Raw genomic sequence first — 71,823 nt, 5'->3', positions numbered from 1 at the left:
ATAATACTTTTACCAATACCGTTCATTTGTTTTTAAGCAGTTTGATAACTAAACGACCTTAGTTTTAAAGGAAAACTAACGAAAAGTTAGTTTAAGAAATTTTGAGTAGGAATCCCTACATATCTTTGAGTAGGAAAACATTTTTCTTGTGTAATTGGCATGAGTAGTATTAAACCTTTTTATTTTCCCATTAGAGGCTTATGAAGGAATATTCAAGTTTTGTTTATTCTTCTTTCAGCGGAAGGATAATCTTCAAATAAAAATTAAGAATATGAATAGTTTCGATTATAAAAAAATTTATACAACATAGATACGTTATTTGGAAAGAGTGTGATGTGTTCATTCTCCTGGGAAACACAAGTATTATCTTTTTCATTTTTTTATGAAAAACAAATGCATCTATATATAAAGCCATAGGCTCAATTCGGTGTAATCGGCTTCGATAAAAAAATTGAACCAAATTGCCCCTCAGCCAAAAAAATTCAAAACCTGCCCAAAATAATATATCAAATCATGCAAGGGTAAGTTGGTAATTTGATCATCATAAAATATAATATAAATATAAATGGGGAGAGAGAAGAGAATAAAAAAATGAAAAGGAAGAGAGAAAAGAATAAACAAATGACAAAGTTGATGGTGCCCACGTGATGGGGAAGAAAAAATAAGAAAAATCATGAATGTTGTGTTCAAAACATCTTAAGAAGTGCGTAGCACCGGTGATGAAAAAAAGAAAATAACGAAATAAAAAAAAATTGAAGCAATTCACGCATATAAATACATTTAAAATGTCTAAGTCGTGTGACACACCTCGACCGAAATCAAGGCGTGCTGGCTGTCACGTGAGGGTGACGTAGCCATGTGCACAGTGCGGAAGCAATAATAATAATAATAAAAGTACAAATAAATAAAACCAAACTACTAAATAAGCTAGTTAAAGTAACACACTAGTGTGAGACTAAGTGTGATAAACAAAATCAGAGCACAAAAAGCCTAAGTGCAGTCCAGAAGAACGAATACTAATTACACAACACCCAAAGGTGATCCTACATTTGTGATGTTTTGTCAGAACCACCGTCAAGTCCTCGTGAACCACCAAAGCGCTTCTAACTAGAACCTAGAGGGGAGCAAAACAGAAAGTGTGAGTGGGCAAAAACAAAGCTTTTCAAAATCATTTCAATCTCAAAAGTTCTAACCCCTCTCCGTAAAACCTGTATAATTTCCCAGAAAATAGAATATATAAATATATCACAACCATGCTCCGAGTAGCAACATTCACAAATATATATATATGTATGTAAGCCATGTCAACTAACTCATCATATGGTGTAAGTAACCCAGGTAATGTCAATCAATGCAGAATATATGTTAGCCGGAGTCATCTAACATGACATATACGGCTGAATCTAGAGCTCAAATCCACAACTCAATCACTACACCTGCACACGAGTCAGAACCACCTAAAGTGGTTTGTACGACAGGACTGGGTTTAAATAAGTACGCTCAAGTGCTACGATCACGTGGAAGACTGTGTGAATAATCGTGGGTCACCTACGAGTTAGAACCACCTAAAGTGGCCTGTACGACAGGACTGTGGACCTAACTTGGCTCCACGATGAGCGTGTGGTGCGGGAGGTAAACATCATGTGAAGGACTGTGCCCTACTCTGGGCGAGAGCACTAACACCGGGGTGCAGGTTTATGAGCTCTCTATGCATCTCACATAACCACTAATATACAACCATAAACTATAATTTACATGGCACTTACATGTGCGTCCGCAGCACCAAACACAAATATATGCAACTAATAATGCATAATTAAAATAGGCAAAGACTATGCATGTATAAACATTCAATTTCATTTTCAGGGAAAATTCTCAAGTATATAGGTATATACGGAAAACCAAAAGCCTACTCACTCGTATGTGGAAGGGTCGTAAGCCTTGAGCCTTGAGTGACTGCGCTCTTCCTCAAGATAGGTCTCACCTAAATGCGAAACAACTATAAAAACGTCAATTTAAATCACATAACCAAAACTAGGTAATAACTTCTCATACAATGCTCAAATGGGGTGTTTGGATATACCAACGTGATCTACTCAACCTCACGAACATCCCCATATTTTAAAAAATAATTTTTCGAGGCCCCATGGGCTGGCGAGTGCATGGACCTAGGCGCCCCCCACGCGCGGCCATGTAACAGTCACACTAACGGCGTCAGTTAACGCCGTCAGGAATATTTTGTTAAACCCTAATTAATTCCATTAAAACTGACTGACGCCATCAGCATATTTCGTCCAAACTGACAGAATATTCCATCTTCGTCTCCAGCGAGTCGCCGGTCGCCGGAAATTGGAAAATCTTTAAAATCTTCATTTCTCACTCTTTTCTTCACCATTTTCTATGAAATTAGCACCAATGGAAAGTTGGGGATGAGTAGAACAATGTTATACCTGTTTGAAACCTCAAAGATCACGGGATCTCGCCGGAGAAATTAGAGAAAAACTGGCCAACTTCAAAACTAGCTTTCCCGACGTCCACTTTCACCTAACGAACCACACCGAGTTTCCTGAGGACCTCACTAAGCTTCATGTAAGCTTTAAATTCCCTAAAAATCAATATTTCACGTGTGCATGAACACTGACAAAATCTAAGGTTCATTGTTCGACGTGAAATCGAAGGATTCCTTACCTAAATTTGGTATGATTGAACTCGTATGGTCCTCACGAACACAAAGGTACCATTTTCCACTTCGATCCGTCACGTTTGCAAGGGTTTTGAGTCCCGTCCGAACAAGTGAGAAGGAGAGAGAGAGAGAGAGAGTCACGAGGGAAAGAAAAGGGATGGGTGTGTGTGTGTGTGTGCGCGCTGTAGAGTCAACCCCCCAAAAACAATTAAACAACACCCCAAAATGACAAATACCCACCAAGGGTAAAATCGTCATTTCGCACCTACGGTACAAATAATTCGGGACAAGCTATCACATCGTGCGTAGGGCGATGTGATTCAAAAAATGCATTTTGCACACGGTTGTTTATTAAATATTATTTCTCAATTTTTAAACACTAAAGAGGTGCGTAGTGCCAATTATAAAAAAATCTCTCGCACGCGCATAATAATGTGATTCAATTAGTTGTCATATGATCTTTTTTTTTTTTTTGAACAAACGATGTTATCTATACTAAGGGGAGTGAGTGGACTTAACCTCACAATAGGCTAGCAATCAATTGTTTATTAAATAATGTTTTTTCTAATATTATTGTAGATGAAAATTGAAAGACCGATTTTATTAATATGGATTTAGCTGCTTTGATTAGTTAAAAGACCACATTTATTAAATGTATTTATTATTCATTTCCATCCACATTAATAAATACATTTAAAACATATAAATCGCGTCATGCGCGTGCATGAAGGCTAGTTGATACTTAAACCTATTATCAAAGGAAAATACTCGCATCCCACGTTCAATTGCTTAATATTCATTTCAATATCATCCCTATCGAGCCAAAAATAATCAAGAAAATTGTGGAGGTGACATGTGGACTTTTGGGTTAAAAGGACAATATTACCCTCGAGGCACACCGTGATTCCCACGCGTATGCAACAAATAATAATGGCTCAATCAAGGAGGAAGAGTCAAAGGTGATCAAAATGGTATTTATTCAAATCTCTCTCATCATTCCTCATCGATTCCTCACTCAAAAGGTAACTCCCAATTTTCCTATTCAATTTAGGATTAATTGCCAAGTTAATTGCAAGATATTATTTCACATAATATCTTGCAATTATACTCATAATTCCACCATATATGGCTAGTCCCTATTCTCCAACTAAGGCCAGCCACTCCCCTATAAATAACCCTATTCTCCTACTAAAATGCTAAGCCATTCTCTCCCCAAAAAATTCCTAAACATTTTCTTTCTCAAATTTTACTTTGGCATTGTTCTTCGGCAAAATCCCCCCATTCGAGACTTTTGGCCTTAATCTTAGGTGTTATTATTTTGCAGGTGCACTTTCGTCAAAGGAGAAGACGGCGGAAATTTGCATCCACAAATTGGTGTTTTCATTGAGAGCTTGATTCACACGCTCGAAGAAGACTCTCGCATTCAAAGTTTCTCATTTCTTGTTCATTTGTAGATTTTTTGTACGTTCTTATTCCTAGAATTTTTTATAAAGTTTTTTGAATAAACATAAAAAAAGAAAAGTACAATGATTAGAAATCACAACGAACGGAACTTCCTATGTTCAAGGATCTGGACCAAGCGATGGAGATCGAGGCATAGCCCCACCACGACGATCCATGAGGCTTAATAAGATTGGCTAGTGCAGCGACACCACCCTTACGGGGCACCACCCTGGTAGCCATCACGACAATAACCACCGTGGCAACCCTTAGCGAGCCATCTGCCTACGGTAAGCAGGTAGCCATGCAGTAACGAGCCCAAGCCCGTGCCACCTCGTAGCAGCAGACCTAGACCCAGGCCCACGCCACAAGGTCGTAAGCCCAGCGTGAAGCAGTCCACAATACTATACCCCAGCAAGCCCAAAAGATGCAGGCCCAAAACCAGGTGGCTGCAAGCTTAAGGTAATAGCGCCCAGCGCCACTCCAGCCCACATGGGCACATGCCCAAGCAAATCGGCTTGAGCCACGCGATAAGCAACCAGAGCAGCGACTCAACGCAAGCCCAATGCACTCCAAGCCCAGCGCAAACCTAATTCACCTCAGCCCAAGGCCAAGCAGTCCAAGTTACACCTTGCCCACGCGCGCCGCATGCAAAACAGCATATGCACCTGGCTCTCCAAGCAATCCAAAATGGTCCAAGACCGGTTCAACTGTCCCAGCTTTAGATTTTTAGACCAACGATTGAACCGAAGGTATTTTCACCCCATTTCTCCGCAGATTTGACGTATCCCAACTCAAATCTCGAGCCCGGAGTCCGTTACACTTCCACTACTCAAGGAGACACTACCGTCTAAGATCTTCCAACCCAAATGACGAATAACACTTGTCTCGGCAAGTTATAGAGTTGATAAACACCCTTGCACAGCAGACGGCCTTAGTGAATCAGCTCTTACAATGTACCAAGATGCAACGTGCTCCAAACGAGGTGTCCCGAAGTAGGACAAGGGCAACTGACAAACCTTTCCGGCAGCATCCCGGCAAACAACCACTCAACCAGTCACGAACCGAGCGTTCTGGCAGTGTACACTTCCGACTAAGCCCCCAAGCTAGAGTATACTACCATTTTAGCAAGCGGATGAAGGTGCACACTCAATTAGGCCCACAGACGAGCATATATTCATAGTTGGGGCCACATTATGATAATCAACATGAGCAACCTTCCAGGGAAATTGTTCATTTGCGGCTAGGCTTGCAAAAAGCAGCATCCACTTCACATCGGAGTAAGCAGCACGACGGAATGGGAGAAGTAGTCACTCAATCTGGCTCAAGTTCAACCGGTAGCTTGCGAAGAACTCATTCGCCTGCTAGGAACATACCACATGCACCATAGTCGCAGCATAGACGAGTCGAACACATGGAAAAGCAGCCTAGACTAATAGGTCATGACCAGGGGCAGCCGAGGTATTACAATAGGACATGACCAACATAAACAGGTCACCCTTCATGAATGAGATCGAGCAGGCAGAGGCTCCACGCAAGTTTAGTATGCCACATTTTACATTCTTCAAAGAGGATGGAGACTCGAAGAAACACCTAAAGCACTACTGAAGCACAATGATCCTTTATCGAAACAACAATGATCTCATATGCAAGATATTCGCCACTATTCTACAAGGCAAAGCGCAAGATTGGTTTCATACCCTGCCACCATAATCCATCTAGAGTTTCGATGAACTTTTTTTTGTTTTCACCAATCACTTGATCAAGAAGAAGTCCAACCATTTGTTCAACGTTAAGAAGAACCAAAATGAGTCACTTCGCGACTATGTAAAGAGGTTTAAAGTATAGAAGGTAAAGATAGTAGGATGCAACGACTCAATAGCTAGTGCAATCTTCCAAAAAGAACTCCACCTGCTGTTCAAATAATTGATCATGAAAAATGATTTAACTCTGGCAAAATCTGTCGCTCTGACAAAGAAGCATGCACTTTAGAACGAGGCTCGCTAATGCACATTTAAAGACTTGAAGAAGTACCTGACATCACCTTCTTATTATCCAAACTAGAAGCAGCGGATGACCTATTCACATGTTTGACGGTATCTGAAGTAGCAATAAGCTCTACCTTCATACGAGAAGAGTTGTGAGCCCGACTACATATATTATTCCACAGTTTAAAAGCTCTTCTCAATGCAAAAACCAGCTACCAGAAATTCAAAAGCTAACTTTGGTAACAATTGTTGCAACTCGAAAGCTTAAGTTATACCTTCAGACGCACGCAGTCATCCTCATAACGCACTATTCGGCCTAATGCAAACGTGCGATGATAAAGGCGCAGACATTGGCAGATGTAAAGTTTTATGAATAACTCAGCCCAAAAGGTTCTCCAAGGGCAGACGAACACTAGAAGGACACACTTGGAAGCGAGTTTTGTCTTGTCGCCCAAAAAGAGTTTACATAAGAGCAACATGTACCAGCAGTTGACACCACCTCCTGTTGCTCGTCACACAGCCCTAGCCGACCCTTGCTCTATAATTTAGCTCTAGAGTGGCCTAATACTGGCATTTGAGCATCTCATGCTGCGTGTAACACAACCCTAGCTTCGATGTTCCCTACCGCGCCTATCTTGCATCACGACTCCCGACCGTGAGGAGTTTTACTTTGTGGCTCATCGCCAATTCGACTCAAGCTTATACAGTCATCGTCATGACTCGGTCCTCTACGATCAATCCTACATGGTCCATATGCTTCTCAACGAGTAATTAAATGAGCTTTAGAACTTGACCAATACGGTTTAGTTTTTTGACCCCGCACGGCAATAAAAGCCCGAGCCGTGGTAGACTTCATAGAAAAATTCATGCTTAGCCTAGGCGACGCAACAGAGTAGCCTAATGACAGCTTGGAGGCAACCAAGCATGCCTTAACCACGCCTACTTCACCTAATTGAGACTTTTGACATTTTCACATTGACGGCGTATCCAACTACAAAGGCTCGGAAGAATGCGTGGTCATTGTCACCCCAGACGGTTTGATGCTTGAGCAGGCAATCACTCTAGGCTTCAAAACATCCAACAACGAAGCAGAGTATGAAGCCCTGCTAGCAGGCCTTCGAATTGCAAAAGACTTGACGATGAAATAGCTTGCAATTCATTCTAATTCCTAGCTAATCACCAGCCAAACTATTGGGGAGTACACGGCAAAACATCTAAAGATGGTGCAATACCTAGAGAAGGTATGAAAGTAACTTAAGGTGTTTCAAACTTACACCTTTACTCAAGTTTGCAGACAGACAACTCCCACACGGACGGGCTAGCCGGCCTAAGCTTCGTCTTCGACCATCAGCTCAAATGCTCTATTTTGGTGGAATATCTAGACAACTCCAAACTATCACAGGTTAGTACAACTCCAAATTGGCAATATTCCATTATAGACTACCTAGTCAATAGCACACTCCCCATGGAAATATTAAAGTCTATAAAGCTCCAAACAAAGGCAACACGTTACTATATGTGGAACGACATTCTCATTCGAAGATCCTACATTGGACTACATATCTGCTGCCTAGTGCCTCTCGACGACCTAAAGGTTCTAAGTTCAATCCACAAAGGCGTTTCTGGAAATCACTCCAGAAGCCGATCCTTAGCATAAAAGGTTCTTAACGCAGAGCGACCGCACTGTCTGCCAGCGAACTACATCCGCATACAAGTCCTTGGTCGTTCATACAGTGGGCAATCGACTTGGTAGGGCCAATGTCACCTACTACTGAGGGCAGATGTATGATGATCGTGGCAACTGACTATTTCACCAAATGGGTGGAAGTGGAGCCCATGACAAGCACAACTCAGACGGACATAGAGCACTTCGTATAATGGAACATTATTTTTCGATTTGGCATCCCTCAATCTATCGTCACAGACAACAGCCCCCAATTCGTAGGCAAAGATTTGGCAAAGTTCTTCTAGAAATATGACATCAAGCAGCTCATGTCAAATCCAAGGTATCCTCAAGGCAATGGGCGAGCTAAAGCATCCAACAAGATGATTCTCGACTGCCTCAAGAAATCCCTCTCCGACAAGAAGGGTAAATGGCCAAACGAACTCCCAGTTGTCTATGGTGTATAGCACAACCAAACGACGAGAAACCGGTGAGACTCCTTTCTCTTAGCACTCTACTGCCAAGTATCTAGCAGAACAGAAAGAAGATGGCCACAAATCTAGATCTGGCAGAGGAGAAACGCAAGAAGATCACCACCTGCATCAGCTCTTTTCCATCTACAACAAAAAGGCCAAGATCTTGCAGTTCCAGCTTAGAGATCTAATCTTAAGAAAAACCTTCATCACTGCCCGCAAAGAAGGCTCCAAAAAGATGGATCCGATCTGGGAAGGTCCGTACAAGATCAGCAGGGATCGAAAAACACCCTCGCCACCATGAACGACAAAGAGATCGAAAAACAGTGGAACACCTACAATCTGAAGAAGTATCATACATGACCTCCCACTACATTAAAGCCCAAAGACTCAAGCAGTTCGATGGCCACCACCTCACAAGCCAATGACTATCCAATTGTTATGCAATTCCTACCTTACAACTAAGTTTTCGTTCGTTCCACTCGTTTTTCAACGAGGAATTCAGAAGTAATTTACAACTTGGCTTGGTTGCATGCTTACAACAATTGATCACTCCTGCACTTCAAAAGAAGACCGCACCCTTCCTAGGGACTTATCGCAAGAATTGCACCCCCTAAGGGACCAACCATGCTCTCTAGTACGAGAAGGTAAACCAATTCCCTAACACCCACATGGATTTGCTCTCCGATGCAGAATGACAAACTATACACTCTGAATATCCAGATGTGGATGAGTTGGGCTGCCCTGGTGTAACTAGATGCACGATGGCTTACGCCGGGATTCCTAGAAGTAGCCACAATGGTTTTTTTCAAGGCTTAGCTAATTGAAGGATTTTGGGTCTCTAGGCTAATCCGTGGGGAACCCGGCCTCAGAGACAGAGGAGGCACATTACGCAGTACGTCCTATGGACAGTTGCCCTGGAATACTAAAGTTGCTACCGAGTGCACTAAGGTAGCCTACGATTTCCAAAATATTGCCTACAGCTTGCCCTTTGAACAGTAAGCCGCACTAAACTTATACAACCACACATTTTTTGTGAAAGGTTAAACTGTTAGCATGTATATATGAAGCTTTATCCACTGCCGACATGCTACACAGTCCATAAGCTTCACCTCTGCCAAGCGTGGAATGATCGTTTGGATCTACACTAATTCCTAAAGTGTTTTGATACTTGCTATGCAACACACGAAATTGGTTACATAAAAAGCATAGAATTCTCTCGAACCTTTGCTTACGAAATTCCAAACACTACAGACGAGGTTGCATATTATTGTACATGACTAACATAAATGCTAACAGAAGAACAGTTTCTGCATACCATTTTTTACATTCCACTGTCAATTCTTAATCATGTTATGTATACGTACGTCAGCTACAACTATCATATGATTTCATTTGTATTTTGCTTGTCACAAAACTGTAACGTGGTGGCATTGCATATACTCGGTGGGTTTGTCTTTGTCATTTGCCACTTAAACGCAAATGAGGCTCGGAATTCGGGACTATCTTACTTGGAAGGAAAAGTACTCCCAAAACCAAGAGTTGTACGCACAATGGTCTTGGAATGTTCATGTAAATTTAACAATTAAACCCACCATTTTTCACTAATATTATCAAGTTGTCAACCAGATGACACATTAGACACTGTAAAACTATTCATTATAGTTATTGAGAGGTTTTTTGAGATAAATATACACACAGAAAACTCATCAACAATGCATCGACAATTATTGTCTTTACATAACTGATACATAGAAAGTAGATGTTGAGATAGTTGGGGAACATATAACACTTTGTTTAACTGAAGCTTAGTAGAAGGAGTTGTAAGACAAGACTGTCCGATATAAAAGATGAATAAACCTTCACCATTAGCTCCAGTAACAGTTTCATTGGATGGATATGGTGTAGCAGTTTGCAAGTTCGAGAAATCAGAGGTCATATGATTGGTGGCACCAGAGTCAAGCAACCAGAACTCTTGTTGTGGGGCAGAAGGTAAGGGATTAGTCCTTGCAGGAAAAGCCACAGGAGAAGGAGCTTGTTGGACCACAGAGGGAGTAGAGATATACTGTGAAGACATAGTTCGACCAGGATGCTGAACCTGTAAACCAGAAGCCTAAAACTGTGGTGAGTACATCAGCTGTGGGGAGTACATAGACATGGAAGCATTAGAATTACCCCTATTAAAACATGTTGCTGCAGTGTGGCCAACGCGATTACAGATATGACATCTACAATGAAAACAATGTAGTGCAGAGTGACCCTTTTTGTCACAAATCTGACAAGTAAGCATAGGGTTATAAGGCAGCACTGGTGACATTTGAGGATTAAAGTTCTGAAAATGGGTCTAAGACTGAGACTGAGAATGAGGCCCTTGGAAGCCAAAATGAAATTTCTTCCCCTTTCCTTTATACTTGAAATTATTCCCCCTAAAATTGTTGTATGTATCAGATCCTGTTTGAGAAACAAAGGCATATGGTCCAGTTGGGGAAGATAAAGGTACTTGCTGAAACTGTGTATACTGAGGCACTGGACCCATTTGTGTTGTATGAGACATGTGAGCTAAATTGGGCATTTGAACACCTTGCACCATTTGAAGACCTGGAGAAAGCTGATAGGATGATGAACCAGGAGGAAAGACTTCGGAAGAAGATTTAGCACCAGAGTGTCCTCCTAACTCATTCATAGAGCCAAAACTATTAGCATACATTGCAGTCATCAATGGCAGTTTAAACACTTCCTCAAGTGTTGCTTCTTCAGCCTTTAACTGAGACCTGAGTTCCTTTAAGGAGACCAGATTTTCCCTTCCTTGAATAACAGCCTTAATAGTATTATATTCAGGTGGTAAACCTGGAAGAGCAACAATAACAATGTCTTCATCAGAAATGACTACACCCATAGCAGCTAACTGATCTCTACAATCTTTGATCCTTTGTAAGTAAAGGTCAACATATTCTACCCCTTTCTTAATATTCTATAAATCAATTTTCATCTGAACAATGTTTGTTTTGGTCCTACTAGAAAATCTTTCTTTCAAATTATTCCACATTTCCTTGGAACTTTGACACCCAATGACACAACATAACGCAACAGAAGACAAAGTTGCAATGAGAAGAGTCATTAAGGCTTTATCATGAATTTTCCAAACTTTGTATGCATCAGTGACAGAAGAATTATCAACTACAGTACCATCAGCAGTTTCAATTGTCGTATATTTTGCAAGACAAGGTATAGAATCATTAAGAAACCCCATAATACCATTGCCCTTGAGGAGTAATTCAATTTGAAAATTCCAAGTAACGTAGTTAGCATCATCTAACTTTACTGTCACAGTATTACCATCACTTGGTATCAAGGAAGATATAGGCAATTGAGTGAGAGCTAATTGAGCAGCAGTCACCATATCGAAGAAATCAACAATCGTGAACAATCAACAATCTTTAACCAACCATAAGCAATCAACAGATACATTAAGATGTCACAAGAAAGCAACAATCGACAAGTAGCAAGAACCGATCAACACTTCAATTCACAACAAGATTCACAAGAATACGAACAACCAGAAGCAAGAGAGCAAAGAGCGTAACCAATACCTTCAACCAACACGACGAGCTGCAACTTGACCCAAAAATCCCCAAAATCTAGGGTTTTAATAACCGACTTCGAGTAAACACCCAAACGCCACTGGAACAAAGAAAAGCGGAAGCACTGGTCACCGGTCACCAAGATCGACAGAGGACGGCGTCAGCCATTGCCGGCGATGATACCATGATAATGAAACTAATGTATGTAAGAAACAATGGAGGGAAAAGTATCAAAGAGAGAGAGAGAGAGAGAGAGAGAGAGAACAAACTTAGAAAGAGAGAGAGATGAGGGAAATTTTTTGTTTCTCATTATTTTCAATTGTGACCCACTTTTACTTATAAATACGACACACATATAACTAACTCTAAGATCCTTCAATACACTTGTTACACGTGTCTATATCCTAACATGCTTAGCCAAATAATGTATGTTATAAGAGAAGACGATCTTCAGACTTTTTGATTTCTCAAATGAAACAGTGGACAAGGTTAAATATAAGTGTGTGAAAAGTTAAAAACAATGTGTTCATCATTTTCCATATTGTTGCTGCTTAGTAAATAACATGATAAAGGATGAGGAAACATAAAGATTTTATCATTCAAATCTTAAGGCAGTCTATGTATGGTCTTTCTTCGTTAGAGGATAGATGATTGAAAAATTCATCGAAGGTAGTTGCCCTATATCTTTGGGGGTGCTCTTCATCAACCAGCTTCATAGCAAGCTCCACTGTCTCTCCTATTCTTAAGCTAAGGAAGCTGGCTATAGAAACCCTACTCAATCGAGGGCTTGGAGTCGCCTGGTGGAACACACTCTTGTACATTCCATTGCTGAGCACTTCAAGATGGTTCCCAACAATGACCTTAAGCGTACCCTTCACCGCCAGGATGGACTTCCATGCACTACTGTCTGTGAAATCCATGATCTCAAGGCCTGACGTGCTTTCGAGAAGGAAGGTGATGATGCTGTGGTCTGTATAAGGTGGTAATCCAAGATTGTTGCTTGTTGAAAAGCACTGCGGGTAACTATTAGCTACTACGATGTGCATTCCTTGCTCAAGACTGTTTCTCAAGTAGGTTGGACTTAGGCCTAAGCTCTCCATTATGGCTCCCATTATGTCAATGCCAAGTCTCCTTACCTCCGATGCATACTTCCCCACATTTTCTCTAAGAAAAAAAAAAAACCATTAATACATCTTCTACTCACCTGATTTTGTACAACTATTGCCAATGGCTATTGTCAATTTTTCTTGTAGTGTAGATTCAACTAAAAGATAAACGATCAAGATGGAAACACAATCTACCTAAAGTCTGTGGGATCATGAGGCCATAAACCAATCCAATATTCTATAGGGTTGGCATAGAGCTTGATGAAGTCCCTTGAAACCTTACCGGCGTCACCATTGCTTCGACTAGTCCCAAATCTCACTGGCTTCTTTACATCATCAGACAAGAATATATTCTTCTTCTCCATTGGCGATTCGAAGAATTTTGACAATGAACTAGGAGCATTGTCAATGACTCTTTGACTTATTCCATGATTCACAACCTGGAACACCAATCATATACATCAATAAAGAAGAACAGTGTAGCCGTCTATCACAATGAATCTGTGATTAGACGTCTTGATGGTTTAGAATTTTTCTAATATTTAAGAAGGATCTGATCACTCAACTGTAGCAAAACGGAGTACCTAAAAAAACCCCATGTTTTGGCAAGCATCATGAATAGTTGGGAGCAGTAGAGGCCTTGTATGGGAGTCTTAGCGCAGTTGGTTAACATCAATTGTGGTCACCTGCGAAGGATGCAAAATTGGCACCGAAATCTTCATCTTTTCCTCCATCGGTTGCAGTTTAGCTACTGATGAGAAAGAAATCTACAGAGTTTTGAACAGGCACTAATGTATGAGACTGAAACAAGTAAAGATTAAAGGCGGCAAATAAATTATGTATTTTTTTGTGGACATTTACTTCTAAATTATATATACACTAAAAGAGAAAATGAATTGAAACACTGTTCATAGCACAGTGTTATTCCATTTTTTGCCCCTGGTTCTTTTTTGTTATTTCAACATTGTCGGTTTTGCTTTGCTGTGAGAAGAATATAGTGACGCGTGAGTCGTCACCGACTTAATTTTATTTACAGTCAAAAATGACGTCGGAAAGAAGAGGCTAGCATTTGCCAGCATGACTTCTAGAGACTGAGATACATTTCATTGCTCTAGGGTGTTATTTATTTTAATTTTTGTAATAAGATTATCTTGAGCTTTTAGTTTTATAATTCTGCTTTTGAAGTCATTAATTGTTAATTGTTAATTGTTATGTTGAATTTCAAGCACCAAGCCAGAAGAGAATTTCGTCTACATAAATAAGTAAAAGATTCGATAGTGGATAGCATCTGTCAATTTGTGGTTTGTTAGTGTCAGATGCTTCAAGAAGCACTTATATGTGTTTTTAAGGAAGCATTTGGACTTTGTTTCATTGCAATTGAAGAGCTTCCAAATGGCTAATAAACCCTTTGTTTCATTGCAATTGAAGACTTGGCCTTGGATTTCAGGTCAAGCTCTCTGAGTACAGTGAATTTTTTATTTTACCCCCGATTATTTTATGGTATTCCAAGTTTGGCCCTTTGTCTTGCTGTCAAATTGGGATGAATTCTATGACACGTGGGACTCCCAGCTTCCTCCACCTTTTTCCGTCGCTCACCGCTTCGTCCACCTTTCAAGTTTCAACCACCGCTACCCTCCTACGCCTCAGCTCTCTTTCCTATCCGTACATCAACCCAACTCTGGTTCTATTTCTTCTTCGTCTTCTTCTTCTTCTTCTTCTTCTTCCCTAAAACTCTCCAATTTCCCCAAAACCCTCCCTTGCAGAATCAGATTCCCCCAAATCCTTCCAACCCAACGGTCCCATTTTTCAATCTTCACTCCAAGAATTAGCTGTGAGCATTCGTTTCCCATTTCGAATTTTGATCCTTTAGGTCAAGTTTTGAACCTTTAGTTATTGTCATTGCTTAATGTAGTTGTAATTTAAAGTTTGATTTTTTTCAGTTTTGTTATTTCCTGTGCAGGACAGCTTTGATCTTCCAGATGACTACTTTGCGCAGCTTCTGAACGATTTCCATCTCTATGTGAGTTCGTTTTTTCAATCTATGTTAATTACCCAGTTGTTGAATTTGATAAAGAACGTGATTTTTTAGATGACAGAGTTATCTCAATAAGGAACAAAAGATAGGTTCATGTAGAATATATTACATTGCAAAAGTTGGGGATTAAGCTATTTGCGTTATTTGGTTAGGAAATTGCTCAATGTTGTGTTGTTTGTGTGATTGTGTTTATCCATTAGGTTTGCAAATATCATAGTTTCAATATTTCATATGATTTTGTTGGTGGGCAGTTCTTTTAAATAAGTTTTAGCTCTGTTATTCTGTACTTATTTTGGAATTTGATGGTGTTTAGTTCTGTTGCAGGTGATTAACAAAAAATCTCTTTCGAGTGCACATGTAGGGAATAGTCCTTACTTCTCTACTTTAAATCCTTACTAATTTATCATACGTAATGGTTCAATTGTGTTGTGTTTTCTGCAGGAGGATTTGTGCAAACTGATGGACTTGGTGTTGCTTAGGGAGCAACATGCTAGGAATTTACTTATTTGTAAGTGTGATCCAGTTTATAACATGGTTGAATAAATATTGGATGCCTGATGATCAAAACAAACAAAGGTATGTAATTGGTTTTTGTCCTCTATCTTTTTACTATTTTGTTGCCTTGTCATTGTGTGAATTTAGATATGAATATGCGTTTTTAAGTTATTCAAACATTACAAATTATAAATGTAGGATTAAAGCAGGTTTGGTTCTTCAAGACTCCAGCAAAGTGGGGAAATAACACGGCATTCTTAGGAAAATGGTTGGCTGGAAATTAAAATAAATGGATCTCACATAACTCTTTAGACATGATAAGCCTATTGTAGGAGTATGTAAGTCCAGAAAATTAATGTAGACATGAAAAATTCACTTATTCAGATGATTGTTCGATGACATAAACACACACAAATGAAGCGAGCAAGATATGGGAACTATAGATTTATAACTGCACAAAGATAAAGGAGTTCCCTTAGAGCAAATTAAACGAAATAGAAAGAAAGAAAGAAAGAAACACTATGTGAACATTTGGGATAAAAGTGATAATGGTGGCTAGGGTGTTAGAAATTGCATATAACTTTCTGCTTTGATTGAATTGGTTTTTCAACCATTTCAAAAAAATATGCTATACATGCTTACGTACTCATTTCTCTACAATTTTCGAAGATCTTATAAATCTTTTCCTATATTTATTCTTAATGTTTCTCCCAGTTTACAATTCGGCAGATGTCACATCCTGGTTCGGGCCCCCACCACATCCCAAGCTTGACTCCACCGTAGCATGATATTGTCCGCTTTGGACCCCGACCATACCCTCACGGTTTTGTTTCTATGAACTCATACGAGAACTTTTCAAGGGGTCACCCATCTTGGGATTGCTCTCACGCGAACTCGCTTAACTTCGGAGTTCTTGCGGAACCCGAAACCAGTGAGCTCCCAAAATGCCTCATGCTAGGTAGAGATGGGAATATACATATAAGGCTTACAGGATCCACTCCCTTAGGCGATGTGGGATGTTACAATCCACCCCCTTAGGGGTCCGACGTCCTCGTCGACACACTTCCAACCACGGATTGGCTCTAATACCAAATTGTCACATCCTGGCCTGGGCCCCCACCACATCCCGGGCTCGACTCCATCGTAACACGATATTGTTTGCTTTGGGCCCCGACCACGCCCTCACGGTTTTGTTTCTGAGAACTCACACGACTCGCTTAACTTCGGAGTTCATACAAAACCCGAAGCCAGTGAGCTTCCAAAAGGCCTCGTGCTAGGTAGAGATGGGAATATACATATAAGACTTACAGGATTTACTCCGCTGGACGATGTGGGATGCTACAGCAGAAGGTGTATATTTCTGTCAGCCTTTATTCATACTTGCATGCTAAGAATTGTGGTAGAAGAGTTACTAGGGAGATGAGCAATTCAATAAGTCTACTTACTTCTCATATGTTGCTCTTAACGTATGTCGGTTTTAATTATTCATGAGCAATTGAAAATTTATTTTCACTGATGGTACACTTATATTCATAGATCAATATATGTTTGTTTTTAACGTATCTTATTAAACACATTTGGAGAAAGTACTCAATTTTTTTTAGCAATTAAGAACATTGCGCCCTCCTCAATAACTACACTTCCCTTTGTTCATCTTTACTAAATGTCAAGATTTACATTAACAATCTTTTTTTTTCTTTTTTTTTCTTTTTTTTTTTGTCAATTTTGTTGAGGGGACTTAATGTTACCATTGATGAAGTCTGTGAAGCGCTTTTGGAAGGTAAGTATTGATATTCAATTATTGCTTATTGCATGGTCAATTTTATTGGAAATTTTCTGAATTAGGTGTGTGCTTTACCCGAAGAAGTCTCAGAATATTGCAATTCTTGCTTATTGCATTTTGTCCAATTTGGAAGGTAAGTTGTGATTATGTAACAATGTATTGAAGAGCCATTTGTTTAGTTCGTTAGTGGAATTTTGTTGTTTATGTATTTCCAAAGTACTTTATATAATTGATAATTAAGGTTTAAACATCATAAGGTTCCTTTTGTTTAGGATAAACAAATAAGAAGGAATTGAAGAAGTGGGTTTGGGTTTGGGTTAGTGTAGATAACTGACACAGAATTGTTTCTTCTGCAAAATTATCGAGTGGTAGCAATTTGCGGCTTGTCTAATCTTTTGAAGTAATTTCATTTCCAATTTTATTTGTCTTCCTATAATTTCAAGTCTGATTACTGGGGAATGCCTACACTTTTTTGGCCGTTAATTTTTGTTTTCAGTCCATTTTCTTTGCTACTGCTGTGTTAGGATTTTAAACTCAACCGTGAAATTGAGTATAGGTCATTTTCGTTGTACATAGGTTCTTACTATGGAGTAGATACAAATATGCCATGTACATATTCTACTATTTAAGTAATGAACAAAACTATTCTCAATGTTTCCAGCTAATCATTTATCAACTTTAACGTTTGTAAAACCCGCAGCGAAGTGCGGGTATTCTTACTTGTAAAATACTATATACAACACCAAGGGGCCAAGGGCACATCCCAATGTGTATAGAATTCAAATAATCATACCCATCTACTTGGATTACGATTAATTAATTTACTTTTTCTTACCTCCAAGTCCGACGGTCGTTCCCGCACCTACATTTCATAGCGTCTAAGTCCAACGGTCATTCTTGCACCTACATTAGAAGGAAAGATCATACTTTCACGGTTTCACCTGAATGGACGGGGAGTCGTGTATTTGATGAGATGATGGGGATCACTAGGACTCACCTCGTTTGGTATAATTCCCTGTTTATTACCAAAAACAAATGAAAGATCATAATTTCAAGTCAACTTATGATGAATCGTTCCATATGCAACGACAAGGCGCTTTATGATAAAACATTACACATGTTATATTGTATAAGTGTTAAGAAATAAGTTAAGGATACTATAGGTGTTTGTTGGTCATAAGCATAGCCGTATTCAGCATTAATTGCGGAAGCAAGGTACGGCATGTGAGTATTATTAAATGTGAGATGGATTGCAAATTCTGAGAAAAATCTTTTGCCAATCTCTCTGACATTTTTGCAACGTTCATGAAGAGCATTTTTATCAATCCCTTGATACTTAATAACTCGACCTCACTTCCTTCGTACTTGAAAATTGGCATACTACCTTAGTGGTGGGTTCCTCTCCACAGATCATTTTTTTTTTTTTTTTTTTTCCAATTCTGAAAACATTATGATTTGTTGTCCTCTTCAGTCATCTAATATTTGGAGATTTCGTTGCAAGTCGACATTAATATCTTCCTCAAACTTCATGTATTAATCTCTTTGATTTTGTGTGAGATACACGCAAATCCAACGAACCCATTACTCCAGAACACAAAAATTCAATGATAACTTTCAGAATCAAATACTTCACCAGAGATCACGATGCTTTTTTTTTTTTCTTAAAAATCGAAGGAAATGCAAAGAATTTGAACTTCCAGAACTTGTTCGTTGTCGTCAGCATCGGTGGAAGTGTCCATATTTAGTGGATGTTGCTATATGTCATCGATATTTGGTAGATTATTTTGATTCATATTAGGTACCAATACGTCAACATATGTCAATATAACGTTGATACATTCGAGTGGCTCCGTGCATTGTAGGATGTCACATTCAACCCACTTACAGTGTCAGTAGTCTAATTTTAATCAGAATCAGACAACATCAAAAATCTCAAAAGGTTTCCTTAATCTATTCCCTCAATTTCCTATTAAACTTGCACATCCGATAATGCTTTAGAACGACTAAAAGTGTTTTCAGATATGATAACCACTTTTTACAATGTTTTAAACGTCTTTTCCAGGTTATATATCGCTTTTTGCATAGCAGATTGATGAAGGGTGAAACTGAAATCACAAATATTTTTCAAAATCTTCTGCCGATCTCCTACGGCTAAGTGGATGGGATTCCCTGAGGCGAAAGGCATTGTGCTTTTCGTGGTCTTGCATCTTATCCCGATGGGCAGCCATTTGAACCAAAGATGTAAACCGTGGCTGTGGCCCAGCATCAGCCCCCTGGCTTCAGCAGGAAGAATTGTGCTGGTGGGAGATGCATGGCATCCAATAACTCCGAATCTGGGCCAAGGTGCTTGTGCTTTGGAAGATGCAGTAGTTCTGGCAAGAAAGCTTGCGGGTGCAATCAAGTCAGGACCAGCATCCGTAGAAGCCGGTCTCAGCTTGTATGGAAGCGATAGATGGCTTCGCATCTTTCCGCTGGCTGCATGCGCAAATCTTGTAGGGTCACTCTTGCAGTGGGATGACCCTGTTGTGTGTTTCGAAACAATGTCATCTTCCCCAACTTCTTAGGTTAGGACCATTGTTGGAGCAGACGAATTTCGACTGTGAGCCTCTACAAACTCCGGAATAAGTTCAAAATCAGTCAAGCATGAGTGAGAAATTTTTCTTTGACAGGATCTCACAATACTAATTGTACATGACATTATACCGCTTATGAACACCTTTCTGATATACTTATGTATGTTTCAATCAAGGCATCTAACCAAAGCAAACGATGCCGGTGTTATCTCACATACACATTAAATTGCTGAGAAGAGCTTTTTCTCGAATAAGAGAGCCCCCGAAAGTGATTCATAAACCGTTTCTTCAGCTTCAACTCCTCCATGTTTAATGGAAAGCTGCTCCTCCAAACGATCTTCTCTTTAATCTTGGTATCTTTCATTCTGGACAACAAAAACAAAGTAAATCACTTGGATATCTACGCATATGTTCGGTTCACTTCACTCGCAATAGAAGCTGCGATGAAACCAAAGCGAAAAGACAACAAGAAATGTTACCCAAAGACAAGCCTTGAACTAATATTTCAAAGATATGACCAACACAAGAAGCCTTCACAAGTTGTTCCGCTTTTTGGGAAAGTTCAAAATTATGCATCAAGAAACATCATATGATCCAAGGAATCGAATTAGCTTCAATCAATCCAAAACTGCAGTTTCTAACTCTCTCAAATTGCAAAGGCAGAGATTAATTTTTGGACCCAAACAATCAGTTCAAGCAAAGGCATTTGACCATTCTAAAGTTGTAAACTTCGACTAGAACTAAGAAAGAGTTAATCCATGTCCTTTCTAATCAGCTAATTTTTCCCTTTGATGTCACGGCATTCGAAAGCAAAACTCAATACTCGGCTTAGCTAAGTTGACTAGAGTAGTGTGCTTCCGTTCTACGAGTTTAACTCTCTCGTAGTTTAGATTAATTTAGAGTACACTGGCACTCGAATAAATGAAGGAAAAAAAGCAGACAGGATGTCACCAATATATGGGGCCAAGTGGCAAAGTGGGCAGATTGTATATTGTACCTCGATTGGAAAAGAACCAGAGGATGATGGCGCAGAGGACTAGCAGGACAGGTATCAAGTGGATGGCGTTCTCTGCGGACCTGACACGACGCCGTTCTCTCTTTGCCACATGAGAGCGGGGATCGTAGGTGGGGAGATGCAGATGCTCGTGCTGGTGGTGATCTGAGTCGTCGTTTGTGGTTGGTTTGAAGGTTGAAGATTGGGGGGAGGAGGCCAGAAGCAAGTCCTCTGGGGAGACTCTGGAAGCACTTTTGGATCTCTGCATCTTCGACTTTGAATCTTTCCTTGTGATTGGGATGTAAAGATGGAGTCAGGTTCGGTCAACAATGAAGACGGCTTTCTTGAATCTTAAAAACAAAACTACCCAATAAAATTAAAGTAAATTATAGTAATAGTCCATCAGCTTTAATCAAATTGGAGCAATGATCACTCAACCAAAAATCCATAATTATTGGTCTCACAACTTCAAAATGTGTAGCTATGGTCTTTTTCATCAACTTCATCAAAATTTTGTCAAAATGAGTTATATTGGAAGGATCATTGTTACAATTAGGGTCTCTTAACTCATCAAAACGTGTAGCTATGACCCTTTTCGTCAACTTCGTCAGAATTTTGTCAAAACAAGTTATATTGGAGGGACCATTGCTACAATTGAGTTAAATTGAGGGACCATTGCTTAAATTGGGTTAAAATTGAAGGACCATTTCTCCAGTTGGATTAAAGTTGAGAGACCAATGTTAATGGATTTTTAGTTGAGGGACTATAGCTGCACATTTTGATAAGTTGAGGGACCAATGGTAATGGATTTTTAGTTGAGGGACCATTGCTCTAATTGAGTTAAAGTTAAGGAACCATTACTACAATTTACTCATTAAATTACTAACGACTCAAATTTCATTTGTTGTGGTGAAAAATAGTTGTTAAATTTTCATAAATAAGACGTTGAATTAGGATGAAATTTATCGTCATATTATAACATTTTTCAGGTGAAATTTATCGTCATATTATAGCATTTTTAATAAATATGACGTTGAATTAGAACAATCACATTATAACAACTAAGGATGTAATTCGGACGAGTTAGAGGGTCAATATAATCCTAACCCAACATATACAATAGATCGTTGACCACGATATATTTATGTATACCCATGATCACATATAATTACACGATGATATCTAGTCATTACCATGTAATCATTAATTGGGGTCCATTTCAAAATTTGTAAGGAAAATGCAATCGCTTTTTAAACTCGAAAACAATGTTAACTTTTTTTGCCAACCGTTATGAGAAGGGTTAAGTTGCCTAGAATTCTAGTTAGGTTGGCTTGGCCAAGGTCTCAACCCATCAAATGCTTGAGTTGATGGCGAGTTGGGTTTTGGTGGATTTTCTCTTGAACTTGTTGTGTTCCAGTTTCAAACCGTCCCCCCATCTCCTTAATGTAGCCTAGAATAAGAATATTGCTTGTAATAAAAATATAAAAAGAATATGCTCAATTAGGTTAAAAGTTAAATTAGACTTGGATAGATTTGTATTCACCCCATCCAAGTTTGACCCATAATATTAGATCAATATTTACTTTTTGTTCTATACGACAATGTATTTGTGTCGTAAACACTTTTCGTCTCATGTACAAATAAAAAAAAATATTATCAAATTATAATACTAAGTCACATTTAATATTACATGTTAGTGTAACAACACCATCACGTTATGTCTTTCCTTTTGGTTGAGGGTAATGTAAACATGAACACACAACATACACGCATTCACTTGTATGGAAGCTTCTCCAAATGCTTTTAAGCGTATTTAGTCCTTGGGAATTAAGATTTGTGGTTTGTCTTCCCTGCACTCTATATTTTTGTCCCCCTTTTTTTTATCAATTTTGTGAAGCAACCAAGAAACCAACTGTTTCAGGCTCTCAGCACTCAATAATATTATATAAAGTAAACAACTGGCTTTTTTCATATGAAACCTCAATAGCACGTTCACACAGTGTGAACCTCAATTTTGTTTCCAACGCAAAATGACTCGAACACCCCTTATTGCTCCTAATTTCTTTTTTTCTTGTATTTAATTATAAACAATACTTGGCTGCTGAATTTTCAAAAGTCATTCCTGTTTTTACTTAATTAGATTTGAACGCATATCTAGCTTGTGTTTACAATTTTAATTATTTAGACACGTATACAAATCTAATTGGATAAAAACAAGAGTGGCTATCGAATTTTCAGCAGCCAAATATTGTTCTTTGATTATTTCATGTGCACATTTCATAGCTTTCTAGACAAGATTATATATGTACAATTAAAATGGACATAAACTCAACCCGTTATTTGATGCGATGTAGTTGTATTATGGACTAGACATAGATTGTGGATCCAAGTCCAAAATAGAATTGACTTCATAAACGATCGTTACACATAAGCTATTAATCTGAGAATCGTCATCTATCTCACTCCAAGGCCACGTATATTGCTTGTACCCCATCTCTAGCCTCGACACCTTCTTCTCAGTCATATCGAAAGGCAAATTTTCTCTTGGTCTCCTCTTCTCTTCGAGGCAACAACTTTCTTTTTATTTGAAGTTAGGACACTAAATAAAATGATTAAGACTTTCAACCCACTACTGTGTTATAGTCTTCATTAAAATAGTAGAGAAAAATGGAGCATTCGTGTTTTTTATTTTAAAAATCTGTGAATGCTAGTCAATGAACATGTCATAATGTGAAGCAATGATTTTTTCTGTTCGAAAGAAATAGTTTAAGGAGGAAAAAATGGGATAGAAATTTTAATGACGGTATCCAAAATAACTATTACTTCACATTTTGACAAGTTTACGAATTAATACTCACAAATTTTTATCTTATGAATCAAAATTCCTATTCGGCTAAAATTTAAGGAGGAATGCTCAGATTTCATCAAAAAAAAGTAAGATGACTAGGAAGTGGTGCAAATGCAAAGAAAGAGAAAAAAATTATCCAATGAAAAAGGACAACAATGCAGCTCGACGCGATCGCCACAAAAAAACTTTTTAGCTTGAGCCTGAACTAATAGGAACGGCACTTATATTTATAATATTCAAACACTTAACTTGTGTACCCACCGGTTGATCCAGCCTAGTATTGTCTAACTTCAATTTTTAGCGCTGATTCTAATGAATCACATAATAGTAGTTAAGATGGTTGACATACTTTTGTAAATCTTTTTAATCTCCAAAAAAAAACAATGCCTTAACGAAGCCACCAAACTTGGGCTCATATGTGAAATTGCACTTCAACACAATGCAAGTGTTGAATTTCAATACGTGTAAGTTAACATGAATCGGTCCTTATGAATTTTTATATTTAAAAAATAATACGTTTATAATCAACAACGAAAATTTGAATACTCTTCTTTTCTTTTGTCAATTGCGTTGATAATTCGCCTTTAGCACAAGGAAAATACAAATACGTGAAGGTGCACCAGCAGCATGTAGAGACAATAAGGTATCCCTCTAATCACCTCATAAAAACGACATATTTGTAAAACAAAATTAACACCATACTAATTTCCCCTAGACACACACGTCCTAATATATATATATATATATATGTATAGGCCCTTAAACAAGAAGGATCCTTATTTTTCTAAAAAATTGGCTTTAATGAAATTATGTAATTGAGATATAATCTCAACCACACAATTTCATTAAAATCAAATCCAACAGTCAAGAGGGTGTTCCTATTTTTTTAGAAAAATGGGGATTTCTCTTGTTAAATGATTCATATATATATATATATATATATATATATATATATATATATTTCACATTTTAAAAGAGAGACAACAATTTCGCATAGAAAACTCATAAAGAATTGTTGCCACAAGGAGATTTGACGATGGGTATATTAGATCGCCATCGGGATAAATAATACTACCATATTTAGAATTTGAATTTTTAAGGGTCCCGATGTTTATTTTTTAGATATAAAAACATAGCATGAAGCGTGAAAAAAAAAACTTTTGGCGGGCTTGTAGTCTATAGTCAAATTATGTTGCTCACATATCAACAGATAATGACATATGCCGAAACAAGCTAATTAGTGATATAGCGAGAATTATCAAGTGTTGTCGGATCAACCTATCGAGACATGCTTAATATACATTACATCAAACATTTAGTAGACACAAAAATAACTCATACCAAACATTCGGAGAATCTTCAAAAGACCTTTACATATTTATTTTTCAAACTCTAAATGGTCTTGGGACCACCTTAGTCCCTACTTCCATCCTTCCCTAATCATAATAAATCTGTCATAGCAACCTAGATAAAGTTGGAGTTAGAAAACCAACTGGGGAAGGATAATTGTCACGAGTCTCGTGAACAGAAGGGAAGGAAGGTCGGAGTTGCTACCTAGACAAAAATTGCGCTTTGATGATGGTATCTACCCGTGGTAAAGAAGTGCATTTAGTTTTCAAAAAAAAAAAAAAAAAAAAACAAGGCGTGCATTTTTTCTTATCACTCTTAAGTGGTGGTAATGCTAACACCATTCTTATTATTAATGAATTAGTTTAAATTTTAAGATTTGTGTCTAATCCCTACATAGATTTTGAAATTCAAACTCATCAAACGAAGATAAATAAAGTGATGCACATCATCATATTTGACGGTGGTGAGCAAAAATATTCTCATAACAGAGAAAGAGAAACACAAGATCAATGCTAAGACCATCTCCAACCCTTGGGTTAAAACCTAAAATTTTTTGCTCGGAAAATTTAGGTTTTAACCTAGAAACAGTTTTTCTCCTCCAACATTTATGGGTTAAATATTTAGCCCGAAATTATTAAAGAATGAATTTAGGATAATTTCTTTCTTAAAGTAACTTTTAAAAAAAATTATGTAGACTATCATAGTTTAATTTTATAAACATTTTAACCTAAAAATATTTAAGATTCTGATAAATATTGAGAAATCACTAAACCGACATCATGAAATTCGTGGAACACTATAAAAGAATATGAAGCACATAAAATAATTGTTTTTTAATTACTTTAGCCGTTGGATTTAAATTTGAACCGTTAGATATTTTTTGTTTTTACCGTTAGATTTGATCAAATTAGATCTTAACCGTTGGATTCGATTAAGTTATAAATATAAAACCAAAAAATATATACATATATGGTGGGTCAGCCCCACTAACCCAGGGGAATCCTGGGCTAAAATTGTCTCATAAATGAGTTTTGAATTTTAACTTATATTTAACTTAAGGGTTGAAATAAGTTAGAATAAGTTTAGAACCTAAAATCTGAATTTTACTTTAATAATTGGAGTAGGTCTAAAAAGTCTTTTCTCGTTTATCTGATTCTCAACTCTCAGCCACTAACTAAATCGCTCAACCACTTACTAAATCGTGATGTTATTCAAACATACAATTTTATCAATTAACTATAAATTTAATGTTATTTCTTTGACCAGTATTAAATTCAAATCTCGCGTGAAAGAGTTTCATTATTCACATGCACCATTTTGGTAAATTCACTCATAAACGAGAGTACACGTGGCGGAATCAGGTCCCTGTTTCTACGTCACAGGCACGATACAGAAAAATTCCGACATTAAAGGGTGCCTTTTGTAATACAATACAAACACAATACGCACCCAAACACCACCATCACCATCTCTTCTCTTCTCTGCTTTCATTCCCTCCCTCCTCGGTTTCTCCTTCTTCCCCAATCTTCGTCTTCCTCTTCCGTTTCCCTTCTCCCTCCGTATCTCCAGCGAAGATATCACACATAGCGGCAACTGCTCGCCGGGACTAGAATTTCTCCCCAATTTCTCCCGACTCGTTCGAATTCCGAGCCATGAATCCCGAATAGTGAGTTCAATCCGACGATTCTTCTTCTTTTTTTTTCTTTTTCTTTTTTTTGTTTGGTTTATTTGCTGCCGATCGAATTTGATCCTATATGCGACGGTTTTAGAACCGCAGTTTTATTGGAAAATTTAGTTTAATTTAATTTTCTGAAATTTAATCTGCATAGTTGATATTTTTCGTTCGAATTAAGGGTTTCGGAGTGTAGATCCAGACAACTGACGGTCAGATCCGTTGAACTCTCCTGTTAAATTCGTAAATTATGTGAAATTTTAGGGATCGTAATTTGAAAGAATAACCTAAGTGGTTGGATCGAGTTGCTGTTCTTCATAATTTTGATTGTTTTATACAGTTTAGGGATTGTGAGGAGTAAATTGAGTTTTGAATTGTGCGCAGTGATTATTTGTTTAAGCTTTTGCTGATTGGAGATTCCGGTGTCGGCAAGTCATGTCTACTTCTGCGGTTTGCTGTAAGTTGTAGTCTATTAGTCATCGAATTTCCTAATTTTCTTTCCGTCGTTGCGATTGGTTGTACGGTGATTGAGATTTGAGATTTGTGATTTGTGATTTCTGATTCATGTATTTCGTTTTCGCAAACCAGGATGATTCGTACTTGGATAGCTACATCAGCACAATTGGAGTTGACTTTGTAAGCATTTCTTCAGTTTTACACTACTGATTCCTTTGATTCAACTCTCGCTAATCTCTGTGTTATTTGTTGTGTCGTTTAGAAAATTCGCACTGTCGAGCAGGATGGGAAGACCATCAAACTTCAAATTGTAAGTCTTTGTTGTGTTATTGTAGTGTGTGGCACAGATTGAGATTTGTTCCGTTTAAGTTATTTATCTTGACGAAGTCAGTAATTGTTCTGGATAAGTTCAAATGAGAATCTAGTTTTGTCAACAAGTTACGTAAACATTGTCTCATCTTACTTTTGCCATCTGCAATGGCTAATTGCTTGTTCTTTTGCGGCATGCAGTGGGATACTGCTGGTCAAGAACGTTTTAGGACAATCACTAGCAGCTACTACCGTGGGGCTCATGGTATCATTGTAAGTGTGTTGTTCCCCCTTCTTTTGTTATTTTCCCTGTGTGCCTAGTGTTAGATGGACAATGGGCTTAAGGTGTTGAGTTTTTCGCAGGTGGTTTATGATGTCACAGACCAAGAGAGCTTCAATAATGTTAAGCAGTGGCTGAATGAAATCGACCGATATGCAAGTGAAAATGTCAACAAGCTTCTAGTTGGAAACAAGTGCGATCTCACAGCAAACAAAGTTGTGTCCTATGAGACGGCCAAGGTAAATATTGTCATAAAGGTTTTAAGTTTTACTTATGGTATATTGTTCTTTTACCCATGTCTGAGAGATGCGAAGTACAATAATGTTATATTCTGTGTCCTTTCTCTAGGCATTTGCAGATGAAATTGGAATCCCGTTCATGGAAACAAGTGCGAAGAATTCCACCAATGTTGAGCAGGCCTTCATGGCTATGGCTGCTGAGATCAAGAACAGGTACTTCTACGTGTGTTTTATTTGTCGTCTGTGTATAGCTCGGCAGGAACACCTCTTCTTATAATTTTGAGTCTGCTATAGTTATGATTGCGTTGTTCTAAAACATTTTACCTGCAGGATGGCAAGCCAACCGATGAACAACGCCAGGCCTCCAACAGTGCAGATTAGGGGACAGCCTGTGAACCAAAAGTCTGGTTGCTGCTCATCTTAGAGGGGGGGAAAATATTTGGTGGGGTGGGGGGAATGATGATTATCCTGTGTTCTTGGTGGCATGTAAAACATCTTAACGATTTGATATGAAGAATGATTGTCCGTCGTGATTTTCTTTTGTTGTCAGTTGTCAGCACTCTGTTAAAGCTTCCATTCTTTTCAATGTATTTGTTTTCGAAAACTCTGTACAAAATTAGGAATATTGGTGAATAGCAGTATTTGCCTTGTTCTGTTCCCCTAGTACTTGTCCAATATGAGTAACATAAATCGTTCACCACTGCCAACTAAAACGATCCAAACATCTTTCCTTTCCATGTACGACCAAACACTAACTAGTTCTTGTTTTAGTGGGATCGAATGCAAACTAATTTGTGGTCTAGTGGCATCTCTCTTCAGTAGTCCGGAAGACTTTCAAACGCTTTCCTCATTAAACAAAAGAAGAACGAAGGGAGAATAATCTTGTTAATTTACTTCGGTTGTTCCACTCTAGGAGTACAAGGGTTAGCATGGAGTCTGCAAGTTCGCAGAATATCCCTGCCAAAACTTGTGGGAGTCTCACAGGCTTCTCTTCAAACGGCGGTGTAAGCTCAGAAGGTGTCATCTATGGCATCGGGGTCGGAAAGGACTCCGGGCAGAGGTTGCAAGTCCGTACATTACGTTAGACTTTAGACGTGTGGCGTTATGCGAGAAGTATGTGTAGTATTTGATTGAGCAAAAGTCTTGTAATGAATTGCGACTTCCATGGGAGTACCGCTTTGCTTGCACTCCAAGTATCGCCGGTCGAATGGACTGCTGCAGGAAAAAAAAAAACTTCTACTGGAGCTACTGTGCTTTTGCATATGTACCAGTAATCTCCGCAAGAACAAACCCCATTTTTGAAATGATGAAACCTTGTGGTATCTCTAGCTATGATTTCCCTTTTTTCAATTGCTAGTTTTTCGCTGTGCCATAACAGAAGCTGCTGTTTGTGCTCTTCCCCAATATCATGTAATGCAAATTCAAGATCCGGAACATACCCTTCTACCTTCATTTTCCGATCCAGCTCCAACAGTCTTTCGCGTATAGATAACAATTCTGGGCGTGCCCTACCACCTGATCTGAACTCATGCACTGCACTCTGCACCTCAATCCAACTATACCCAGGTGTCTTCACTACCCGATTTTCTTTCATCGATTGCCTGACCTTCGCAACATGTTCCCATCTGTTTGTTGCCGCATAAACATTAGCAAGTTGAACATGATCAGCTGCGCTTGTTGGATCAAGATCGAGCTGAATGTGGTTCAAATGGCATTTTCTTAACCAGATCCCCAGCTTCAACTAGCCTACCTGCTCGACCAAGAAGGTCTACCATACACGTATAGTGGTCTGGCTTTGCTTGAACATAATCCTTTCCCATTGAATCAAAATACTGAACCCCAAGATCTACTAATCCTGCATGGTTGCAAACCATTAACACAGCAACAAAAATTAGCCAATTCCAATCTAGCGTTGTTCCCTCATTCGTCGTCTGATCAAACAAATCGAGAGCTTTGTGACCTGCTCCGTGCTGAGCATAACCCGCAATCATTGCATTCCAAGTAACAATATCCTTCCCCTCCATCTCAACAAACAACTTCCAAGCATCCTCCAAATTCCCACACTTACAATACATGCAAACCAAAGAGGTCCCTGCAGTTGCAATGCAGACAGGTTACTACAACCTAGCAGAACACTACTCAAACTTGACGGGTTTGGCCTAACCCCATATCCGATCGTTGACCTAAAAACCTTCCAACCCTCTTCAGCTCGATTTTCAACATAACCCGATGTCACAGCATTCCAATTAAGATACTGAGTTTTTCACTGGCATCTCCCTAAACAATTTCTCGGCAAATCCCCACATTTCACATACCCCGAAATCATTGCACTCCACGAGACACTATTCTTCTCTGGCATCACCAAAAACAAATCCCGAGCTTCCCTCATCTTACCGTTTTGAGCAAACCCCGATATCATAGTATTCCAAGATGCCGTGTCCTTAACAGGCATCTTCTGAAAGAACTCCAAAGCAGAATCAACGTCAAAATTGTGCAAATAACAAGCCGACATAATATTATACGAACAAGAGTCTGCATTTTCGCATGCGCAGGATGTTGAATTTCTTGTTCTCTCTCGTAAGAGTGAAATCCCGAGAGTTGATGCAGATGCAGTGATGCTTCAGACTTCGGGAGAAGAAGATTCAAAAATAAAAATGGTAAAAAGACTTTCCGTTGCCGGGATTTGAACCCGGGTCTTTCGGGTGAGAGCCGAATATCCTGACCAACTAGACTACAACGGATTTGTGGTTGACAATAAAACACTTCATCTCTTATTTATAGCTTAATTTACCCCCCAAAAATTGGTTTTATCACTATCCCTGCAACAGCCATTGTCGTCTCATTTAGTTCATCCCACTTTTGTCCATTCCGTCGAATAGAATTGAATCAAAGGATAGTATGGACATTATATTTTTGACATAATTTTTGGTCTCCAACTTGCCCGCTAGAACAATCTCAATTTTCTTTTTTACAACTCTAATTCAAACCATCATCCGTTTCTCTGGTGAATTGTTTCTTTTTGTGTCGATTGGTTTGAGTTGTAGCCGTAGCAGGATTCAATGAGTGACTTGAATTAGATTTTGAAACACAACCTATTATTTGCTTCTCTCCTAACCCATGACTTGCCTAGTCCAAAACCAAAAACAAAAGTATTATTATATTCCCGCAAATCGTTCGTCTATGTTTCAATATTGGATGTCCATACTAACCTTTAATTTAACGCCTATTTGACGGAATGGACGAGATTGGGGGTGAACTAAAACTAAATGAGACGACAATGGAAGTTTTAGGGAGTAGAATGATACTAAATGGCAGTTTTAGGACAAATCAACTAATAAGCCTTTATTTAATGCAGAATGAAAGTAAAACAAAAAGCTAAAACAAAATAATTATCAAACGGCCTCTTAGTTAAACATTCCTCAATCAGTTGATAGGAAACTTACCAGATTAAAGGTAGATTTTCTAAAAATAAGTGCTCATTTCCAGCTAAAACCAGCCCTGCCATTTAAGATAGAAGACTCAAATCAGTGTACAACAACAACAAAGCATTTTCCTGCTAAGTGGGGTCAGCTGTATGAATCCTAAAACGTCATTGCTTGATTCTGTCACACGTCTTCCGTTAAATCCAAGTACTCTGAGTCTTTTCTTAAAGTCTCTTCCAAAATCTTCATAGGTCTTCCTCTACCCCTTTCGGCCCTGAACCTCTGTCGCATAAGCACATGTTCTAACCAGAGCGTCAATAAGCCTTTATTTCACATATCCAAACTACCGTAACCGATTTTCTCTCATCTTTTCTTTAATTTCGGCTATTCTTACTTTATCTCGGATATCCTCATTCCTAATCTTATCATTTCTCGTGTGCCCGCACATCCAACGAAGCATTCTCATCTCCACAACACCTATTTATGTATGTGTTGATGCTTCACCGCCCAACATTCCCTGCCATAAAGCATTGATGGTCGTATTGTCACCCTATAAAATTTTCCCTTGAGCTTCAGTGGCATATGACGGTCACATAACCACGTCGGATGCACTCTTCTACTTCATCCATCCAGCTTGTATTCTTTGGTTAAGGTCTCCATCCAACTCTTCGTTCTTTTGCAAGATAAATCCTAGGTAGCGAAAATGGTAGCTCTTTGGTATTTCCTGATCTCCAATCATCACCCATAACTCATTTGAGCCTCAGTTTGCAATGAACTTCCCTCTATATACTCTGTCTTTAACCGACTTAGGCGAAGACCTTTAGATTCCAACACTTCTCTCCAAAGGTTAAGCTTCGCATTTACTCATTCCTAAGTTTTATCTATCAACACTATATCGTCTGCAAAAAGTATACACCAAGGAATATCATCTTGAATATGTCTCGTTAACTCACCAATTAATGCAAAAAGGTAAGAACTTAAATATGAACCTTGATGTAACCCTATAGTTACGGGGAAGCTTTCGGCTTGTCCTTCATGAGTTCTTACAGTAGTCCTTACTCCATCATACATATCTTTTATAGTTTGGATATATGATATTCGTACTCATTTCTTCTCTAAAATCCTCCAAAGAATGTCTCTTGGGACCTTATCATACGCTTTTTCCAAATCTATAAAGACCATGTGCAAATCTTTTTTCATATCTCTATATCTTTCTATCGATCTTCGTAAAAGATAGATAGTCTCCATGGTTGAGCGCCCTGGCATGAACTCGAATTGGTTGTCCGAGACCTATGACTCTTGCCTCAGTCTATGCTCAATTACTCTTTACCAGAGCTTCATTGTATGACTCATTAACTTAATACCCATATAGTTTATGTAATTTTGTACATCACCCTTATTCTTGTAGATAGACACCAAAGTGCTCTTTCACCACTCATTTGGCATCTTATTTGTTTTCAAAATCCTATTGAAAAGGTCTGTGAGCCATGTTATACCCATCTTTCCCAATACTTTCCACACTTCGATCGGTATATCATTTGGGCCCACTGCTTTTCTATGCTTCATTTTTTCAAAGCTACAACCACTTCTTCCTTCCAAATTCGACGGTAAAATGAGGAGTTTCTACACTCTTCTAAGTTACTCAACTCCCTGAAAGAAGAACTCATTTCATGTCCTTCATTGAAAACATTATGAAAATAACCTCTCCATCTATCTTTGACTGCGTTCTTTGTAGCAAGAACCTTTCCATTCTCATCCTTGATGCACCTCACTTGGTTTAGGTCCATTGTCTTCTTTTCCCTTACTCTATCTTGTTTATAGATATCCAACTCTTTTTCTTTGGTATCTAGTCGTTTATACATATCATCAAAAGCCGATAGCTTAGCTTTTCTCACAGCTTTCTTTGTCTCCTTCTTCGCTATTCTATATATTTTCATCGTTTTCATCCGTCCTAACCTTCTATAAAGCTTTACAACAATCATTCTTAACCTTAACCTTTGTTTGTACATCATCCTTCCACCAGCAAGATTCCTTTTGGTGTGGAGCAAAGCCCTTGGACTCTCCTAATACCCCTTTTGCTACTTTTTGGATACAACTAGCCATAGAATCCCATATTTGGTTAGCTTCCCCCTCTCTATCCCAACACATTGGGTGATTACTTTCTCTTTGAAAATGGATTGTTTTTCTCCTTTTAGATTCCACTATCTAGTTCTTGGGCACTTCAAGGTCTTGTTCTTTTCTTCTCTCTCTTTTGATATGTACATCCATCACCAACAAGCGATGTTGATTAGCCAAGCTCTTTCCCAGTATAACTTTGCAATCCTTACAAGTTATACGATCCCCCTTCCTCATTAGAAGAAAATCTATTTGTGCTTTTGGATACCCATTCTTGTAGTGATCACATGTTCTTCTCTCTTCTTAAAGAAGGTGTTGGCTAAGAAGAGATTGTATGCCATTGCAAAATCCAAGATGGCTTCCCCATCCTCGTTGCTCTCCTGAAAATCATGGCCACCATGAAAAGCTCCATAGTTGTCTGTCTCCTTGCCCACATGTCCATTTAAATCTCCTCCTATTAATACCTTCTGCGTCTAAGCAATTCCTTGCACCAAGTCTCCAAGGTCTTCCCAAAATTTCTCCTTCAAACTCATATCCAACCCTACTTGAGGTGTGTATGCACTAATCACATTGATGAGTTCTTGTCCTATTACAATTTTGATTGCCATAATTCTACAACATCTTGTGTCAGGGTCTTGTCCACGATGATGTCAACACCATTTCTCGTTCTATTTGTGCCTGAATACCAAAGTTTAAAACCTGAGTTTTCGAGATCCTTTGCCTTAAGACCAACCCACTTAGTTTCTTGTATCCACATAATACTTATCCTTCTCACCATAACTTCCACTACTTCCATAAATTTTCCTGTTAAGGTTCCTATATTCCACGTTCCTAAACGCTTTCTACTCTCTTGAACTCTACCCTCATGTCCTAGCTTCTTCACCCTCACCCGTCTAATAAGGTCAAAGCACTTCTTTTGCATGTCCTCTGTAAAGTTGATGGGAGCAAATGCTTCCAAACAACTTTGAGTGGAGTCGTTCAACAAGAAGTTTCTATGGCCCCCTTACTCATTTAACACTGCATACGGGCATCAATGGAGATACAAGGATCCTTGCTCACTTATCACTGTGCTCGAGCCACACAACGCACCACTTACGGGTGATGACCTAGCCTTAGTTCAATTTCGTTCAGGATTTATTATCATAAGGATTCGACGTAAGATAAGAGTGCCTGCTGTCGGCTACCTGATATCCTTCCTCTCCTCCTTTATCCAGACTTGGGATTGACAAAGTAAAATAAACTTAAACAAACGGAGTTTAAAGATTTCTACCGGTTGCGGATCAGTTATACGATCTCCTCTCATAACTGAGCACGCGATATGAGAGACCGAGAGAGCGTACACAACCCGGTTCATGTAAGGTTTCATCTCATCAGACTAAACAGCTTTAGATTAAACAAGCCGCTAACATCAGGGAGGTTTTGGAAAACAGACACTAATTTGCACAACCCTTCGAAGCAAGAAAGATTAATAACTAATTAAGTAGAGCAAAAGAGTAGATTCGGAAAAACACTCGGTTCTTAACCTATTCCAACTCAAAACTGATGCATGACAACTGGTCTGTCCCAAGACATAAAAATTTACACTCAAAAAAGCGCATAGATAATCGAAATAGTTCTTAATATTCTCCTGTGGGGTGGTTTGCCATTCTGATGGCATCACATAAACCCCCAAATGCATTCAAAGCATAGAGCTGGAAGAAGCGGGAGCCTCTCATTTCCCGCCGAGGGATGGGAACTGGCCGGGATCACCAATGGAGGGTGCTGCCGCATTGCTTGAGTAACCTCCAGGTCCTCCACTGTATCCACCTCTTGGCCCACGGCCACGGCCTCGACCACGACCACCATAGTACCTCTCGCCTTCAGCAGGCTTCAGAAACTCATTAATGCTAACAGACTGCAACCAAATATGGAACACAGTCAATAATTTGATAACCAATGGTGATTACGAACATATAGTTTCGGGTATAGGAGAACTAACATGTCCCAGTCCTATACCCGAAACTTTTAATTCAGTCACCATTAGCAATGAATGCAATAATCATTAAGAAAAATAATAAACCCACAGAAAAAGATAGAAAGTCCAATCAGATATAGAAAGAAAAGGTAACCTTCTTGGCTCTCTCTTCTTTCTCAGCAGCTTCTTTGCGCTTATCCTTCTCCGAACCCTGGCAAACAATAGCAAAGTAAATATAATAGCCATATTGAATGAAAGAGTAATATCTAAAGTATCGGGAACTTACCAGCTTGATAAATATTTCATCATTTTCCTTCTTGTTTGAAAGCAGCTGCATGGCCTTCAAGTCTTTGTCCACATCAACCTTTCTTTCCTCGGTCTTCAATGCAAGCAGAGCCTTCCTCTTCTCTTCAAGCACCTTCTGATACTCTTCCAGAGTCATTTCCTATTACAATGCAGAATAATGTAATAGTTCAATACAAGGATATGACCAGAAAATCCAATTGCAGCCGTTATGTATATGGTATCCAGAAAAGTAAGATCAACAATGTTAAAAAGTATACCTTCTCCTCAGGCTCCTTCTCTTCTGTCTCATTAACAGCATCCTCCTTATTGGCATCAGCAGCCTCATTCTCTCCCGACTGCTTCTCAGCGCTAACATTCTTCTCAGTTTCAGTTCCAGGCTCCTCAGTCTCCCTAAATACAGCAAAATAGTGATGTAAGTAAGGCATATAACAGAAAAAAGATGAAACAATTTGTTTCCTCAAGTTATAATTTGAAACTCATCTAGGAATCAGAACATAAATACTTACGGAGCAATGTCATCAGAGGGAGTTCCCCAATTCCCCCGACCAGACCCTTCACGTTTGAAATCACTCCTGATATTACAAATATAATCAATAACAAAACAATGCGTAAAGATACACATGTAGTAAGTTAAATATAAAAATAACAGATTGAAGAATACTAACCCACGTCCTGTACCACTGCGACGATCAAATACCCTCCGAGGGCGTTCTCCCTCACCATCCTCACCATTGTTGTAACCACCACGACGCCCACCACGGAAGGAACCACGAGGCGCACCATAGCCCCCTCGTCTTTCAGAAGCTTTCCCATCTCCCTCTTCAGATGGTCTGTAGCCACCAGAAAAACCATTGGTGTTCTCATTGCTGATTGGATCTCTATTAAATCCACCACCAACTCCACCACGGCCACGACTGAACCCACGTCCACCACCACCACCACGGCCACCTCCACGGCCACCTTCATACTTTCCCTCCCTCACTGCACAAGTTTTAACAGTCATGTGATATGCAAAATACGTAAAATATAAAACGTATAATGTACTTCCATATGTGATGCAAAAGAAGACCGTAAAAAAATTTTGAGCACCTTGACCAAAACCACATGTTATTGAGCAGAAAATCTTCATTACTAATGTGTAATGAAAAGATTAAGGATAACTCTGCTAAATTCAATAAAACAACATAAATTCAACAAAAAAAATTTAAATTTTGTGCCACATACAGTATAAGAATAAGGGTTTTCCTTCTCAGTGTACATACAAATAAAATACTTTCCATTAACTAGCATCCCCTGACTGTACCTCTTAATAAGATAATAATCAATTTGGACATGAATCTACCACAATAAAAACCCAATAATCTTTTGTTAATTACCCTAAAAAACCAAACTCTATGAACATCCACTGTCACACACAGAGAAAACTTACTCCACATCTCATCAGATATGTACAACATCAATGAAGAATCCCCCATTTACCATTAACTTATCAAAACAACCACTTTCAACTTCAGCAAAAAAATATATAACAAATAAAGAAAGCATTTTGTCAATGGAATCTAACAAGTAAGGATAAGATAACAAATAGAATAAAAACCAAAGCTTTAATTACCATTTCCAAGCAAACCCAACATTGTTTTCTGCAAACAAAACCCAGGAAAGAACTTGGGAAGCACAGAAATGAATAGAAAACAGACCAGATTGTGCAGGGGGGAGTGGCTTGGAAGGAAGCTTAGCAGGCTGAGCAGGCTGGGCCTGCTGGGGCTTCTTGGGCTGCGCCGCCGGCAGCTTCTGCTGCTGAGCAGCGAGAAGTTGACTTGGGTCCTCGTTGTCGTCATCGCCCAAGAGATCGAAAGGGTTCGCGGTTGCCATTTCTGCAGGTCCGAAAAGGCCGATTCAATACCCTACAAAATTCCACCGACTTTGAAAAGCAACCACGAAACCCTTCACTGATTATTCGAATCCATGAATCCGAGATTGCTTACGGGAGTTTTAGGGTTTAGAGCTTGCTGTTTAGGAGCAAGGACAGTTGGAGAGAAAATTTGGTGGTGAATGTTGTGGCGACTGTAAACCCTATACAATGCGGCACGGAGAAATATAAGCAGTGACAAAACCTAATCTTAAAAACCCTAAAGGGGGATATTCGTCTGCGGCCGGGTTTATGTTAAGCCTTTGGTGCACTGTGTGCGTATCTTGTTGGGCTAAGTTCAGTTGTCTTGATGGAGTGTTCGGAATTTGGATGGACCCCTTGGACAGAAGTTCATCTTTAATCGAATGGGTTAAGTATAATTCCATTTAAAATTATAATCTTATAAAAAAAAAGTATCAGATCATACTGATATATCATCTTCAACTAAATCCAGGCCCTCCATAATGGATTAGTTTTAAGTTTATACTTTAAATTTATTGGTTAATTTAATTAAACTACTTTTGGATGTTTTCAAATTTAGCTGTTGAATTTGAATCAATTATTGCAACTGAGAAGTTGTGCCCCAAAAAAAAGGCTAAGAGGGTTACATAGAATTATAGTCCAGCCATCGGTTGAAGATAAGTTTTTGGGCAAATCAGGTCATTATTGGGCTTTTGGACCTTTAACCATGTCCATTGGAGATGGTTTAAGGTTCCAAGATTTGAGTAACACTTACCACTTATTTGTACCATCATTTGTATCATTGCTCTAATAGAGATATGACTCACCAACTCATGTGGGTTCCATTTCTATTTGAGAGATGATACAAATGATGATACAAATATGGGAAAAGCGTAGCATTTTTCTTAAGATTTAACCTTGTGCCAATTTATTTTAAGACTTAACTACTAAAATGTCCTATGAATATACAAAAGTATCACTTTAATCTATGTTTTAGAACTAGATCACTTTTAATTCGAAGGGGTTGGTCTAGTGAAAATGAGCAAAGGTTTGAACTTCACAAACACATTTCTCGGAGCCACTAGCTCTCATTGGGCCTTGGGGGCTTGATTGTTGTGGACTGTTGTCATTCTTCATGGGTAAGATTCCCATTAGTGTTGAGTGTGGTATTCTATGGCCGTCAAAGGTACCTTCATTCTAAGATTATGATTTACATGACATGTTTTCCTCTCGAGGTGTTTCCATAAGGGAGATTCTTGGTTTAGAGGTTGCCAATAACTTGAGGTATCCTAATTAGAGAATACTATATTGCCAATATGATAGAAGACTAAGGGGACTAGTTGATATACATTCTTGTACTCGATACAATTATTTATTGACAGTCATATATAATTGTTGGATGTCAGTACAACATATAACTGTTAATAGATGATTTTACTAAGTACTAAGTATATAGGTGATGTATCAAATTGACTTGTGCACATTAGGGTGATTCAAATTTAGTGTTTTATATGCTGATGACGCCTTACTGCATTGGCAAAAAGTAATCACGCATATGCACACATTTGTGGGTTCAATCTCCATCGATCCCTTCTCTTAATTACAAACAATTTAACTCACTAACGTTGTCAAACGTTTGTAAATAAAAAAAAAAGCTCAATGTTTTATAGTAATATAAACTTGCTTTATGTGGAAATATTGAAAAGTGGAGGCAAAAAGAAAAGACAAATGAAAAACGAAAGGGTTTTTATCATAAATGGTCCCTGAAATTGACCCTCATCATTAAGATGGTCTCTAAAATTGAAAATCAATCAATGTAGTCCCTAAAAATAGGTGTCACAAATCAATGTGGTCATTTCATCACAATTCTATTAAAAAATTTGTTAAGTGATGATGTGGCACATAAATGAGTCTCATAAGTCCTTTTTTCCAACAAATGATCATTGAAATTGACCAGCAACATCAAAATGGTCCTTGAAATTGACCTACGACATCAAAATGGTCAATGATATTGAAAATCGATCAATGTAGTCCAACAAGTAAATGTCCCAAATCAATATAGTCATTCAATCACAATTCTATAAAAAATTATGTTATGTGCTGATGTGACACATAAATGGATCACACAAGTCTAATTAAATTTAAAAAAAAATTACAAATAGGTTTAATAATTTAAAAGTTAATAAAAAGTTGTGAACCCAAAAATCTAGTCCTGCAATCACCTCCGATCTCAGTTCACATTCTTTTACCTCCTTCAGTGTCTATTCTTAAAAATAATCTCAAGACACACTTCAACACCCTTCATCGAATTGAACCTAGATCGAGATCACCTTTGATGGCGGCTTGACTAATTGACAACGACTTCTGGGACATCATCGTTAACATTTAGGGGATCAACATCCTCACGACCTTAATCTTAGTGAGCTTGTTCGGCGATTCGGTAGTGGTCTGGTGACTCAAAGAACAGCGAGATCTTCCTTGAGATAATGAGGTTATAACCAAGGTGCGTCTATTGTTGGTTGAAAACTATTTCCAAGCCCTATCTTAGGCCTTAGTTAAGTCTTGTGCTTTTGAGAATTTATGGGAGCGATCTTTTTTATGAGGAGATCCTACTATAAGAAAAAAAAAAAAAAAAAATCTAATGTGCAAAAAGATATCTAGACAACTTTTTTAATTAATTATTAAACCCACATCAGCAAATAACAAATTTTTTTACAGAATTGTAGCGGAATGATCATATTGATTTGCGGTACCTATTTTCAAAGACTACATTCATTGATTTTCAATTTTAGGGACCATCTTGATAGTGTGGATCAATTTCAGGGACCATCTGATGGTGTGAGTCAATTTCAAGGATCATTTGTGATAAAAACCCGTAAATCTTGTGAGACCTATTTATGTGCCACATCAGTACTTAACAAAATTTTTAACAAAATTATGACGGAATGACCATATTAATTTGCGACACCTATTTTCATGGACTACATTAATTGATTTTCAATTTCAAGAGGGTGAAGGTAAATTTCATGAATAATTTGTGATAAAAATCCAAAATAAAATAGAAAATGGCAATAGTAGGCCCATATTCGTGCCGACAAATGCGCATATCCCTAATAATTAACTATTAAACCCACATTAGAACATAAATTTTTTTTTTTTACAGAATTGTGATGGAATGATCATATTGATTTGCAACACCTATTTTCAAGGACTACATTTATTGATTATCAATTTTAGGGACCATCTTGATAGTGTGGGTCAATTTCTGGGACCATCTTGATGGTGTGAGTCAATTTCAAGGATTATTTGTGATAAAAATTCGTAAATCTTGTGAGATCCATTTATGTGTCACATGACTACTTAAACGGAATTTTTAACAAAATTACGACGAAATGATCACATTGATTTGCGATACCTATTTTCAAAAACTACATTAATTAATTTTCAATATCAGAAAGGTAAGAGTAAATTTCAAAAACCTAAGAGCAAATTTCAAAAACCATTTGTGATAAAAACTCACCCCAAAATAGAAAATGGCAGAAGTACCCCATTCTCGTGCCGTGCCCGTAAAGTGCGCGTATCCCCAATAATTAACGGGTATTTCCGCAATTTCGCTATATGTTTTATTACTATATTATACATGCGCTCAGCACTTGATCAAAAGTTTGTTTAATCAATTAATAGAGGCAAATGCCGATTGGGGAGTCGATGTTTGAATTGAAATCAAAGCAGTCGCTAATAATACTTCCTCTAATACTTGCAGTTGCAGTTTCTCTGTATCTCACCGTCAATTTTACACAATCCAGACCAAAAGCAATCAGTCTATCTGGGTCTGAAGAAGGATCTGCCATGGCCGCCAACGAATTTGGTGTAACAGTTGAAAAGAATCCTACTCAGTCCAAGCTCACTGAGCTAGGAGTCGCAACTTGGCCCAAGTACGTAATTCTTCATCTTCCATTCTCTTATCTTTTACCTTCCAAGTGTTTAAGCTTCAAAAATATATGCGCTGGAAAAAAGAAATAATTTGTGTGTTTATATGATCCAGTGAGAAAATTGGGTGATGCGTTTGTTTCGGTTCACTGTGAGAAATTTTTTATGGTTTTTGAGGATGGATTAGAGAAATCAGACCATTTCAGAAACTTGGTAGGATTTTTTTTCCCCTTTATGTTTCTCTATGTTACTGCTAGTTCATTGTTTGGATGAAGGATTTCAACTTTTTGATGTTTTAATTTGGCATCCCTTTTCGTAATGTTGGTAAAGCCCTAAAATATCTTTTACCCAACTTGAAAATTTGTAAAGCCATGGGTCACAAGTAGGCTTTGAATATGATTGGATCAAGAGATGCATGCTGGAAGCTTGGGGAAAAAAGTTTAATGTTACATTTGAAACCAGCCACCCTGCGAAATTATTCGATTTGATCAGAAGCATGGAGATTAGGACTGAAATAGATTAAAAATCATGCGGTCCATGCGATCTCGTTGATGCTTCAATTTTGTGTTATTTGAAGGATTATTTCGTTTCGAATAGTTATTTATTAAATCGGTGGATAGGAGTATACTCTGGATTGGAATTGTGTCATGGGAGAAGAAGCATGGTATATTACATCCAGGAAACAGATAGTTCCTTTCTTAAAGTTATCGACTATTGGGCTCCCATGCCCTCCTGTCATTCAGCGGCTGGCTACAGTGGACGTACTGTATGTAACCCCCATCCTCCTTCAATCACCTCTGCCAGCGGTCCTTGTCGGTTTTAGCTATGGTTGGTCTGTTAGTTTCTTCATTCAGTTTTTCTCTTTAGGCCTCATCTTGTCCTTCTGGGGAACACTTTGCCTCCCTGTTGTAAATGAAGTTCTATTAAGACAAGTTCATAGATGAAAGAGATATCACAGGTAATGAAGTCAACGTTAGCCGGTACAATGTTAGTTCAGAATAGGTTTTGATCATCTTTATTCAATTCTACAATTAGGTAGAGTTTGTTATCATCTGTTGGTTGTTAGGCTTAATATACTCAGAGTTGTATTATAAATACTTGTGTTGTACACATCATTGATTAAGAAATGAAATCATTTTTGTCATATTTAATTAAGGTATGAATACCCTTGTGGACGGAAAAATTGTAAAAACCATGGCTTACACGGAGACTTATGAACACGATGGATAAATAGATGGGTCCTGGGAGCTGCAAATAACTTCGGGAAAGAAGGAAAAAAAAACTATGTTACATTTGAGATCACCCTGTCATATTATTCGATTTCATCTGGAGCATAGAGAGTCGGAGTAAAAGAAGTTAGGTCAAATAATTTGATTGGATTCATCACGGAGAGTAGGACTGAAAGAAATATAACTGAGCACCGACCTTAGTGAACACCCCCTTCTCACTGTCACTGTGATATCCTTAATGCTTCAATTTTGTGTTATTGTGGAGAAGAAGTATGGTATATATAACATCCAGGTTATAGATCCTTCCTTAAAGTAATGGACAATGCTCGACAAGTTCATAGATTAATAAAGAAAATATAGGATGATATTGAATTTTTCTAGGAAGCTACATAGTGCCAAAATTCTGGCTGCAAGTATGTGAATTTTGCTATCATCGGGATGACACCTTTTTTTATTGCGTCCTTGCTATTGTTCTAGATTTGTAGGACAACTTACAAGCTTTCTCATTCGACTGTTAGTTTTAGTTAGACTGGTATATTGAGCTTTTGTTGAATAAAACCCCTTAATAATCATTCTTTTGAAGAATAGTGTGGAACCTCGGGACTTTATGTTCATTGTGACAGAAAAGAAATAAGATCCGATACCTGCACATTTCATGTTTAATTTTTGTGCATCTTATATGTATGTTCATTGGGTGTTGAACAGGTGGAGTTGTGGTCCAAGCAAATTTCCGTGGTCATTCAGTGCCACAGAGACCATGTATCTGCTGGAGGGAAAAGTGAACGTTGAAGTTGATGGGAAAGAAGGATCGTTCACAATCGGGGCCGGTGATTTTGTTGTGTTCCCTAAAGGAATGAAGGTCACTTGGGATGTCATTGAAGCTGTGAACAAGCATTATAGCTTGGAAGAGTGACGGATTTTATCTTTCAACTGATGTTGGTGAAGAATGCCATGTACTGACCTGATTGTACTGCCGATTTGCGTGATGTTCGTGTATTTTATGTATCTTGTGATGTTATTGTGAGTTACTGGACTCTTAGAGGGGATATATACTCTCGTGTTACATGCATAGATCGGCTTCGAACGTTATTCGATCTTGTCTGAAGACCAGCACAAGACTAAATAGGATAAATGGTCTTTTAAGCAGAAGATGGAGCAGCTGTTCTGTTTCATTAAATTCTGTTGCATCAGAACATTATGTCTTTCTAGTTTTGCACAAAGTGTGGCCTTTGTGGTGACATTTGTTTATCACCTTTACCTAATACGAAAATCCAAGATAATTTGTTACTATTTTGATCCGTTAAAGGATTTACACGAAATAGGGGCATCAAGTTGGCGATGTCCAAAACCAATCGTTCGACTCGACATGTGAAATTTATAACATGTCGCAGGGTGCGTTAAGTTTGGACATGGTCACCCTGTTCTTATTTCATGTAAATTTTTCCTATTGTTGTTGTGTATGCAACACTAGTGAAAATGGGTCTTCTGATTAACTTTTGGGGCTGTAGAATTTAGAGAATTTGATAATTTTGGCCTAGTTGGTGACTTGGAATACAAGTAGAATTGCACTTTTTTCCTCTATAAAAGTGATTGGCTAATTTTATATGTGCTTAGGTGGGTTTAAAGATGTGGGACATGATTTATGCACATCTTTTTTCACTCCGTTCACTTTTCTTTTTTAATTATTAAATCAAACAAATCAAAAGAGAATCAAATTTTAAAATGATGTATGCAATATGTGGAAAAGAGTGTGCATAACCGATTTTATTTTATTTTTTCTAAAGTAAATTATTGGCTTTAGGTGTGTTATAATCTATAAATGACTCAACATATTAAATTTTGGCTCTACTGTTCCAAGAAAGCGAATAAAATATTTTGTTTTTGCTTACCTTTTGGCCCCTGGTTTGAAGATTGAATTGAATTGATAACAAACGAGGCCTATAGGTGACTGTAAATTTTTCATTTTGAATGAATTTAGAAGAGGATTAAGCATGAGAAGGTATTTGGGCCTAAAATGACAGTTTGGGCCGAGGAGGGGCCGACCAAAGAATAGTGAACCTTGACTCAATGGATATTCTCCAGGCCAATGGACTGTCAGCCCTCGAATAGGGCCGTTGCGACCAAGTTCTCATGAAGAAAGGACTTTTGAAGAGATTAGTTAGATGGATTGACCGAGTCGTTAAATTGCCAGGAGATAAAACCTTGGATAAATATAAATTATCTCAATGATCAGAATGCCTAAGTAATTGGATAAAGTTGAATAAGTCTCATAATGAGATCAAATTCAAAATCCCTATTGAAGTAAAAAAGTCGAGGTTGGTTGGAGGTGAAATCTGGTCACTAAAGGATAAGGGGAATATTTAAGAAGATGTCGGGTATAGTCCTATCAATACTCTGCCTCGGCAAGCCTATTTATCACATGGGCTTTATCTATTTATTTATAAATAAAGAAGGTTCTGCAACGAAAGTAGCCCCATTAACTCAACAAACAACTCAAAACGCTCTCCGAGAAAACCCTTGCTCAACACGCAACCCTTATCACATTTTTAAGAAAAGCACTAACTATCCTAACCTTCTTGTCAACATATCTTGAGTTTGGACGAGTGAACAACACTATTTTGACAACAGCGATACCTTCAGTTCAGATAAGTTAACAACATTGGGGTCGTAGAACCAATTCGGATTAGTGAACAATACTGCAACTGGTTAGTTGGTTATCTATCCAAGTCTTGGCAGATGGAGAATTCTCTATTCTTCAGCCTCAAGAGGTTATCTCATTAGCTTCAGTGAAGTGAGGTGTTCCTCAGTTATTCCACGTTCGACACCATGAAGGGCGAACCAATTAGTGAAGTTTGCAATCATCTAGTAGCATTGTCTTCAGGTTCTAGAACCTAATCCTGAGACATGTTCCTTCCTCGACGTAATCACTTCAGCGCAGAAGTTAGTTGCGCATTCGAAACCACCACCACCGAGCTCAATTGCGAGTTGGTACGCCCACATTCACAAGAAGGACATAGTTAGTTGATAGTTACACAGTCATGTAAGCTTTATAATTTTTAGGATCAAATAGAAAGATTGGAATGAACAATTTCTCTTCTAGAGTAATCTATCTTTTGTCTCTAATGTGACCGTAATTTTTTTTCATTTCGCTATTCAATAAACCTTAAAATAATGTTTTTTTTTTTTAAAAAAAAAGGGGGGGGGACAACTGGTGGTAAGCCACGATTATCCACCTTTTCTAGGAGCCAGGAAGACTCAGGTCATCTCCAACTGAAAGAGGGCCAAAAGGCCATGTTTAGCCCTATAGCCTTGTAAGAAATTGTATTTTAATGAATAGTATCAGACCATATTTTATATCATCTCCAACCGAGGGGGCCAAAGAGCCATAGGCCAAACATAGCCCTTTGTCAAAAAATCATCTCCAACCGAGGGGGCCAAAGGGTCATAGGCCAAACATAAATTTATTATTTTAATTGAATTAATATGGTTAATTGAATTGAACTACAATATTAAAATAAGGTTTTTGGACATATTTTAAGTGCCACTTGTTGCTAAATTAATAAGCCTTTGGATTTCTTATCTTTATAGAATGAAAAGGATGTGAAAAATTGGTGAATAATTGAAATAAAATGAGGTAAGATAGTATGGAATGGTGAACAAGATGTGAGAAATGGGGTAGAATTGGCTTAGGTATTTATAAAAAATAAAAATAAAAATCTATTTTTTTTTAAATTTCGTCAAAAAAAAAAAAAAAAAAAAAGGAAGTCAAGCAGTAACCTTACGTCAGCATGTGTTTAGGCTGGCTATAGGGCTGGCGAGATGGCTAAGGCTAGTGGGCTGACTGCTCTTGGCCAACCCTTTGGCTAGTTCTCCCATTTTTGGCCAGGTGGGGCCCACAAGCCTTTTGACCTAGCCCTTGGTTTTGGAAATGGTTTTCGTGTCAAAATGGGTTATTTTTAGCCATATGGCCCTTTGGCTAGGTCAGTTAGGCCATCTCCAACAAAGGGCTAGCCAGAGAGCTCGTTTTAGCCCTCTGGCCCTCCAAGATATTAATATTTTAATGAACAGTACAAAGTCATATTTACCTCTGTCTCCAACCGAGGGCCAAAGGGCATGTTTTAGCCTAGTTACAAAAAATCGTCTTCAACCGAGTGCCAAACATAATTTATTATTTAAATTTAAAAACTACAACGGTAACTGGCCCAAAAAACCAAAAACATTATAACTTAAATTTAATGGATGGTTTAGGTATTTATAGGAAGCAAAAAAATTGAATTTTTAAGAATTAAAAAAAAAAAAAATTGGCCCAAATAAAAAAAAAAATTTGAATACAACGGCTAGTCAGCTAGCTATAAATAGAAATATTTTTATTCTTTCAAACTTTCGTTTATGCTTATTTTGATCAAAGGACAAAACAAAGGTTTCTTTGGTTTGGATTTTTATTGATTAGCCGTTGGATTCAAATTTTTGTTTAAGCATTCATGTCGATTATAACCGACATGAATACATTTATATTAAATATATAAATACATTCTTGTCGGCTATAACCGACAGGAATACTCAGCATTCTGGCCCAGCCCGGACGGGCTGGCTGGCTGCTTATGGCCAGCCCTTTGGCCCTTTCAGATTCTGTGGGGCCCACGAGCCCTCTAACCTAGCCCTCGGCTGGAGACGGTTTTCGGGCTATTTTCAGCCCTCTGGACCCTCCAGTTGGAGATGGCCTCTCCCTGGCCACAAGTCTAACTTCCACACCAGCAGTAGGTTTCGAACTCAAGACCTCCAGTTTTTAGTTTTTAAGAAGCCTCGTAATCCACTCTTTACCATTGGGCCACCAGCTCGTGGTTTAAAATAATAAGTTATTTATTCTCGTGGAATCTTTCATACCAAACGTGGGCTTTAGGTACGTCTTGTAACTATACACTCCCATTATGCTATAGTGACCAAATAAAAATTTCAGAAAGGGATCCTCTTCGGATCCCTTCCACCAAGTCATCCTCATCAACTAATCTGGATTCTTGAAATTTGATACAACCGCTGCAAACAGAGACTCACTTTAAAAATTATAATAACTTTAGCCGTTGGATCAAATTTTAAGGATCCGAATTGTTTGATGGGAAGGACTTGGTGGAAGAGATCTGGATATCATCGTTTTCCAAAAATTCCAATATATACGGAGAGTAGGTTTTCCTTTTACTGTGGTTTTTTTTATTTTTTTTTATTTTTTTATTTTTACTGTGGTTATAATTCCTTAATTTTCATTTTTATTTCTCCTCTTTGGGTGCGAGCGAAGTAGAAAGAAATCAGGGTTTAGGGTTTCTCTGTTTGTTTTCCGGGAAAGTGTGGAAAATCTGGGAAACGAGGAGCGAGGGAATCCCTTCTATTCTGGGTTGTCCTTGTTTGTTTTCAAAAGGAATTGCGTGCGAGCCAAGTAACGAAAAAGAAGTAACGAGCAGGGATTAGGGTTTCGCAAAAGCTTGAGCCTTTGAACAATGGGTGGAACTGGAAAGTGGTATTTCACAAAAGGGGAGATAGAAACGGAAACCCCATCTCGGAGGGACGGGATTAGCCGGATGAAAGAGTCGGAATTGCGGAGGTCTTACTGCTTGTTTCAGAGGGAGTTTGGGACGAAATTGAAGGTGGGTAGGGTTACGATTTCGACGGCGATGATGCTGTGCCACCAATTTTACATGCGGCAATCTCATGGCAAGAACGATTGGAAGATTGTTGCAACTTCAAGCATGCTTCTTGCTTGCAAATTAGTCGACGAAGTTAGGTTTTTGAATGACATTGTTTTCGTGGGGTACGAGATTGGGGAAAAATTCGAATCGAGTCAAAAGAGTAGTAGTGGTGGTAGTATTAGGCAGAGAGAGTTCTTCAGGAAGCAGAGGGATTTGATCTTGCTTGGGGAGAGACTTGTTATGCAAACAATCGGTTTTGAATTTGATCGAATTAAGCTTCCGTTCGATCCACTTACTTCGGCTCTAAAGAGATTGAATTGTAGTAGCTCTGGAGACCTTGGTATGTTGACTAAGAGTTTGATTGAGGAGTGCCTTCAAACCACATTGTGCTTGGAGTTCAAGCCCCATTGCATTGCAGCTGGTTCAGTGGCTGTTGCGGCTGAAATTCTCAAGGTACCGATACCATCTACCGGAGTACCTCAGATGAATGGAAAAGTTTGGTGGCATGAGTTTGAAGTTTCGCCACAGCAGTTACGTGAGGTTGTTCGGCGGATGCAAGGTATGTTAACAAGGAAGGCAGATGGAAAACAGGCTCTGTGTCGTCCACCACTACCCAAGTCAAACAATAGGAATAACAAGGTCATTCAGCATGAAATTTCATCTAGAAACCCAAGTGCAAGTTGCAGTAGCTCTCAGTCATGTGTTTCAATTGAAGCAACAGTTGATTCGCATCCTACGAAGAAACAAAGGACGTCGTTGTGAATTTAGTTCCTTATATATGTTCAGTTGGAGTTCATGCCATTGTAGTTGAGCTAGCCATCTTCCTTAATCAGTTTATTGTTTCAGTGGGCATTGTGATTCGGAATCTGATTCCAATAATTTTGTAATTTTGCTGGTAGATGTATAGAGATATAGACATGAACCAGACAAGCGATGTAATTGAAGGGAAAAGAATTGAATGATTTGCTTCACTGGATTTCCAGATCATCAACTTGTTTCATTTCTTATCTTTTGGCACAAATTTGTTTCCTTTCTTGGACTTAAGTTAAGCTTGTTCAATGATGGGGCTTCATTTCTTAAGTACTTTCTAATCAACGTCGTTAGCTGAGAATCTTCGTTTGTCCATCTGATCATCTTCAAGAAAAACAGTTTCAATCTGGGGTTGCGTACGCCATTTGTTCAATCATAAATATGTCTTAGCAGCTAGTGTTTAATGTGGTTATTTAAGCAACAAGAAAAAGAACAAAACATCAATGTTTAGTTTTGTTATGTAAGACTGAAGAAAACTAATAAAGTTTCACCAAAAAACATGTTGTGGTCTAATTTTATTCCTGAGGATCTGCTTGCTAATGAGTTTGGCCTACGCGTAAATTTCCCAACAACAACAAAGCCTTTTCCCAAGTTCTAATAAAATTAAATTACAAAATAGTGGAAGTAACTATGAACAATAGATTCTAACCCAACATTCCGTAGAAAGCTGCAAACAGCAAAGTGGTGAGATTCTATCGCAATCCTTAATGTCCCGAGGAACCCTTCTTCGATTTTTCCCAAGCCCCTTTTCACTGTTTTTAGACCTGGTTTGGTACTGAGGTGATTCTGAAAAAAGCTGCTATCAAAAAAAGCTGGGAGCTGTTTTTGTGTTTGGTAAACACTCAGCTTCAGCTTTTTTTCACAGTTTTGGATGAAAAAAAGCCAAAAACAAGAAGCTGCAAAACCTAGCTTTGAAAAACCGGCTTTTTTTCACATCTGTTTTACATAAAAGTTTACCAAACACTCTAATACTGCTTTTTTTCTTTCAAAAGCACTTTTACAAAAAAGTTTACCAAACACTCTGCTGCTTTATTTCACAGCTGCTTATTCTCACAGCACAGCAGAAGCAGCTTTTTTTCAAAGCACAGCAATACCAAACCAGCCCTTAAAGGGCTAAAAGGCATGTTTGGTTCAGTTGTTCTGCAAGACTGCAACCCAATATATGTGATATACTGATATAGGTACGTGTTGTGTACCTGTACGGTGTACCACAGCTATTAGAAGCCATACATACTGTATCATTACATGTGGAGAATGGGAATAGACAGTGATTTCTACAAGATACAAGCCAAGAGTAACTCGGACAGAGAGTCTTTTAAGAACAAACGAGAAACTGTTCGGTTTCTTTGTGCTTTGTGATGCGCAGGTTATGTGGTCTTTTACTTCTGCACAAATTGTGGCCTTATTAGTTCCTTCTCTTTGCGGTTTTCTCATTTGATTTTCTCCTTTTCTTGATACAAAAAGCGAAAGATAAAAATTTCCTGGCTGTTATGATCTTCTGCGCTAGTGCTTGCAGCAGATGGAAAAAGTGGTTTAGTATGCGATTTTGATTACAAACCATAAATTAATCGAACCAAACCACTAATAATAATACATAGTGCATATAACATTCTCTTAATATTTTGCATGGGGTTTACAAGACTATTTTATGCTAATAATAATAATACGTAATAGATATTACATTCTCTTCATCTCACTCGTACGCGCACACATAGGATGCTCATTTTCTCTCAAACACTCTTAGTTCCAAACCACTTAGAATGATTGAAATTATTATTAGTATTCATATCTTCATTTTGTGATTCTATTATTTGTGCATTGAATTTGTCAAATCTGCTGATGCTAGCAACTTTGAAGTTGCTGAAATCTAATGTTGCTGTGTTGTATTTGTTGCTGCTGTCGAAAATTCCTGACAACATTTGCCCTTTCTTTCTCTTACTAGAAAGTGTGGAGTTTATATCAAACACTATATTTTTGAACTTATTTTGGTATCTGATACTTTAAAACTTTGGATAGCCTTTGTATTATAATTTTCGTTGTTGCAATTTTCATGGTGCTTCATAATCTCGGAGTTCTGAGATTGAAGGTTTGAGACTTAAGTTATGGAATTATGTACTTTGAAGTTATGACATTGTAAAATTAATTTCCGAGATTGACAGTTTGATGGTGAATTAAGCAACAAAAAAAATGATGTTTCATAAATTTTTTTTGATTTGTGAGTTATTGAAGGAAACTAAAAAGTGTCATTACAAATGCATCCGGATACCTAGTATTTTCTCTAAGGCGCATATTTAGTGGACTTGTAGGGGTTGAGGTGCATGGCATTTCTCAAGTCTCCACCGATTCATTCTCTAGAAATAATTAGAGGTGATTCGGTATGGGATTTCAAACCGAATATAGGATTCTAAATTCCAAATCGAAAATTTTCGGAACGGGAATTTAAAGATCAATCCCAAACCGAGATAAATCAAGACTTGATTTTGGTTTTTGGGATGAAATTTGAGGTTTTTAGGATGTGGGCTAAAATTTGGATTTTTGATCTGAAATTTTATTGCCAATTGAAATTTAGGCTTTTTATCTCATGTCAATTTGAAATTTCATATCAATTGCCAATTCATGCATACCAAGTCAAATTGACACTCGAAAGTTCCAAACAACTTAATTTCATACTTCTCTTTCTAATATAGTCTACCATCAAACTAATTAAATTCAACATTCAACATGCATGGAACCAAAATAAATATATATTTTTTCAGTTCGGTCTGGGATTCCCGAACCATTGAATATGTAATCCCGATTCTTGTACCGAATGGTGTTCGAGATTGGTTTGGTATGGATCTAGAGGGGAGTGGCACCCAATCAAAAACTTCTTCCCCTTGATCCGTTTATTTCACCCGACCCTGTTCGGCCAGCGCCCATATTCGACGCCCTCACGGAATTTTCCGAGCAAATGAAAGCTCCCCACCACTACCAAATCATTTTCCTTCCACTTTCCCATCAATTTTCAACCAAACCCGACGAGATTTAAGCCTCGATTGTGCGCTGGAACACCGACAGGTCCGAGGGTGTCTAGGTGTTGATCTTCCAATTGTGAACCGTTTTCCTTCAATTACCACCACCAAAACACTCATCTTGAGGCCTGGAACAAAGCCTAAACAATTATAGGGGTGGCGGAACACCGAAGGTGATGGATCGAAGCCACCCATTTCTAGGGTTTCCGGCGAGTTCGAGGGAAATTGGAGCTTTTTCCAGCCAAATTGGACTTGGCCACAAGTATAAAACTTGCTCTACTCATTGAGATCTTCATTTATATGAAATTTGGTAATTTTTGGAAATAATTGATTTTCCGACGAGTCGGGGCAGTCGGCCACCGCGTGGGCAAAGACACCCCTTGACCTCCCTAGGCTACAATGGGTGCCCCAATTTCATATTAGACATCCGATTGATGAAATTATGTTGTTTGGTTATATTTTCGTTAAGGGCCGCCACTTGGTTATTATATGATTCGACAATCCGACCATTGGATCGTCACCAAACTTTAATATATAATAGTACATAATATTTAGGAATATTAGGAACTGACGAATCGGGAATCTAACATACGGATTTTCCTGGATGGGTTTTCTAAGTTTGTAAATATAATCGTCAGCATCCACTTAATTTTAGTGATTGGCGAAGATCCAACCATTGGATTTCCAAAACTTTAGGATGTTGTTCTAGAAGCTTATTAAAACTCTTGGAAAGTTACGGATAGGAAATCTGAGGTGTGGATCTTCTAGATAGAGTTACATAGGGTTGTGGACCCTACCGTCGACCTTTGACAGACGGTGGACTTTTGATCAATGGGTTATAAATTATTCTAGAACATCCTTGGGGATGTGTTTTGTGTAAGTTACATGTTCTATCGATAAGAATTCTGAGACGTGATTTGATATTTGTTCTAAGCGACGATCATTCATGATGCCTCGATATTCGTGCTAGGGAGTTGTAGTGCAGATTTCAGGTGAGTGGATCTTTTCCTTTTTATAGTGTATATATATAATTGATAGTTTCCACTTATGCATTTGAAAAAGAATTTCTTACATACGCTTGGATTAAACTAAAATTATAAGCATTAGCGAAATGATAGAATTTATGAAATTATTTTGGATCCTGCGGGATGCCTTAATCCAAGTTACGGCTTTGATGAATGTTATATTGACTATAAATTATGGAATATGCTACATCCTACGAGATGCACATGTATGCTTATAATCTTTGATGCCTTAATTATATTTATGGTCATGAATAGTATAATATTGGCTAGAATTGTTGAATGGTTGTGGCATGATTATACTTATGTTATTTGCTCATCATACATTGCTGCACCCGGTGTTAGTGCTCGCCCAGGGCCAGGGTCAGTCTTTCACGTGTATGTTCACATCTGCACTGCACGCTCGCCTTGGATCCAAGTATGTGCCAGTCATGTCGTATAGGTTGCAATAGGCAACTCCGACTCGTATGTGACTGCGAATTGCACCAGTCGTCACATGATTGTAGCACTAGAGCGTATATTATGATTACACCCAATCCTGTCGTACAGGTTGCATTAGGCAACTCCGACTTGTGTGCTAGCATAGATTGATGAGCATCAGTTTAGTCGTACAGGTTGCATTAGGTGACTTCGACTTGTGTGCTAGCATAGATCGATGAACATCTGATTTTATTATGCTACTATTGAGATATTGTGATTGGCATATTTCTGGAATTATTGTGGATTTGCATTTGATTTCATACTTATACGTAGTATGATTTTCTGGAAACTATACATGTTTTACAGCGAGGGGTTATAACGCTTTGAAGTGTTTTTATTAAAACTTTATTTTCAGGCCCACTCACCCTTGTTTTTCACCCCTCCAGGTTTTAGTTGCTGAACTTTTGTATCGACGAGGATTCTTGGCAAATCTCAGTATAGGTGGCTACCTATGATGGTATAATCCTTATCCTACCTTACTGTACTTTACTTATACTTTGTCATCATGTATGAAATGGGTTCATTCCCGCTCACCAGCGTACCAGCGCACTCTTATATTTAGGCACTTTTATGTTTAAATTTATTCACATTTTCCACATCACTACACTTTATGGCTTTGTCACCTTCCAGGTGTCGGCCAACACAGCTCAATTCGAAGTCCTAGTGGACATTCCGATTCGGAATGTGTCATTTTAGGTTTGATTTGGGATTTTCGAGAAAAAATTTCAACCTTAGAAATAATAATTAGTGACTACAAATTTCAACTATTAAATCGATGAAATCAAAGGAGAATTAAGTTTTAAAATAATGTACACAATATGCAGAAAAGAGTGGTGCATAACCTTTATTTATTTTTTCTAAGGATAAATCATTACTCTTTAGTTGCGCTATTATCTTTCCACGACTGACTTTTTAAACTTTTTGCTCTAATTTTCCAGAAAACGAGAGTTAAATATTTCGGTTTTACTTATCTTTTGACCTCATGTAGTTGAGAAAATTGAATTGAATGGATAACAAATTGAATTGAATTGAAAGTATCCACTTATTAATATTTTAAGTGACATCCGTTTTCCGATCCTCTTTGTCAGTATTTGTTCATCGTATATCGTACGGTCAAAAATCATTTTAATTTTTTTTATTTAAAATCGAACACAAACAGTACCTGACAAAAACTGACCGCGTGATGTACAATGACCGAACACGATTCATGAATTCCCGAGACCTGCACAAAAAATATCTAGATAGGATCTTGTTGGTTGTAAGAGAGGTTAATTTAATTCCTAACCCACTGGGAGCTTTATTTTTGTTTGTTAACTATTAATTTGTCTAAGATTATTGGTTGAACAATCCCATTAGAATTGTTTAGAAAAATTATTTTCTTTTAACTTTTTTGAAAGACAATTTGGTAAAACAAAGAAAAATGAATTCACCACAAAACCAAAACATATTGTTGGGAATAAGTCCTACATTGATGAGAGGATGAATTTTACACGAACTTATAAGTAAGTTGGGCTACTCCCTGTATTGCCAATTGATTTTATGGTGGAATCCTAACTTTCTTCATGGTATCAGAGGAGATTGTCTCACATATGAAGCTAAATGGTCACATGCGCTTCACATCACCCCGTTGCGTTGTCCACGTTTTTAACCTCAACTTTCTTCACATACATAGGCATAATTTTGACAAATTTAGCCAGAATAACATATAGATATGTGCAAAAGTTTTATTGATGTCGATTTATGATGGACTAGGTAAACAACTAACCATCAGTCCCGTTCTTTCCAGTTTTAAACTAGTCAAATTATTTGCCTTGCTTGTATACAATTTTTTCACATTAGATCTTTGATCCTGAAGCAACCTCACTAAGCTCCTTTTAGCATTTTCTCTAAAAGGACAATTAGATGCCAAAAACCCATCCACCAAATGCAAATATGCCTCCAAATCATGGCAGCAAGCCACATCTGCATCGGGCTTCAAATAAGGTGACATTTTTGTGTCGACTCTCAATTCTGTCCCAACATGTGTGTAAGCCAACGGCATGTTCCTGTCGATCATGTCGATGAATCCTCCGGCCTTTGCGTTCTTCAACTTCTCCTCGAGCGCTCCTTCGCCCACGAAAATACCGGGAACCCTAGTGATCACGTCTTGAGAGTTGACGATCCTCAATACCTTCACATCCTTGTCGTCCATTCGATTTGTGAATCCTCGGTTACCTACGCGCGGGCCTCCAAAGGAGAAAACCGCCACCGACGGCATATTCTCGGCGCATGTTTTGAGCTCATCGCCTACTAACAAGGCTAAGGCAGCACCAAGGCTGTGTCCTGTCACAGTTATGCTTAATGTTTCTCCCTTGTATTGCTCTATCAGCCTCTTGACCTCTTCAACCACTGACTCGGCAAGGCTCGGCACGTCGGCCCCGCGTGTTTTGTAGAGACTCAAAAATCCGCATTCCACTTTTGCTTGGCGTTCCTGTTGACCTTGCTCGGTCGACGGCATCTGAATTAGTTGAGCTCTTAAATTCTCGGCCCATTCAAGACACGTGGAGGTCCCACGGAGGGCAATGACAATATCGCGTCTGCCCATCCGTGCAATCTCCCCCTTATCATCACAAACTGCCACGTACCCGACCCAGCTCGACCGCTGGGTCATCCAACTGAGATCCGGCCTCACTTCATCGACCCAATCGGGCAACCCGATTGATGACGTGGCGTAAAGGCTCTTCGTTACCTTATATGATCTATCCGGAAGCGCCACGTTGCGAGGCATCTGAACCTCCTCCGCCGACATGGCTGGATTCGAATGAAACGATTGATAAGCCGCCTGAATAAACTCGCCGTATCTGACGACCTCTCGCCGGAGATTCTCATCCAGTGGGTCAAGTAGTCCGGCCCAGTTGTTCGAACCGTGAAACTCGCGCCACCGGGTGCCCAAATTATTTCTGGGAGAGTACTCTCCAGTCTTGGACAGGAGGCGCTGCAGGCGCTTGAGGTGTCTCGGAGACATGTCTTCGGCGGCGCCTTTCACTTGCGTCCATAACCGAGAAAGTTTGAGCCCTCCCAGAAGCCCCCTTCCCCTGTTTTCTCGTGACCCATTTTTATGCGGATCTTTGTCCTTTTCGAGATCGGGTTGTGGGTCGAGTTGGGTTTGGGGCGGAGGTGGGGTTTGGAGGAGCTTGTCGAGGTTGGCGAGGTGGAGCCGAGTCATCTTGGTGGAGTTAGAACCGGGTTTAATGGAGGCGGGTGAATAAGAAGAAGAGGATGGAGCTATCGTTGATGGGTTTAATGGGGACGTGTGGTTTCTGAAGCTGGCGCTTCTGGCCTGAAACAGGTTGACGTTGTGAGCTGGGAGCGTTGGTCCGACGAGCATCATGATCAAGAAGCACACGTTTTAGATAGATAGAGAGGAGAGAGAGACTGCCAATTTACAACTAACTGGGATTCGAATGATCAAAGTGCGTTTATATAAACTGTGAGGTTACAAATGGCCATGGAGTTCTTTGTTGTTACGGAAATGCCATCATTTGGAAGTCCATTTGACTATTATAAAGAAATATTATTGACCTTTTCCCTTGTTTAACTTGGATATTTGAATAAGTATAATTTTAATGTTATTCTTATTATATTTTTGTACCATATTTTCATATCATCTTAAGTGGTATTTGATATGAACAACAACATCATTTGAATTAATCAGATATTTAAATTTAGTTTATTATTTAATAAATTAATAATTAAGAAAAACTAGTTAATTAAATGATGATTGTGGTATACGATAAGTCTTTCTCCTTTCTTTCCTTGGCTTTTATAAATTTTTCAAATGATGTAGCTGTCCACATTAGATGTCACCTAAGATGATATAGAAATATGATATACAAATATTTACGTTGGTTCATGTTTTTGGGGTACATGAAAGGTACAAAATCATTCATGAAAGTCCGCGTCCAGCCTCACACGGTGGAGAAGTTTTTCCAAGTACCTGGCACATATGTTGATCTGGAGTTCTCCACTAATAGGCTTCTGACACTTATCCTTTACTCTATAAGTGACACTAAAATACCTACTTTATCCTTGTATTCATTTCAGAAAATAATTAAAATAATTAAACAAAGAAGGCAAAATCCTCTTTCCCATCCCCGCCCAACCTGCCCTTCCCGTCACCTCTCCCTCTCTCTTTCTTTCTGTTTCTCTCTTCTTATTTCTTTATGTTTTAGAAAATTTCCACACGGTGTCTCTACTTTGAGGATAAATTTTTATGTCCTCAAAACATAATGCGATAGGTTAAGTGTTATAATATGAGTGGATGAAAAAATTGATATATATTTTTAATTTACCTTTTAATATTTATCTAGTTGTATTAAAATACTTTGTATCATCTTTTGTTTCAGCTATAGCGAATTGTTGCACTGATGTTGTGTTGTTCTGTGTCAATATTATAATAGATTATGGCATGAGACATCATAATTACGATGTAATCATATCTTACCAATATTGTGTTGTTCGTACCAAATATAGCATTGTGTTATGGCACCAAACAACACAATTACGAGGTACTCAATCGTGCTGTGAAAATGAAAATCTTTCTTTATATTTTAGAAAATTTACAGTTTGTTTGGATGAGGAAATATAAGATTACTCAAGAATTTTAAAATGACGGAAATTGAAATAACAGAATTTTATTTTCTAGAATTTGTGAATTTCCTTGCTTTATTAACTTAAAAGAACAATAGAATTTGAACACAGAATTTGTTATTCTTCCATAAAAATTGGGAAATTAACACATATTTACATGAAATTTAAATTTCAGAATTAGAGGTCTCAAATTCTAATATTATGTTTGGATGAGGGAAATAAACTTGAGATTTTGACAAAAATCAGAATTTATAGATTTACATACACCAATTCCATTATTTGAATTCATAAATATAAAAATTTAAATCTCCAGGTGGATAAAAAACTTGGAATTTGAGACCTCCAATTCCCAAATTTAAATTTAATGTAAATAAGTGTCATTTCCTAATTTATATGAATGAGAGTTTAAAAATAACAATTTCCGTATTCAAATTCTATTGTTTTTTTAAATTTACCCAAACAAGAAAATTCACAAATTCTAGAAAATAAAATTCTGTCATTTCAATTTTCATTATTTTAAAATTCCTTAGTAATCTTAAATTTCTTTATCCAAACAGAGTATAAGTTTTTTTTTTCCATGCAGAAATTCTAAATTTTTATGTTTATGAATCCAAACAAAGAAATTAATGTATATCAATTTATAAATTCTGACTTCTGTCTAAATTCTAAATTTATTTATCGCATTCAAATATAGTGTTAAGAGTCAATTGACTGAAATATCTCTCGCCCCATGACTTCGAATTATATAAAGTAATATGATGGCTTTTCCCTTACTTAACTTGCTTGACAGCCTGTTAGGTGACTGGACGAATTTTTGTTGTGTGCGGACTTTCTTTCTTTGAGAAAGAAACTGGAGGAAGAACCAAACTATTCAAACCGTCAAATACTTTAACTGGCTAACGCCCAAACGGTGTACGTAGTCTACGAATACGACTCATTAGAACTTGAGTTTAAATACTCTGTACTTATTTTGTGCATAACCTTTTTGTAATCATTGAGACATGTTAAAACACTTAATTTTTTTTAATTTTGTTGTCATAAACTTAAAACATATTAATCAATTATATATGCTACATATAAAATAAATGTAGAAGATTTGATTTTTGAGAAGTTCGAAGAACAGAAGATGGGTACTATAAGAACCATCAATCAGTCTAACAGGGTACTATAAGAACCATCAATCAGTCTAACAGTTACTCGTGTATAAAATGTAGGCTCTCAAACTAAAATTATTTATCAATGTAACGGATACAAACACATTCCCATACATAAGATGTTGCGTATAAAAATGCAGTCTCTTTAAATAAAGTTATTTGGAAGACAATATTATCATTTAGTTTCTTTAAGATCAAATAAAGCTTCATTAAAAATAATTACACAAGACATACATATCACACGTCTTTAAAGCAGAACAATCTACACATGCCAAATAAACACCACAGCTTCACAATAACAAACTCGTCAAAAATATAATGTAATTAGATATAAATACAAAGTACGCATGGTGTTATTATTTTGTTTAACTATTTAGTACATCTATCTAGCTACTTTTTTTCTTCATATATATATATATATATTGTACAATGTATCCACTAATGGGATATTAGTTGTTTTGATATGGAAAATACTTTTGATCTAATTTTTGTGAGTTATTAAAAGTATATGAAATGTTGTGATGGATATTCAGTTTCATATTTGTTTATTCTCTTATATAATGTGATTTTGCAATATAAAATATAAATAGTGAAAGCAAAGATGGTAACGACCAACGACTATTTAGTTTTCAAAAAAGTAGTTGGCGGTGGTCATGATCAAACAAGGATTTATTAAAACTAATATAATTATATTCTCTCCGAATCCATTTGCTATATGTTTATACGAGGACTTTAAGGGAAATGAATTTCAATTTTTTTTTTAAAAAAAAATGGGGATTAGTTGTAGTGCCACATCACATCGAACTTCAATGGTCTGAATTGTCTATTTTTTAAGTTGTATTTCGTAGATCATCTAGGAGGTGAGAAAAAAAATAAGGATCTCTAAGGTACAACTTGAAAAATAAACGGTTCGAATTGTTTAAACTCGATGTAGTGTGGGCCTCAAAATTAATCCCCATTAAAAAAAAAAAAAAAAAAGAAAAGAGAATCTCTTCCCTTGAAGACATCCTTCTACAGTAAGTTTTAGATTGAATAAAATGCTTCCTTGCTTCTCCATTAGTAGACTTGAAGCATTCAACCCATGATTCTGATAATTAATCAACGATTATTCACATAAAATTGCCATATTCACGGAGTTTGGAGTAATTACACATGAAGTTTCCAAACTTTGTCATGTCGTCGTCACCGCGTTTACGTCTTCTTTTGTATCAAAGTATGATCAGCAATTAGGTCACTAATTAAGGCCTAATTTAGTTTTTGGACATTCAGCTGAGGAAGTTCTTAATAAATTTACTAGCTAGGGGTGTACGTGGACTGGATGCAGCAATAGGTTGAATCTTGAACAAGTATTTTCCAATTAAAAGAAAGACAGCCTTACTAAGATAATATTCAAGTCAAATAATTAATAGGTTAAAAAATTTATAAGGAGATTTTCTGTCTCGGTTATAACATGCACGACACATCAATTGTTAGCTAACTGTAATTTAGACATAATCCCTTACGTAATGTGATATATATATATATATATGGTAGTTTTATTTGTACGTTAAATATATCTTGCATTCATTATTGTTATGAAAAATAATCGGCACTTGGATTAATGGTCGATATATTTAGATAGTGTTGTGCACTAATTTATAATTAGTTTTCATATGAACCTTTCACTAGGAAAATGAATACCAAATATAAATAATTTATAGTAGAACTATACATTAAACTTGTCTTTTGTTTTAGGAAAGAACAGGTTCTTGAATAGTGATGATCCATCAATATAGATGCCTATTATAATGATATGCGCTCCGTATTTTAGTTACACACTGCATTTTGCACTACATATCTAAGTAGTATTAGGGGTAAGTGCAAAAAATTAAAAACCAAAGTAAATACCGAACCGAAATCTATTGGTTTGGTTTCAGTTTCAGTAGTTTACAAACAAAGTTGAACTCAACCAAACCAAATTAAACCTAACACGTTGTTTTATATTTAATCATATTAAAACCCACCCTCACTCACTTTCTCACTCTACTCCTCCAGCCTCCTCCAGGCCTCTGCCTCACTCTCACGAACTAATTCATAGTCCCTCATCTTACCACCAAACCCTATCATCATCATCACCTATAACCTGTTGTGCCTTGGCTGATTATCTTCACCAACATACAAACCCACAGTTGAATAGTTTAAAATACAAGAAATAAAGACACAGAGAAATTTACGAGGTTCGGCAAAAACTTGCCTACGTCCTCGGAGAGATATTGCTCTTCACTATGAGAAAAACAATACAAGTTACACATGAGTTAAATCGACATAACCCAATCCCATATCCCTTGTACACCCACTTACAGAATTTTCCCAAGAGCCTCACTCTACCCCAAGAGTTCTTTCACAAGAGATCTTTCACTCTAGCTCTCTTGATTTCTCTCACCCGTACCCATGGTAGAGCCAAATGCTCTCACCATCTCTTTGGATGCTTTTCTCTTCATCCGTTTCTTCTCCTTTGGCAAGGCATTTAAATAAAAAACTACCCCTTTTCTTCTCCTCCTTTCTTCCACCCGAAAGCCAAATAATTATGGCTTTGAAAAAGCCACAAAACAAGGAGCAAATTAAGCCACAAAATAAGGAACAAAAAAGCCACAAAACAAGGAAACATAATCCTCATCATGATGTTCCCTCATCAATATTGTTTTGTTTCCTAACCTAATTTGACCACTATCCAACATAACCCATTTCATAGTCAAATCCCATACCCCATCGGAGCCATCAAAACCCACCGTCGAGGCCACTCAGATCCCACCCAAGAAATCCACCTCAGTTGGGACAGGTTTCAGCTGCCGATAAGGAGGAAGTGAACATGACTCCCTTGATTCGAAGGTTGCAAGAGTCACTTCTCCAACTTTCGCATAACGACAATTGTAGTCCTAATCTGGGCCACACGTCCCCCAAACTTGTTCAAATAAGTCTAGCCGGGCCGTCCTTCTTCTCACACCAACCACCGGCAACAAATTAAGCTAAAAAATGGAAAAGACTTAAATTCTTATGGTGAAGTCTGTTAAGAATAAAGCTGAGATCCAAAATTCCACTTCCTCTTCGATTATAGTATGCTTGTAAGTTTCAAGTGTGAGGTTAAACATAAACCATCTAGGGTGGTTTCAAACCCCAACTCTAGGGTTGGAAAAAATTCTCGAAAATCTCAAACTAAACCAAAATTCCCGAAATTTTGGTACGGGATTCGGTATTATTAGTTTTCGAAATCAAAAAATTGTATTGTTAGTTTTCGAACATATTAGGTTTGTAACTTATTTTTATACTTTTGGGTTTGTTACTTATTTTATTTTGGTTGCATGTTAATTTAACTTGGTATGAATGATTGATATTTCAATTTGTATGAGATTTGGGAATACCAAACCACCCCGAAATACCGAAATTTTGGTTTGAGATTGGTCTTCAAATTCCTGTCCAAAAAATTCTCGGTTTGGGATTCGCGATCCCATTTTTTATTTGGGATCTCGTACCGAACCACCCCTACCCAACTCTAATGAGCATTTTTCATTAAGGACCTAATTAAGTGTACTAAATACAATGTTCAAATATCTATGTTTGGCCATGTAGTTCAATGTTTATGTGTTTTATAGTTGACATATTCAGCCACAAAATGATGAGGGACACAACGTTACACATCTTTAGCCTAAATGATCCTTTTCATCATCAACTTTCTTCTGTTTGCTCCAATAAGAACGTACTTAGTAAATACAAATTCTGGGCAATATATATAAATATAATATATACAGGTGGAGTTTCTCGAGGGACACTATTAACTAAGCTGCTAACCCTTTAAATAGAACCTATTTAACGATGCCGCTATATGGGACTGACTACGATCGATCTATGGCAGTTCGTCGTAAGTCCTACGCTGCATATTATCCAAATACCTAAAAAGTATACTTCATTATAATGTGTTTACTTAGAGAAAAATAATAATTTATGTAAATAATATTTTGCAATATACGTGAGCGTAGTTACGTTGGCTACATGAACCTATAGTTAGAGAACAAAATTAGTGGGTATGAATGCTAACGCGGTACTCGTGTTACTGGTGCGGGCATTTCTCACATGTTACTCTTGTAGCTAAAGTTGACTCTACGTAAAAGACTTCTTTTGATGATGAGAGGCATTCACTTTATCACTCCACGACGATGACAAGGACAGGCAATAAACATATATGATACCATCAAATCCAATATTTTACTCAACTGTTAGTGGAGTGGAATTTCAACACAATCCGGCCTCTAATTAAACTACCAAACATGCTTGCCTTGTGCCCTAGTTAATTAAAAACCGAGTTTTCTTATTATATTGTGGATCATGTGCAACGTGCTACATGCTTTGGCCGTTGACCTAACTTTTTGTTACTTTTTGAGTTAAGCAAAACTAATTAAGTGACAAATTAAGAAGCAATATGTGACGGAAAAAGACTTATTGGGTTTCTATTTTTTTTTTTCCTTCTGGTTGAAAAACGCTTAAGGGGAAGGGAGACTACCCGATTACCTTATCACAAGCCTAGAGCGTACACAAATTTCTTTGAGGACTAAATAAGGAATTTTAGCTCTTTTTTCGATTTTTAGAAATCGTCTGTCAAGAGAAATTGTTGGTAACCAGAGTCAAACCTAGATCTTAATCTAGCAAATGATTTCTATCATCGTAGTATTCAACAAAGATACACTACCATGTACCACCGACCAGCCGTAATTATAATGTCATTTAAAGTCCCTCCAAACACTAATCAACTGAGTTATGATTAGAGACCAAAGGGGGCTGAGAAACGAATAAAAATATATAAAGGTACACTTTTGTTTAATTAGTGGGCGAAGTGCAAAAGTGGAGGGGCAGAGAGTACATCAACAAGGACCCGACATCTTTTACGAGTCCACATGATAAAGTTCAGGGGACTGAAAAAAGGATATGTGCGAGCAAAGTGCTTTTACATGTTGAGAGTGCATCAACTAGGAACACACCATTGTTTGTCCTGGTATAGTCAAAAGGACTGAAACAAAGAAATAGTGTGTTTAACTATATATAAAGATGTATAAAAAAGGCTTGTTAGTGACTAACCACTAAGGCTATTGTTAGTTTCTTTTAGTGCTAGAATTGATTAATAGGTTGTCAGATATTCAGAGAGACGGTCTATTGACTCATTCCTAACCACTATGATATTGTTTCTCAACTTGAATCTTGCTACCTGTACACAACATAAGGTTTGGCGAATTTATATAAAAGGCCTTGGCGATATTTTGAATGGAACAATACATTTATATATTTCTTTTACTTTCTTAATTTCCTAATGTGAGACTTATATTCATTTAGCATCTTAATATGCAACTAATCGCACATCTAAAGTTAAAAGCGGAAGCATGGTGTTACATTAAACCTAATAAACTGGCCACATTACGACAAAGACTAACATGACCCACAATAAAAAATCGCGCTAATACCATGTCAAACTTTTTCGTCTCAATATGGTCCACCGACATCTACGGTATTATCTCGACTTAACCACCAATTACTAGATGTTGAGTTTTATGAAGAAAAAAAAAGCCTTGGTGATATTAGAAGTGCACCTCCCACACATAAGTTGTATATTATTTTTGTTTTTCTATGAAGTGTCACTATTCTCCAACAAGTCTCCTCACGAATGATCCACACAATGTCACATGAGAAACCAATTCTCACATCAGGAACTTATCAATTCATTATTTTGGAGCCAACACAACTTTTCGAGAGCCTCGTCACCTTTATTCACTAGGCCAACTCAACTTAAGTTTGTTTTTTTTAAATCTTTTTATTAGTGATGTATTAATTTGTCTTAGAAAATAAGAGTAGTTTTCCTCGAGTTAATCAAAATTTCAATGATACACACACAATTATTTTAATTTCTCACACATCTCATTTTAATTTTCTTCATTGATTAGTTAGATTTATTCAATCTAATAATTAAAAATCAATAAATGCATGCGAAAAAACTAAAACAGGGGCGTGTAAATCACCTCTGTTCATATTCAACGAAGATTGATAGACAACCGACCCAGCAACATAAAGGTGAAAAGTGGTTTCGTGCTCTAAAAAGTAAAAACACATATACAACTTAAACTGAATTGAGTTACGGGCAGATCGATAGACAACCGACCCAGCACATAAAGGTGAAAAGTGGCTTCGTGCTCTAAAAAGTAAAAACACATTGTATACAACTTAAACTGAATTGAGTTACGAGCAGATCGATAGACAACCAACCTAGCAGCATAAAGGTGAAAAGTGACTTCGTGCTCTAAAAAGTAAAAACACATTGTATCCAACTTAAACTGAATTGAGTTACGAGCAGAGACCAAAAGGAGGTGTTGGAAAACGAAAAAGAAAGAGAGGTGCTGTTTTGTTTGGTGGAGTCTGCGAAGTGGAGGGGTCAGAGTACACCAACAAGGTCAAAGCACAATATTTTTGTCGAGTCCAAATAAAAAAGGTTAAGAGGACTGGAAATGGAAATAAAATGCATTAGACCGGAAAGCTTTTATATACACCATAATTTTTTTTTTTGAGTTTTTATCATAATTGATTTGTTTATATATTGCAAATACATAATTTTGATCTTTGTGTTTCGAATCAAATACATAATTTCATTTTTCATGTTTTGTCTTACACATAATTTCGTTGGTGTATTGACATGAAAACCATGTGATATATTCTTATTGGTTAACATGTTTCACATGGTTGTCACGTCAACATACTAACAAAATTACACGGTAACGACGAAATTGATGTGCAAGGCAAAATATGGAGATAAAATTGATTGATTCAAAACATAAAGGAATCAAATTATGTATTTGCAATACATAAAAGTCCATTTGTGATAAATCGTTTTTTTTTTTTTTTAAACAGTCATTGTTTTGATACACTTACATCATCTAATGAACTTCATAAACATCATCATTTTAGATCATATTTTAAAGACCACACGATGTGGCAATTGATGCGGTTGACAACATTAATCAAAGATTTAAACGATTTTCCAAGTCTAATAATTCCAAAAAACAAAACAAAACATGTTAGTGACAATTTAAAAGCCTCTACACTCCTCACAAGTGTATGTGTTTTTTTTAAATATAAGAAAACTTGAAGTGCATAATAAAAATTTTAGAGTACTAATAACATTTAAAACAAAAAAGACAATATTATATGGTAACCGACGTCAGTTGCGCAAAATAAAGTGAGTAAAAGACATTAGTGGCTCATAACCCCATTAGTCACTTATAGACCTTTACCTAATACCCATTAACTTGTCATATGCTGATGTGGAGGACTATCGACTTCGTTAATGAATGAGGATCCTCTCGGTATCCTCTAATTACATCTGTTCATCGTATATTGTACGGCCAATTTTCGTCAGGTAATGTTTATATTTAATTTTAAATAAAAGGATTTCCAATGATTTCTGACCGCACGATATACGATGAATGAATATGATTGGAAGATTATCGGAATTTTCACAAAGAGGATTATGAAGGGATCCTAATCATTCGTTAATGAGTAATCAGTGAGGATAGATGTTATTATAATGATCAGCTAACTATTTTGAAAAAAATAAAATAAAATCTTAGCTGTTGTCGAGAAAAAAACCTAAAGGAAAAATCCTTCGGCCGCTGACCTTGGTCGTTGGCCTTGAGGTCGGTGGCAATCTCTCTTGGTCTCTTTCTTCTATTTTTTTTGTGTTTTTTATTTTTTCTAATTGTAGTCGTTCTTTTATTGTAACGAGAAGAGTTGCGTGATTGTAGTCGCCCCTTTTGGGTGGGAATATTTTTTATTCTATGTGGTGGCCGGTGGGCATCCAATAATTCTTTGTACCAAGTATATAGTTGTAGTCGGGCACCAAAGATTGAAAGCGACATGACGAATGCAGCCTGTGTGGTCGAGAAGAAGAAAAGCAAATGATACAGATATTGGTTTCGTAAAGTAATTAAGAAAAAGAAAAACCTAATAAAAACAGCTCAGTGTGCAAATATGGATATATAAATAAAATGTTGCAATGCGTAAGCAAGAACAGCACGTGACTCGTGAGGGAGAGAAGACTGAGAAGGGGGAGCGAAGGGTTTGAGGCTTTAATTTGAGAAGTGGGGTGTTTTTGGTGTGTGTGATAACACTACGCCCATGGCACAACAGATGTTTTCAATTTTCGAGTGAGCATGTCGAGTAATGTTAGTAACTTATGAGCGAAATACATATTCTGGGTGAGTTTGTCGACATATGCCAATAACAATGCATATAAAAGAATGAGGCTAGCAAACCGTACATTAGTCTTTGTTAATCTACTTCATGTTGAGCTTCTTTGCCCCATATATATTATGAGGAATGCTAGGTATCTTCTCTCTTGACCTTCTCTTTTATTTTTAAGATCCTACCACAATTCTTAATGATACGAACTATTTGTTTTTCAGGCCACTCTATAAAGATGAAGCCTACAAAAGAATCAACCAAACCCGAATCTATTATGTCATCTAACTTGTATCCCATAATAGATGTAACATGTTCTTCAATAATAAAATAATGAAATCATGACAACATTAATCAAACATTTAAATGATTTCAGTTTAGCTATGTGTAAAGACAAATTTAAGGGGCGATTTAGAAAAAAATGATTCAGAAAAAATTATTCAAATTGTATGATCTTTAAAATAAAGAATAATGCAAAAAGAAAAGATACAAAGGAAAATATAGCTAGCATTCCTCGTATATTATATATAGTTGGACTCTTTTTTACCGTGTATGAACCGAGCTCAAACTTTCAGCTAGTATGAACAAGTTTAAAAGCGTACACGACTTGAAACTGAGTGTAGGGTTTTGAACAAAATATATAAAACATGTACCACCTGTATAACTTCTTGAGCAATGTTAGGTAGACCACATTTGCAATCTTGTGATGTATCATCAATAAAAAATAAGCGCGTTAATCAACACTTAAGTAATAAGTCAATCATAAACAGCCACGTCATATGATGTACAAAATATGATTTAAATAGATGAACTTCCCATCATTACCCTAACTTCCTTATTGATCGGGATGATTTTCAAGTAATTATTATTTAACTTCTTTCTTTCTTCCTGGTCCCCTCTCGTTTCTCCCATACATGTTCCTCCATTTTAACTAATTAAAAAGGGGGAAAAAACCAAAATCGAAAGTGTTATCTAATTTGCCTTAATTAGTTGGTCAAAAGAAAGGAAGAACAGTTTAGAGTAGTCGACAACAACAGTTTCATGAATGAGGGTAAATGGGAAGAAGGCTAGAGAGTTGTTAGAGAATCCGAAATCGTCTGCTTTGGCCTATCAAAAAATTGACTTACGACTTTGGAAAGTTTGTGCCTTCTTCTGAGACTGAGAAAGGTTGCGATCAGACTGGGGAACTAAAGTATATATGTACAGTGTATATGTTCCTCTAACATCAGCATCATGTTGCTGCCATGTTGATGTTGAGTCGTTGACAAACAAAGTAGCATTTTTCCCCTTGCTTTTACTTTTCTTGTTGGGCGAAGACCGAATATTTTAGAACCAATGCAGCTACCATGTCAAATTTTATAAACGTAGCTGCTTATATTCCAAGAAACATCCTTAACTACTAACTACCCTACCTGTGAATATCCGTATAATCTCATGCCTGCGCTTTCTTCAGTTTGTAGTTAGTATGCAGCCATTTTCTTGGAGGAGAAATTTCGCATTCATGCTGATGGAGATACTAAGAACATCTCCAACCCGTAGGATAAAGATTAAAATATAAGTTTTAAACCCTTCAAACTATCTCCAATTATTGGGCTCAAATAAGCCGTGAGGAGAAAATATATGTTTGGGCTAGATTCCTCTCAAGATTTAAGTCTAGCTTAAATGATTTTGGACCCACAATATGACAAAACTTTTTTGTTTTTTACTTATAATCTAACGGCTATGATCAAATGAGATCAAATCTAATGGTAAAAAAAAAAAAAATGACAGCCCAAAATTAACTCTAACGTCTAAACTAATTTAAGAAAATTATTTAAATCAAGAATTTACTTAAAACTTTATAAATACCTATGTATTTGTATGATTTTTAATTAATTATTAGAATTTAAATATTTTTAGATTAAAATGTCCATAAAAATAAATTAGGATAATCTACACAAATTTTATTTTCAAAAAAGTTACCCAAAAAAAAAAAGGCTAAAGTCATTATTTAATAATTTGGGGCTAAAATTTTAACCCAAAATGGTTGGAGCAAAAAAGATGTTTCTGGGTTAGAACCTAAATTTTCTGGGTCAAAAATTTTAGGTTTTAACTCTAGGGTTGGAGATGGTCTTAGGGATAAAGCTTAAAATTTTATGCTAAAAATTTTTATGCCATAACCCAGAAACTGCTTTTCTCCCCCCAACCCTTATGGCTTAAAATTTTTGTCACATTCCGGGCTCGACTCCACCGTAGCACGATATTATCCTCTTTGGGCCCCTACCACACCCTCATGTTTTGTTTGTGGGAACTCACATGAGAACTTCCCAGTGGGTCACCCATCTTGGGTTGCTCTCGCACGAACTCGCTTAACTTCAGAGTTCTTACGGAACCCGAAGCCAGTGAGCTCCCAAAATGCCTCGTGCTAGGTAGAGATGGGAATATACATATAAAGGCTTAAAGGATCCACTCCCCTAAGCAATGTGGGATGTCACAATCCACCCCTCCTTAGGGGCCCGACGTCCTCATCTGCACACATCCGGCCAGGGATTGGCTCTGATACCAAATTGTCACATCCCGGGCTCGACTCCACAGTAGCACGATATTATCTGCTTTGGGCCCCTACCACACTCTCACGGTTTTGTTTCTGGGAACTCACACAAGAACTTCCCAGTGGGTCACCCATTCTAGGATTGCTCCCTCGCGAACTCGTTTAACTTCGGAGTTCCTACTGAACCCGAAGCCAGTGAGCTCCCAAAAGGCCTCATGCTAGGTAGAAATGAGAATATACATATAAGGCCTACAAGATTCACTCCCCTAGGCGATGTGAGATGTCACAATTTTAGCCCAAGATTATTAAAGAATGAATTTATGCTAATTTTTTTCTTAAAGTAACTTTTTAAAAAGAAAAAAAAATTATGTAGACTATCATAATTTAATTTTATGAACATTTTAACCTAAAGGTATATAGATTTCGACAAATATTGAAAAATCACTAACCGACATCATGAAATTCGTGAAACACTATGAAAGAATATGAAACACATAAAAGAATTCTTTTTAATTACTTTAGTTGTTGATTTAAATATGGACCGTTAGATTTTTTTTTTTTTTTTTTTTTTTTTTTTTTTTTTACGGTTGGATTTCATCAAATTAGATCTTAACAGTTGGATTCAATGAATTTATAAATATAAAACTAAAAAAAATATACATATATGGTAGACCAGCCCCACTAACCCAGGGAGAATCCTGAGCTAAAATTGGCCTAGAAATGAGTTTTGAATTTTAACTCATATTTGCCCAGAGGTTTGGAGCAAGTTAGGGTATGTTTAGAATCTAAAATTTGAGTTTTACTACAGTTGGAGCAGGTCTAAGGATTGAAGATGGTCTAAGTCAAGATACATAAAGTTTCAAAGGAAGACAATCCAGTTCAAATATAGAAGGGACTTTGCAACCGATAAATGTAAAAGTAATCGAAAAAATTCTAAGTGAACCACATATGAGGATATCCTTTGACTATATTTCATAAAAAGGAAAGGAGGCATTGAATTGGAAATCATTTTCTCACTGGTGACTTAGAATATATATAATTTCAGCTTTAAAAAAAAGTTGAAAAATGAAAATCCATCCATGAGGTGAAAAGTCTTTGTATTTTTTCTTTTGCTAGAAAAAAAAAATTATTTCAAAGAGAAAAGTCTCTCGTACAACCAGTTCCAATAAAAAAGGAAAGTATTGTAAGCCACATCAAGAATTCATTTATCCCAAATATGCATATTTTGTAACAAAAAACTCTCTAGCAGTGACATCTACTACAAAGTTTGCTTTTCGAAAAAAGAAGCAAGCCAACTGATATCCTCAATGATGGGTCTAAGGAACACTATATAGTCCCTGAACTGCATTGAATCACCCTCCACCAAAAGGAAAGGGATCCTCTCCGGATCCCTTCCACCAAATCCAAGGGATCCACTAATCCGGACCTTTGAAATTTGATCCAACGGTTAAAAACAGAAGCCCAC

At 37.4% G+C, this 71,823-nt stretch overlaps 6 protein-coding genes, 1 long non-coding RNA gene, 1 other non-coding gene and 2 pseudogenes across 8 annotated transcripts; 4 read left to right on the top strand and 6 right to left on the bottom strand.

The window, feature by feature from the left end:
- Positions 1 to 12,427: 12,427 nt before the first annotated feature.
- Positions 12,428 to 13,668, bottom strand: LOC137722460 (2-oxoglutarate-dependent dioxygenase 21, chloroplastic-like; annotated as a pseudogene).
- Positions 13,669 to 14,505: 837 nt separating this feature from the next.
- On the top strand, positions 14,506 to 16,154 carry LOC137721825 (uncharacterized). The gene is made up of 3 exons (XR_011066725.1): positions 14,506 to 14,765; positions 14,895 to 14,954; positions 15,411 to 16,154. It is a non-coding gene; the product is annotated as an uncharacterized lncRNA (long non-coding RNA).
- A 3,275-nt stretch (positions 16,155 to 19,429) lies between these two features.
- LOC137723742 (uncharacterized) lies at positions 19,430 to 21,115 on the bottom strand. Its single transcript, XM_068462934.1, has 2 exons — positions 20,818 to 21,115; positions 19,430 to 20,185 (listed from the first exon to the last, which is right to left on the bottom strand). Exons 1-2 carry the CDS (start codon positions 21,080 to 21,082, stop codon positions 20,181 to 20,183), a joined length of 270 nt encoding a protein of 89 aa, XP_068319035.1. The 5' UTR covers positions 21,083 to 21,115; the 3' UTR covers positions 19,430 to 20,180.
- A 5,384-nt stretch (positions 21,116 to 26,499) lies between these two features.
- On the top strand, positions 26,500 to 28,627 carry LOC137722787 (ras-related protein RABD2c). Its single transcript, XM_068461875.1, has 8 exons — positions 26,500 to 26,678; positions 27,069 to 27,141; positions 27,273 to 27,320; positions 27,403 to 27,450; positions 27,651 to 27,722; positions 27,813 to 27,968; positions 28,078 to 28,181; positions 28,299 to 28,627. The coding sequence occupies exons 1-8, from the start codon at positions 26,665 to 26,667 to the stop codon at positions 28,390 to 28,392; spliced, it is 609 nt and encodes a 202-aa protein (XP_068317976.1). The 5' UTR covers positions 26,500 to 26,664; the 3' UTR covers positions 28,393 to 28,627.
- A 443-nt stretch (positions 28,628 to 29,070) lies between these two features.
- On the bottom strand, positions 29,071 to 33,327 carry LOC137723263 (pentatricopeptide repeat-containing protein At4g16835, mitochondrial-like; annotated as a pseudogene).
- Positions 30,637 to 30,709, bottom strand: TRNAE-CUC (transfer RNA glutamic acid (anticodon CUC)). The gene has a single exon. It is a non-coding gene; the product is annotated as a tRNA-Glu (tRNA).
- Positions 33,328 to 34,954: 1,627 nt separating the features above from the next.
- LOC137723610 (RGG repeats nuclear RNA binding protein A-like) lies at positions 34,955 to 37,774 on the bottom strand. Its single transcript, XM_068462809.1, has 7 exons — positions 37,463 to 37,774; positions 36,431 to 36,746; positions 36,272 to 36,337; positions 36,023 to 36,155; positions 35,746 to 35,904; positions 35,614 to 35,670; positions 34,955 to 35,399 (listed from the first exon to the last, which is right to left on the bottom strand). Exons 1-7 carry the CDS (start codon positions 37,635 to 37,637, stop codon positions 35,217 to 35,219), a joined length of 1,089 nt encoding a protein of 362 aa, XP_068318910.1. The 5' UTR covers positions 37,638 to 37,774; the 3' UTR covers positions 34,955 to 35,216.
- A 3,498-nt stretch (positions 37,775 to 41,272) lies between these two features.
- LOC137722785 (uncharacterized) lies at positions 41,273 to 43,883 on the top strand. Its single transcript, XM_068461872.1, has 2 exons — positions 41,273 to 41,570; positions 43,500 to 43,883. The coding sequence occupies exons 1-2, from the start codon at positions 41,326 to 41,328 to the stop codon at positions 43,705 to 43,707; spliced, it is 453 nt and encodes a 150-aa protein (XP_068317973.1). The 5' UTR covers positions 41,273 to 41,325; the 3' UTR covers positions 43,708 to 43,883.
- A 4,400-nt stretch (positions 43,884 to 48,283) lies between these two features.
- On the top strand, positions 48,284 to 49,234 carry LOC137723262 (cyclin-T1-4-like). Its single transcript, XM_068462418.1, has one exon. The coding sequence runs from the start codon at positions 48,284 to 48,286 to the stop codon at positions 49,232 to 49,234; it is 951 nt and encodes a 316-aa protein (XP_068318519.1).
- A 6,271-nt stretch (positions 49,235 to 55,505) lies between these two features.
- LOC137723645 (phospholipase A1-Ibeta2, chloroplastic-like) lies at positions 55,506 to 57,203 on the bottom strand. The gene has a single exon (XM_068462842.1). It carries the CDS (start codon positions 57,163 to 57,165, stop codon positions 55,534 to 55,536), a length of 1,632 nt encoding a protein of 543 aa, XP_068318943.1. The 5' UTR covers positions 57,166 to 57,203; the 3' UTR covers positions 55,506 to 55,533.
- Between the last annotated feature and the right edge of the window lie 14,620 nt (positions 57,204 to 71,823).

This window comes from Pyrus communis, chromosome 17 (genome assembly GCF_963583255.1).
Source record: "Pyrus communis chromosome 17, drPyrComm1.1, whole genome shotgun sequence".
NCBI lineage: Eukaryota > Viridiplantae > Streptophyta > Magnoliopsida > Rosales > Rosaceae > Pyrus > Pyrus communis.
This window is presented reverse-complemented; position numbering and strand designations above follow the sequence as displayed.

Excerpts from the sequence above, each read along its gene's own strand:
- LOC137723742 (XM_068462934.1), bottom strand. The coding sequence starts at position 21,082 with ATGCAGAGATCCAAAAGTGCTTCCAGAGTCTCCCCAGAGGACTTGCTT.
- LOC137722787 (XM_068461875.1), top strand. Across the intron at positions 27,451-27,650 it reads AGACCATCAAACTTCAAATT|TGGGATACTGCTGGTCAAGA; the intron begins GTAAGTCTTTGT and ends TGCGGCATGCAG. Across the intron at positions 28,182-28,298 it reads GCTGCTGAGATCAAGAACAG|GATGGCAAGCCAACCGATGA; the intron begins GTACTTCTACGT and ends TTTTACCTGCAG.
- LOC137723610 (XM_068462809.1), bottom strand. The coding sequence starts at position 37,637 with ATGGCAACCGCGAACCCTTTCGATCTCTTGGGCGATGACGACAACGAG. Across the intron at positions 35,905-36,022 it reads AGAAGGAGCCTGAGGAGAAG|GAAATGACTCTGGAAGAGTA; the intron begins GTATACTTTTTA and ends GCATTGTAATAG. Across the intron at positions 35,400-35,613 it reads AAGAAGAGAGAGCCAAGAAG|TCTGTTAGCATTAATGAGTT; the intron begins GTTACCTTTTCT and ends ATTTGGTTGCAG.
- LOC137722785 (XM_068461872.1), top strand. The coding sequence starts at position 41,326 with ATGCCGATTGGGGAGTCGATGTTTGAATTGAAATCAAAGCAGTCGCTA. Across the intron at positions 41,571-43,499 it reads GGAGTCGCAACTTGGCCCAA|GTGGAGTTGTGGTCCAAGCA; the intron begins GTACGTAATTCT and ends GGTGTTGAACAG.
- LOC137723262 (XM_068462418.1), top strand. The coding sequence starts at position 48,284 with ATGGGTGGAACTGGAAAGTGGTATTTCACAAAAGGGGAGATAGAAACG.
- LOC137723645 (XM_068462842.1), bottom strand. The coding sequence starts at position 57,165 with ATGATGCTCGTCGGACCAACGCTCCCAGCTCACAACGTCAACCTGTTT.